The 60,948-nt window shown below is 44.3% G+C and overlaps 2 protein-coding genes and 1 non-coding gene across 18 annotated transcripts in view; 2 read left to right on the top strand and 1 right to left on the bottom strand.

The window, feature by feature from the left end:
- Positions 1-6,532: 6,532 nt before the first annotated feature.
- On the top strand, positions 6,533-6,604 carry TRNAM-CAU (transfer RNA methionine (anticodon CAU)). The gene has a single exon. It is a non-coding gene; the product is annotated as a tRNA-Met (tRNA).
- Positions 6,605-7,261: 657 nt separating this feature from the next.
- Positions 7,262-38,745, bottom strand: LOC147368219 (cytochrome P450 4F2-like). Of its 11 annotated transcripts, none has more exons than XM_086408706.1 (13): positions 38,620-38,745; positions 38,066-38,293; positions 36,098-36,242; positions 33,306-33,359; positions 33,086-33,213; positions 30,564-30,685; positions 29,883-30,177; positions 12,429-12,495; positions 12,116-12,245; positions 9,359-9,492; positions 9,200-9,264; positions 8,930-9,012; positions 7,262-8,549 (listed from the first exon to the last, which is right to left on the bottom strand). In XM_086408706.1, the coding sequence occupies exons 2-13, from the start codon at positions 38,261-38,263 to the stop codon at positions 8,372-8,374; spliced, it is 1,599 nt and encodes a 532-aa protein (XP_086264832.1). In that variant the 5' UTR covers positions 38,264-38,293; positions 38,620-38,745; the 3' UTR covers positions 7,262-8,371. The 11 variants fall into 11 exon arrangements, 8 of the variants coding, with proteins under 8 accessions (XP_086264832.1, XP_086264833.1, XP_086264835.1 ...); XM_086408707.1 differs by having other exon boundaries at positions 29,883-30,153; XR_015166545.1 differs by lacking the exons at positions 9,359-9,492; positions 36,098-36,242 and adding an exon at positions 34,387-34,531 and having other exon boundaries at positions 29,883-30,153; positions 38,620-38,673.
- Positions 38,746-56,703: 17,958 nt separating this feature from the next.
- Positions 56,704-60,948, top strand: part of LOC147368218 (cytochrome P450 4F2-like) — a 23,506-nt gene continuing 19,261 nt past the window's right edge. For 2 of the 6 annotated variants that reach the window (XM_086408701.1, XM_086408703.1), the window contains exons 1-3: positions 56,708-56,776; positions 57,201-57,428; positions 59,327-59,471. In XM_086408701.1, the coding sequence (XP_086264827.1) occupies positions 57,231-57,428; positions 59,327-59,471 (343 nt within the window). In that variant the 5' untranslated portion in view covers positions 56,708-56,776; positions 57,201-57,230. Of the gene's footprint in view, positions 56,899-57,200; positions 57,429-59,326; positions 59,472-60,948 lie in introns of all 6 variants that reach the window. The other 4 variants (XM_086408698.1, XM_086408702.1, XM_086408700.1 and 1 more) reach the window with 4 other exon arrangements.

Genomic DNA, 60,948 nt, shown 5'->3' with positions numbered 1-60,948 from the left:
ATGTTAATTTTATATCTGCAACTTTACTATATTCATTGGTTAGCTCTAGTAATTTTCTGGTGGAGTCTTTAGGGTTTTCTATGAAGAGGATCATGTCATCTGCAAACAGTGAGAGTTTTGCTTCTTCTTTTCCTATTTGGATTCCTTTTATTTCCTTTTCTGCTCTGATTGCTGTGGCCAAAACTTCCAAAACTATGTTGAGTAGTAGTGGTGAGAGTGGGCACCCTTGTCTTGTTTCTGACTTTAAGGGAAATGCTTTCAATTTTTCACCATTGAGGATAATGTTTGCTGAGGGTTTGTCATATATAGCTTTTATTATGTTGAGGTATGTTCCTTCTACTCCTGCTTTCTGGAGGGGTTTTTTTTTTATCATAAATGGATATTGAATTTTGTCAAAGGCTTTCTCTGTATCTATTGAGATAATTATATGGTTTTTATCTTTCAATTTGTTAATGTGGTGTATTACATTGATTGATTTGTGGATATTGAAGAATCCTTGCATCCCTGGGATAAAGCCCACTTGGTCATGATGTATGACCTTTTTAATGTGTTGTTGGATTCTGTTTGCTAGGATTTGGTTAAGGATTTTTGCATCTATGTTCATCAGTGATATTGGCCTGTAGTTTCCTTTTTTTGTGGCATCTTTGTCTGATTTTGATATTAGGGTGATGGTGGCCTCATAGAATGAGTTTGGAAGTTTACCTTCCTCTGCAATTTTCTGGAAGAGTTTGAGTAGGATAGATGTTAGCTCTTCTCTAAATTTTTGGTAGAATTCAGCTGTGAAGCTGTCTGGCCCTGGGCTTTTGTTTGCTGGAAGATTTCTGATTACAGTTTCGATTTCTGTGCTTGTGATGGGTCTGTTAAGATTTTCTATTTCTTCCTGGTTCAATTTTGGAAAATTATTTTAAATGGTGCACTTTGAAATATAGTTTGGCTGTTTCATCTAATGTTAAACGTACACATATAATATGACCCAGCCATCCCACTCCAAGACCAATGAACACTTACACACAAATATCCACAGTAGCTTTATTTATAATAGGACAAAATTGAAAACAACCCACATGTTTTCCAACTGTGGAAGAAAATGTGGCTCATCATACCATGCAATATTACTTAGCAATAAAATACCAAAGTACTGAATAATGTAACATGAATGAATCATAAATGCATTGTTAGGTGAAAGATGCCAGATGATAAGGATGAAGAATAGGTCACTGTTTGGCAGGAGTTGGGATGAAAATGTTTTGATTATCAAGGGTGACTCTGGTAGTGGTGGTTACACCACTCTAGACACTTCAAAACTTAGTACTGTACACCAAATAGAGCACTCTTTACTTTTTATAAATTTGATAAACTTACATACTTGTTTAAGATGAGGCTGAAGGTATTAAGCACATATATTATGGGCATAAATATACTATGAAATGACATACAAAAAGTAAGAGCGTGCAAGTGGCTCTAATGTGTCCAACTATTTGTGACCCATGGACTATGCAATCCATGAAATTCTCCAGGCCAGAATACTGGAGTGGGTAGCCTTTCCTTTCTCCATTGGATCTTCCCAACCCAGGGATTGAACTCAGGTCTCCTACATTGCAGGCAGATTCTTTACCAGCTGAGCCACAAGGGAAGCCCTATACAAAAAGTAAAGCATTTATCTAAAGATGAAAATAAAGGGAGAGTGAAGTACATATGGAGAAGCAATGCTTTTCACTGAATATCTTATTTTCTACATGAGTGAATGTATTCTCTGTCAAAAATATTACGTTTAAAAAGTTAAGCATCTCTCTTCAAAGAGTCTCATCTACTAAACCTTGAGGGGGTCTCCACTAATCTAATGCACTTGGGACTGAGCTACATCTTGAAAATTATTTCCTTGGGAGATGAGGCATGACCTTTGAAGCCAAGCTAACCAAACTTACCTCCACTCTACCACTCATCAACTAATTGACCTTGAGCAAGTGAGTTAATCACTCCAATCTTAAAGACTGAGGTGAGGATGAGATCAGGATTTATCTGGGGAATCTGAAGTGTTCTCACCTTCTCCCTTCCAGTGATCTACTTCCGTTAATAGGACCAAAAGCACCAACGTCTGTGGAGTCATCAAGCCTTATACACCCACATCTTACATGGATGCATGTAAGATGCTACTGCTATAGAAATAAAATTTCTGCACCAAAGGTTATGTGATTAAGAGTAACTCAATAAGTAATTGATAATGATATCTCCAATTGTCAAGGTACATAAAGAGATTATTTTTTGTAAGGTGAAGACAAACTAAATTGTTTTCTATCATAATATCATTTATGAAAATAAAGAGTGCATTGAAGACTTAACACTTAAAGATTTTAAAGATCTTCAAGATGATGATTGCACATTGTGGAGGGATGTTCCTGATTTTTCATTTAATGCAAAAATCTAGATTAATGATATATTTATTATTTAATGAAAAATCCAGATTAACAAGAAAAATATAAGATAAAATAGCATTTTTTCTTGAGGTAAAACTCCCATAAAACAAAATTTATTCAATTATAGGGCTTCCCTGATAGCTCAGTTGGTAAAGAATCTGCCTGCAATGCAGGAGACCCTGGTTCAATTCCTGGGTTGGGAAGATCCACTGGAGAAGCGATAGGCTACCCACTCCAGTATTCTTGGACTTCCTTTTGATAATGCAGTTGGTAAAGAATCTGCCTTTACCATCTGAGAATTCCATGGACTGTACAGTCCATGTGGAGTCCATTGTGGAGGGATGTTCATGATATATTGTTTAATGAAAAATCCAGATTAACAAGAAAAATGTAAGATAAAATAGCATTTTTTTTATTGAGGTAAAAGTCACATAAAATAAAATTTATTCAATTATAGAATTCATAACATTAAAAAGTGTTCAATTTCATGCATCTAGTACATTCACAGTGTTGTGAACCACCGCCTCTCCTCTATCCAGCTCCAAGATATTTCCATCACCTGTACCCATTAGCAGTCACCATCTGTTTTGTCCCCCAGCTCCTAGATCTATCTATATGAATTTGCTTATTCTGCACATTTCATATCAATAGAATCATACAATATGTGACCTTTTGTGTCCAGTTCCTTTCTTTCATCATAATGTTTTCAAAGTTCGTTCATATTGAAGCATGTGTCAGTGCTTCACTCCTTTAAAAAAATTTTTTTTGGCCATGCAACATGGTATGTGCAATCTTAGTTCCCTAATCAGAGATTGAACCTACACCTCTTGTATTGGAAGTGCAGAGTCTTAACCCCTGGCCTGCAGGGAACTCCCTATTTCATTTCTTTTTATGACCCAATAAAATGCTTTGTTCTGCTTCATCGACTATGCTAAAACCTTTGACTGTGTGGATCACAACAAACTGTGGAAAATTCTTAAAGAGGTGGGAGTATCAGGTCACCTCACCTGACTACTGAGAATTCTGTATGTGGGCTAAGAAGCAGCAATTAGAACCGGACATGGAATAACGGACTGGTTCAAAATTGGGAAAGGAATATGGTAAGGTTGTATATTGTCACCCTGCTTATTTAACTCATATGCAAAATACATCATGTGAAATGCTAGGCTGGATGAATCACAAGCTGGAATCAAGATTGTCAGGAGAAATGTCAACAACCTGAGATATGTAGATGATATCACTCATATAGCAGAAAGCAAAACCCTTCTTGATGAGAGTGAAAGAGTAGAGTGAAAAAGTAGAGTGAAAAAGCTGGCTTAAAACTCAACATTAGAAAAATTAAGATCATGACATCTGGTTCCATCACTTCATGGCAAATAGAAGGGGGAAAAGTGGAAGCAGTGACAAATTTTATTTTCTTGGGCTTAAAAATCACTGTGGATGTTTAACTACAGCCATGAAATTAAAAGACACTTGCGTACAGCAGAAACCAACACAACATTGTAAAGCAATTAGGCTCCAATTAAAAATAAAAATTTTTTAAAAAGAAAAAAAAATGAGTTCGACAAGTCAAGGAAATCAGTAGACAATGCCCTGTTCCTAGATGAAACTAGCCGTCTTGAGATATTATAGAAAATTTAGATGCACCTGAGTTTGCTTTCAAGTGCATCCTGTCCTTTACATTTCTTCATTGTAAAATTTTCAGTAATGCATGTACAACACCTAGTGCAATGCCAAGGAAAGAGTGAATATTTGTTTTCCCTTCCCCGTGGGAACTTATAATCATAATTATAAGAACAACTTTAATATTTACTTTGAGACTGAGACTAACAATGAAAAATGAAACTCAATATCCCATCTGTACAATAGTGGGGGGAAGGAAATGATTAAAAACAAAGCCATTTTCAATCGAACTGGAGAATATTGTAAGCCACTTATAATTCTCTTCCATTTTTTCTGAAATACCACTTATTCTCTCTAGTTTTGAATCTCCTAATGATTTGCAACTGTTTAATATATTTTCATCTTTTTTATTTTTGCATTTCTTATACAAAATATGTGATACTACTGAAATTTTGAAGAAAAACCATACACAAAGATATTAAATCATGATTAAAAGATTGACTGAACTCTCTAATATTGTGATTAAAGCATGGAAGGGTTACAAATATTCATATACCTAAATATTTTTGACTATGAAAAATAATTAACCATGACATTGGCAATGAGTTATCAAGGGCCTTATATTTTTGCTTCTCTTTAAAATAGGCAAAGGAGAATTATTAGGGGAAGAATGATTTTACTGGCTCATAATTTATAGAAAAATGAATATAGATCAAATGTGTTCAGTAATTGTGTACAAAACGCTAGTCACCTGAAAATGAGATAGCTCTCTAGATCATCAGAAACCAAAGCACAATTTTTCACCTAAAAAGGGGATGGAACCTGTCCCAGTAGACTGGATTAAGTATGTCTGTTACTTGCTGTGTGGCTGTGGATCTTAAAAGAACCAAACAACTTTCTGTGATTTATTTGTTCATTTTTGAGATGAGTCAACTGAAACTATTCCTGAAAAAGGAACATAGCAACAAAGCCTTGTACTTTCCTTTCTCCTCAACCTCCTCACCATCTAATAAATTAGCATAAAATAAACTTGCAGTCATTCGTGGACAGACATATCCTGAGGCAAATGGATATATTTTTTTCCCTTTCTTCCAATTCCTTACAGACTGCTTTACTTGATTATTTTACTAGTAGTTTGACAATGACAACATGTGACATCAATTTTCTGTTGATGATCTTAGCTTCCTGGACAATTCGGATGATTTTAAAAAAATGTCAAATGGAAATTATCCATTGGGGTTATCCTTTTTCTCTTTTTTTAAAAATTGAAGTATATTTGATATTTCATATTATATGTTATAAGCATAGAGTTATCCACAACTTTTAAAGATTGTATTCCATGTGTAGTTATTATAAAATATTGCCTATATTCCCTATGTTGTAAAAAATAAATAAATAAATAAAAGACACTTGCTCCTTGGGAAGAAAAGCTATGACAAACCTAGACAGCACATTAAAAAGCAGGGACATTGCTTTGCTGACAAGGGTCTGTACTGTCAAAGCTATGCTTTATTCAGTAGTCATGTATGGCTGTGAGAGTTGGACCATAAAGAAGGCTGAGTGCTGAAGAATTGATGCTTTTGAATTGTGGTGCTGGAGAAGACCCTTGAGAATCTCTTGGACAGCAAGGAGATCAAACCAGTCAATCCTAAAGGAAATCAACCCTTAACATTCATTGAAAGGACTGATGCTGAAACTGAATTTCAAATACTCTGGCCATCGGATGAGAAGAGCTGACTCACTGAAAAAGACCCTAATGCTGGGAAAGACTGAGGGCAGGAGGAGAAGGGGGCGGCAGAGGATGAGATGTTTGGATGGCATCACTGATGCAATGGACGTGAATTTGAGCTAACTCCAGGAGACAGTGGAGGACAGAGGAGTCTGGGGTGCTGCAGTCCATGTGGTTGCAAAGAGTCGGATATGACTTAGTAATTCAACAACAACATTTCTTGTTATGGATATAACTTATTTTATTTATTCGCTCATCTGTTAATGGGTATTGAATTGGTTCCCAAATATTCAACTTTAGGCAACTGTGGATGTGCCACTACTGAAGGGTTGTATACAACTTTTTGTTCAAACTTCTGTTTTCAATTCTTTCGGATACGTGCCCGGGCATAGGATGGTATGGTCACAGAGCAATTTTAAGCTCAATTTGTTGAGAAAATACCAAGCTGTTTCCATAGTGGCTGCACTCTTACAATCACAATAGCAATGTACTAGGGTTCCAATTACCCCTGCATCCTCACCTACACTTGTGACCTTCCATTTTTATGATTTTGTTATCCTAGTGGGTGTTAACGGATAGTACCTTGTGGCATTGACTTGCATTTCCCTAATGACTCATGATGCTCGGTATCTTTCAGTATCTTACTGCTTTTAGCCAGTAAAATAAAAATTTTAAAGGGAGATTATATGTAAATGTAATACATTCAGAAGTAAAGTCAAATTTTTACTGTTAAAGACTATATAGAAATTTAAAGTTAAAAAGTCAGAGCAGAGTGGCGCAGCGGAAGCGTGCTGGGCCCATAACCCAGAGGTCGATGGATCGAAACCATCCTCTGCTAAAGATTTTGTAGACTCTTGAGCACACGTGGCCTCTGAGAATGTGTATTTCATAGGCTTCTCTGGTGGCTCAGTCGGTAAAGAATCTGCCTGCAATGTGTGAGAGTCAGGTTCGATCCCTGGGTCAGTAAGATCCCCTGGAGAAGGGAATAGCTACCCACTCCAGTAGTCTTGCTAGGAGAATTTCATGGGCAGAGAAGCCTGGCAGGCTGCAGTTCATGGAGTCGCAAAGAGCTGGGTGTGACTGATACTTTCACTTTAAAATTTGGCAGTATATGTGAGAGAATATGAAGTGATTACTTTGGCATGTTTGGATTATAGATATGATTTTTATTTCTTACTTTTTCTTCACTGTGGGTTTTTCTATGACAAGGTATAATTTGTGGGAAAAGAAAAACATTAATAAATATTTACTTATTTATCTGCCTGTTCTGGGTCTTGGTCGCAGTATGCAGAATCTTTATTTACAGAATGCAAACTCTTAGTTGGCGGCATGTGGAATATCGTTGGTGGACCAGATATTGAACCTGGGCTACCTGCATTTCGAGCTCTGAGTCTAAGCTACTGGACCACCAGGGCAGTTCCTCCCACTTTTCTGTTTTGTTTTTAAAGAAAAACATTTTAATAAGAACTCTGAAGGCAAAGAAAAACATATGCAATTTTCAGCTTAGAATACATGAAATATTTACGAATTTCATGTTATAGGATTTATTTCTTATTATTCAACCAGTAAGTCTTCTGACCCCAGCTTGTAGAACCCCCAAAGGGTCTGATACTAAGACTATCCCAGGACTCCCTGCCACCTCAGTGGGGCTAGTCCTGGAGCAGCCACTGTCCCAGGTGCTGAAGGAAGTGGCCCCCATTCCTGCCCCCTCCACCTTCTCTCACTGTTGAGGACTCTCTTCACCTCCACTTCCTAGAACGTCCTGATGAAAATGAAGTCCTGGGTCATGCTTCTCTGAGGGAAAAATTTTCTTTTTGGTCCTTAGCTTCAGGTCTGTTTCACAGCAGAGCAGCTTGTAACTGTGTAACAGATCTAACTATGGAGATTTTGAATTTGCTGAATCTTCTAATGGCAATTTTCTTCAACAGCAGGTTTCCGCATGTCCCCAAACTTCAGTATAACTTTTATGACTTTAAAGCATTTTAAATGTGAGAAAGTGATGCAAAAACAAGTGTGGAAATGAATGCACATTCAGTAGGGCTGCTTACCAGATACTGAGTCAGTCATTTTGCACAAGCTTTTTATAAACCTCCACAACATTGCAATAAGGTGGCTACTATTATGTAATAAAGGCACTGAAGCTTAGAGAGAGATTTTCCCCAACCCAGCCAAATAGCTAAAAATGGCAAACGTTTGTAAGGAGGGAGTGGTGGATACAGGGTCATCTGACCCTGACTGCATCTCGTTCTCTGCTTCACCTTCCTTAAAAAGTCATCTTGTCCTAATGATCCAGGATGGAGCTCCAGCTATCATAACAAAATTTGCCCCTATTCCCCCATCCTCTCCCTCCCCCTTCCCCCCTCCCCACCCGCAGGTTCACAGCCACACCCATCTGCCTGGATCCGTCCAGGCCCCAAGGGCCCCCTGTTGGGTCTCAATGAGGCTTGGGACAGACCTGAGCTCCCGGATCAGGATCCTGTGACCCTTGCAGTGGAAGCACAAAGTCTTAACCACTGTATCACCAGCGAAGTCCCAGATTTATTCCTTGGGATCTGCAGTGAGGTGTCTATGGTCATGGTGGATCTCAGGCCAGAAGGTGGGTGCGTCATTGCTGCCCTGTGCTCAGCAGCTCCATCCGCAGCCAAAGTCCGCCCTCCGCCCGCAGGATCAGCTCTGGCTTCCGGCAAGGCTCCTCCTCATCTGGCAGGATGCGGAACCGCAGTAGTGTGAGTGCCAGGACCACCTTCATCTCGGTCATGGCGAATGTCTGCCCGATGCAGTTCCTGTGGGCAGGAGCGGGGGTTCTGACTGCACCCGGAACCCTCACCTGGGCCCCATAGCACCCGGCCCACAACTTACACATACAGTGGTAGAGAAGGAAGCTAACCATGCCAGGAACCCCCGTGTGGGCTTGCATGTTCCCAGACCCTTGCCCACACTCCAGTCCTGAACTCAGACCAGAACACAGGGGAACCGACCCCTGAGCACACTGTGGACCCCTCCTTGTGCCCCCTACCATTCCCTAGGCCCTTGCCATTTTGTCTGGGGGAGGGGAGTCTTAAATTTTCCCCCTTCCTGGCCCCTACAGTTAAGCCTGGAATCTTAGTCCCAGACTCCTGCCTCCCACTACTCCATCCTCACCTCAAATGCCCAATGCCCTCACCTGGGACCTGCTGAGAAGGGGATAAAAGCCAGCGGTGACCTCCCCTTGATGTTTTCTGGCTTGAAGCGCAAGGGGTCATAGACCTGGGGGCAAGACAAGACAGGGTTACTGGGTGGTATCTCCCAGAACGTCCATCTTTAGAGAGGCAGATGTGTGTATAATGGGAGGGAAGTGATGTCTGATTGGCCAATCAGAATTCTGTAGTTGCCTTTGGGTCCCCCAAAGGGAATGGACAGGGATGATGGAGGTATGGCGTGGTGGAGGCATCACCTCAGGGTCTGGCCACACATATGGGTTGTGGTGGGTCCCGAAAATGCTGATGAGGCAGATAACACCTGTGGGAGAGGAGGACCAGTCAGAATTAGGTTCAACCTGCCTGATGGGCCCCCTTTCTGACCAGGAGCCTCATCCTATAGTCATTGTGAGCACCTTTGGGGATGACCCGGCCATCTGGAAGCGTGATGTCCTGGGTACAACTGCGGGAGATGACCGTGACTGGGGGGTGCAACCGCAGACTCTCCTTGATGCACATGGTCAGGAAGGGCAACTGAGCCAGGTCGTCCCTAAGGAAACCCCATGCCAATTATCTGGGGAGCAAAAATAGACATGCCACCCTCCAGCACTCCTACTGCCCTATAGAATCCCTTCTGTCTATAACATAATCACAGATGGATCAAATAGTGCCAAACCCATTATGTTGTATACATTAAATATGTACAACTTTTTCTTTGTCCATCACAGCTCAATAAGATGGTTCCTAAAAAGAAAGAAAAATCACAGAAGTACCAGACAGAATTTAGCCACGTATTTTTAGAAGCTTTTCTAAGCAAAACATCAAAGAACCAACCAAAAAGAAAGTTTACTAATTTGTTTAAAAATGAAATATTCTTTACGGTAAGAGAAAAACCAAAAAATGAGAAAGAAATAAAAAGTCAAATTCAGTGTTTACTCTTATTTATAACAGCACTAGGGATACTAGCTAATGAACTTAGAAGAGGGAAAAAGAGAAATGCCATTTGAAACATGGGGGTAAATGTATCATTTTTGGCAGAGAGTGGTTTTATACTTAGAAAACAAGAGAATTCACTGGAAAAAGTGAAAGTGAGAGTCGCATCCGACTCTTTGTGACCCCATTGACTATACAGTCCATGGAATTCTCCAGGCCAGAATACTGGAGTGGGTAGCCTTTCCCTTCTCCAGTGAATCTTCCCAACCCAGGGATTGAACCCAGGTCTCCCGCATTGTAGGGGGATTCTTTACCAGCTGAGCCACAAGGGAAGCCCAAGAATACTGGAGTGGGTAGACTTCCCCTTCTCCAGCAAATCTTCCCAACCCAGGAATCAAACTGGGGTCACCTGCATTGCAGGCAGATTCTTAACCAACTGAGCTATCAGGGAAGCAACTCACTGGAAAACTTGTACAAATATTGAAGATAAGACCCAGTAAGGGGACTGAATTCTTTTTCTTTATCCCCTTAATTTTGTGTAGTGATTTAAATTCTTAATAGCTAATATAGTTAGCTAGTTCCAAATTGGAAAACCACAAAACACCACCCCATGTCTCAGTATCACTCATTTCCATTCCTCACAGTTTGACTAGTGGTTATTTTTTATGTATCCTTCCAGGAGTACTTTTTTGCATTAATACTTATGCAGTATCATGCTATATACCATACACATTGCTCTGTATCTTTTTCGTGTAACAGTGTGTCAAGGTTTTCTTGTACATCTCTTGGGACTTGTGTCCAAAATAAGGCCTTTCCTACTCTGGAGCTATAAAATAATTTCCCCTGGTTTCCTCTAGAGCCTTTAAGGTTCCTTTATTTTATTATTTTCTGAAAAAAATATTTATTTGGTTGGTTTCAGCAGGTCTTAGTTGCATCAGATCTTTGTTGTGTCAGGCGGGATCTTTCACTGGGTCCATGGACTCTGTTTAGCCACGTGTGGGTTTAGTTGCTACTGTGCACATGGGATCTTAGTTCCCCAGCCAGGGATCAAACCTAAGTCTCCTGCATTGCAAGGTGAATTCTTAACCACTGGACCACTAGAGATGTCCCAAGGCTCTTTTATTTTTATTTTAAATCTTTGATTAGTGTATATGTTATTTTCTTATAAGACATAAGACCATGTTGAATTAACCTTTTTCCATGTAGCTCTCCAGTTGTTACAAGAGTTTTTATTATAAATGATCTTTCTTTGTCCTGTTGGTATAAGACCATATCTAGCACTTACAATATTCACTGGGCAAGAAATTTATACCCATAAATTATTAGTTTTTCTTTAGAAATAATATAATAGATGAAAGAAAAGATGGTGATGATATAAAATATCTGGAAGACATGTGAATGTCTATATTCCAAATGAACTTATAAATGTTTCTCAATCCAGATAGACTATATGTTTCACCATAGGAACAAGAGGTACCTAAGGGTTTGTTTAGCAAAAGCTGCCTAAGATCTCTATGCTAAAATTTTAGACTCTATTAAAAGCCTAAAGATTATGTGAATATCTAAAAATGGATATCCATTCCACACTCTGGAATAGCATGTTAATATTATTAAGTAATTTGTTTTCCACAAGCCTATCATATCAAATCCCAGCCTGGTCCATGCACACTGGGAGTGTCCTGACCTGGGACTATCTCCCACCAGGCTGGGAGATCCTGGAAGGCAAATACTGGGACTGGTCCTTCCTGAGTCTCCAGGACACACAATGAGGTGAGGAGAATTGGAGATGGCATAGAACTGGGGAGAGGGAGGCAGTTTTGCAGTGTTTCCTAAATGGGGAATGGATGGAAGAAGATGCAGATATTCCTGGAAAGGAGTTGAATGACTTTAGTCCTCAGGTGTTCCTTTTAAATCCTGGACTAAATAATATGAGGAATTAGTATATGAGGAAATAGAATGAAGATTTTTGAAAACATGTGACTTCAGAGAGAAAAGTAAAGAAGTGGAGGGAAAGTTCATTTACTGAATAGGTGCTCACTGGTATCATCTGCCCTCACACATTGTTGCTAGTTAGTGCAGGACTTTCTGTCCCCCAAACCTGCAGACTTTTCCCAGACCCTGTTTCTGGGATCTTCTCACATTCCCACTAAGAAATAAGGACAGAATTCACAAGAATATTTTCACTCTTCCAAAGCCAGGAAGCAGGGGATCAGAAAAAGGCCATGAAGACTTGCACTCACCATTCAATCTCTTTAGACTCACGGTCCTTCAGGAGCTCTTGCACCTCCTGCCGGCAGCGCTCCTGGTATTCTGGGTGTTTTGCAAGGTTGTACAGGACCCAGGAGAGGCCACTGGCTGTGGTGTCATGGCCTAAGGAGCATCCAGAGAGGCTTGGATCTCTGGTCCATTTCAGAATTAGAGTGTGGACAGCACCCTCACCTTAAGGCCCATGGGGGGATGGGGAGGGATGGCATGACCCAGTGCCCACTTGCCAAGTTCCTGGGTTGGGGGAGAGACCCATCTCTCTGTGTAGTTCCACACTGGGACCCTCACCTTCAAACATGAAGGTGTCAGCTTCAGCTCGGATGTCTTCATCTGATAATCCCTTCCCATCTTCATCCTGGAGAGAAAGCAAGATTCCCAGATTCACACAAGTTCTGAGGGCCCCCAAGCCTAAACTGAGACAATCTCTGAAGCTCCATTATCCATATAGAAACCCAAGCTCAATCTGAAGTCCTAGACCTCCTTTGCTCAGTACCACCAGATGCCCCACCCACAGACCTCCTCCTTGAACTCTTTGCCTCCTGTGGCATCCATGGTAAAGGGAATCAATGATTCATAAGTATTTTCATGTTTCTACATGATGTAACCTTGGTTACAGGATGACTGATGACAAGTTTACCTTAGAAGTAGAGATTAAAACCCATTCCTAATGCCTCCTGGAGATAGGAATGGGTTGTACACCTGTAGAACATGCAGACTTTGCCTTCTCAGTGAAGAGGTTCTGATTAAGCTCCCAAACAACCTCTTCTCATCTCTGCTCTGCTCTTGTCTATTCTTCTCTCCTCTCCACTATTTTCCCTTCCCTTCCACTCCCCTCCCTTCCCTTCCCTCCTCTTTCTTTTCCCATCTCCCTTCCCTCCTCGAACACAGGGAAGAAGGAGAAGTCCTGTGTATATTCCAAAGTTTAAAAACTGGAGGTAAAACCACTACAATATTGTAAAGTAATTAGCCTCCAATTAAAATAAATAAATTAGGGGGGATGGTCCTAAGATGGTGGATGAATAGGACAGGGAGACCACTTTCTCCTCCACAAACTCATCAAAAGATCATTTGAATGCTGAGAAAATTCTACAAAACAACTTCTGAGTGCTGGTGGAGGACACCAGGCACCCAGAAAGGCAGCCCATTCTCTTTGAAAGGAGATAGGACCAAAAAAAAAAAAAAAAAAAAGACAAAAAGAGAGACAAAAGAGTTAGGGATGGAGATCCATCCCGGGGTAGGAGTCATGAGGGAGGAAAAGTTTCCAAACACCAGGAAACACTCTCACTGGCAGGTTTGTGGGGAGTTTTGGAATCTCAGAGGGCAACATAACCAGAAGGAAAAAAAAAAAAAAAAAAACAACCCACAGAATATGCGCCTAACCGCAACTCCCTGTGGAGAAGTAGCCCAGACGCTTGTGCCTGCTAGCAGCGAGGGGGGCTGAACAGGGAGGCACGGGTTGCATGCTTAGGGTACGGACTGGGCCTGAATGCCCTGAGGACATTCTGAGGGAGCTAATGTGAGAAAGCAAACCAAACTGTGGGTTAACCAGAGAGAGAGAGAGAGAGAGAGAGAGAAATTTCCTGCGAAAAGCTCTAACCTAAGGCACAGCCTGGTCCACTCACAGAGCAAAGGATTGAGCGAATGTCAGAGGAGAGCTAGCTGGTTGCAAACTGGCCCCTCCCCCCACCAGAGGCAGAGAGGCAGGCGGGTGACAGCCACAGCCAGAGGGCAAGGGGCAATCTCGGCTCCAGAGATGCATCCTCCACCAAATTGTGGGCAGGCTCCCAGTTGCTAACAAAGTCTTCCTGGGATCCTGGACAGTTGACACCCGCCAGGGGAGTCACAGCCTGAGATCGGCTCTGCAGAGGAGACACATGGCACACCTGAGATGGCGCTCTCGCTGTGCACCCAGGAAACTGAGTGGCTAAGACTGGGGAGGTGATAAGACGCACCACACACCTGAGACAGTGCACTCACCAAGCACCTGGTCGCCTGAGCTGCTCGGACCCTGGAAGCGCACAAAACACAGGCCCAACCAAGTCTGTGCCTTGGTGGAGTACCTGAGAACCTGAACATGAGCAGCTTAGACCTGGGAAGTGCACGCAACCCAGGGCCTTCTTTGGACAGTTCTGCTGTAGAACAACCTGGAGCCTGAGCAGTGTAGACCAGGAAAGCACATGTGCCGTGAGTGGGGGCAAAACCAGTGTGGCTCAGACACTGCGAGCACTCCCCACATACACCAGTGATATTTGTTTGCAGTGTTCCTCTCTTCCCACAGCACAACTGAACAAGTGAGCCTACATAAGTGAACATCTTAGCCCCCTTGTATTAGGGCAGAAATTAGATACTGAAGAGACTTGCAAACAGAGGAAGCCAAAAGAAACAAAGAAGAGGGAACTGCCTTGGAAGTGACAGGTGAAACAGATTAAAACCCTGTATTTAGCATTGACTACATTGGAAGGGGCCTATGGATCTTGAGAAGAAGTATAAGCTGGAACAAGGAACTATCTGAAACTGAACTGACCCCACACTGTTCTCAACAACTCCAGAGAAATTCCTAGATATTTTTTACTATTATCATTTTTAAATTTTATTTTTAAGTTATTTATTACTCCTTTAATTTTTATTTTTATAACCTACTATTACTTTGAGGAAAAAAAAGACCCTATTTTTAAAGCAAATTTCGTGTATATATATATATATATATATATATAATTTTTGTGATTTTTTTAATATTATATTTTTGAGAGTCTAAATTCTACTCTAGATTTTTAATCTTTGCTTTTTGGTATTTGTTATCAATTTTGTATCTTTAAGAATCTCATCTTCAGTAACCATTTTTACTTAGAAGTGTGATTACTGGCTTGATTGCTCTCTCCCCTTTTGACTCTCTTTTCTCTCCCCCATGTCACCTCTATCTAATCCCTCCCCCTTCTCTTCTCTACCTGAATCTGTGAATCTCTTTGGGTGTTCTGGGATGTGGAAAAGACTTAGGGAACAATTACTGGCTATATTTGTCTCTCTCCTTTTGACTCCCCCTCTTCTCCTCCTGGTCACCTCCATCTCCTTCTTCCCTCTTCTCTTCTCTATGTAATTGTGAACCTCTCTGAGTGTTCCAGACTGTGGAGAACACATAGGGAATTGATTACTGGCTAGACTGCACTCTCCCCTTTTGATTCCCCCTCTTCTCCTCCAGGTCACCTCTATCTCCCTACCCCCCTTCTATTCTCCATATAGCTCTGTGAGCCTCTCTGGGTGTCCCTCACTGTGGATATTCTTTTACCATTAACCTAGATGTTTTATCATCAGTGCTGTATGGATGGAGAAGTCTTGAGGCTACTGTAAGAATAAGACTTAAAGCCAGAGGCAGGAGGCTTAAGTCCAAAACTTGAGAACACGAGAAAACTCCTGATTCCAGGAAACATTAACCGACAAGAGCTCATCCCAAAGCCTCCATTAGTTCAGTTCAGTCGCTCAGTTGTGTCCGACTCTTTGCGACCCCATGAATCGCAGCACGCCAGGCCTCCCTGTCCATCACCAACTCCCGGAGTTCACTCAGACTCACATCCATCGAGTCAGTGATGCCATCCAGCCATCTCATCCTCTGTCATCCCCTTTTCCTCCTGCCCCCAATCCCTCCCAGCATCAGAGTCTTTTCCAATGAATCAACTCTTCGCATGAGGTGGCCAAAGTACTGGAGTTTCAGCTTTAGCATCATTCCTCCCAAGGAACACCCAGGGCTGATCTCCTTCAGAATGGGCTGGTTGGATCTCCTTGCAGTCCAAGGGACTCTCAAGAGTCTTCTCCAATACCACAGTTCAAAAGCATCAATTCTTCGGCGCTCAGCTTTCTTCACAGTCCAACTCTCACATCCATACATGACCACTGGAAAAACCATAGCCTTGACTAGATAGACCTTTGTTGGCAAAGTAATGTCTCTGCTTTTCAATATGCTATCTAGGTTGGCCATAACTTTTCTTCTGAGGAGTAAGCGTCTTTTAATTTCATGGCTGCAGTCACCATCTGCAGTGATTTTGGAGCCCCCCAAAATAAAGTCTGACACCATTTCCACTGTTTCCCCATCTATTTCCCATGAAGTGATGGGACCAGATGCCATGATCTTCGTTTTCTGAATGTTGAGCTTTAAGACAACTTTTCCACTCTCCTCTTTCACCTTCATCAAGAGGCTTTTTAGTTCCTCTTCACTTTCTGCCATAAGTGTGGTGTCATCTGCATACCTGAGGTTATTGATATTTCTCCATACCTACACTGAAACCAAGCTCCACCCAAGAGCCAACAAGTTTCAGAGCAAGACATACCAAGCTAATTCTCCAACAATGTGGGAACATAACCCTGAGCATTAAAATACAGGTGGCCAAAAGTCACACCAAACCTATATACATCTCAAAACTCACTAGTGGACACTTCATTGCACTTCAGAGAGAAGAGATCTAGCTCCATCTAACAGAACCCGATGCAAGCTCCCCTAACCAGGAAACCTTGACAGACCAATTGTTCAACCCCACGCACAGGGAGGAACCTCCACAATAAAGAGGAACCACAAACTTCCAGCATACAGAAAGGCCACCCCAAACACAGCAATCTAAACAAGATGAAAAGGCATAGAAATACCCAAGAGGTTAAGGAACAGGATAAAAGCCCACCAAAGCAAACAAAAGAGGAGGAGATAGGGAGTCTACCTTAAAAAGAATTCCAAATAATGATAGTGAAAATGATCCAAAATCTTGAAAACAAAATGGAGTTACAGATAAATAGACTAGAGACAAGGATTGAGAAGATGCAAGAAAGGTTTAACAAGGACCTAGAAGAAACAAAAAAGAGTTAATCAATAATGAATAATGCAATAAGTGAGATCAAAAGCACTCTGGATGGAATCAACAGTAGAATAACTGAGGCAGAAGATAGGATAAGTGAGGTGGAAGATAGAATGGTGGAAATAAATGAAGCAGAGAGGAAAAAAAAAAAAAGAATTTAAAGAAATGAGGACAATCTCAGAGACTTCTGGGACAATGTTAAATGCCCCAACATTCAAATCATAGGAGTCCCAGAAGAAGAAGAAGACAAAAAGAAGGCCATGAGAAAATACCTGAGGAGATAATAGTTGAAAACTTCCCTAAAATGGGGAAGGAAATAGCCACCTAAATCCAAGAAAACCAGAGGGTCCCAAACAGGATAAACCCAAGGTGAAACACCCCAAAGCACATATTAATCAAATTACCAAAGATCAAACACAAAGAACAAATATTAAAAGCAGCAAGGGAAAAGCAACAAATAACACACAAGGGTGTTCCCATAAGGATAACAGCTGATCTTTCTATAGAAACTCTTCAGGCCAGAAGGGAATGGCAGGACATACTTAAAGTGATGAAAGAGAAAAACCCACAGCCCAGATTACTGTACCCAGCAAGGATCTCATTCAAATATGAAGGAGAAATCAAAAGTTTTACAGACAAGCAAAAGCTGAGAGAATTCAGCACCACCAAACCAGCTCTTCAACAAATGCTAAGGATCTTCTTTAGACAGGAAACACAGAAAAGGTTTACAAACTTGAACCCAAAACAATAAAGTAAATAGCAACAGGATCATACTTATCAATAATTACCTTAAATGTAAATGGGTTGAATGCCCCAACCAAAAGACAAAGACTGGCTGAATGGATACAAAAACAAGACCCCTATATATGCTGTCTACAAGAGACCCACCCCAAAACAAGGGACACATACAGACTGAAAGTGAAGGGCTGGAAAAAGGTATTTCATGCAAATGGAGACCAAAAGAAAGCAGGAGTAGCAATACACATATCAAATAAAATATACTTTGAAATCAAGGCTGTGAAAAGAGACAAAGAAGGCACTCCATAATGATCAAAGGATCAATCCAAGAAGATATAACAATTATAAATATATATGCACCCAACATAGGAGCACCACAATATGTAAGGCAAATGCTAACAAGTATGAAAGGGGAAATTAACAGTAACACAATAATAGTGGGAGACTTTAATACCCCACTCACACCTATGGAGAGATCAACTAAACAGAAAATTAGCAAGGAAACACAAAACTTTAATGATACAATGGACCAGTTAGACCTAAATGATATCTACAGGACATTTTACTCCCAAACAATGAGTTTCACCTTTTTCTCAAGTTCCCACGGAACCTTCTCCAGGATAGATCACATCCTGGGCCATAAATGTAGCTTTGGTAAATTCAAAAAAATTGAAATCATTTCAAGCATCTTTTCTGTTCACAATGTGGTAAGATTAAGATGTCTACTACAGGAAAAAAAAAGTATTAATACACAAACATATGGAGGCTAAACAACACACTTCTGAATAACCAATAAATCACAGAAGAAATCAAAATATGCATAGAAACGAATGCAAATGAAAACACAACAACCCCAAACCTATGGGATTCAGTAAAAGCAGTGCTAAGGGGAAAGTTCATAGCAATACAAGCTTACCTCAAGAAACAACAGAAAAATCAAATAAATAACTACACCTAATGCAAATAGAAAAAGAAGAAATGAAGAACCCCAAAGTTAGTAGAAGGAAAGAAATCATAAAAATTAGGGAAGAAATAAATGAAAAAGAAACAAGGGAGACTATGACAAAAATCAACAAAACAAAAAGCTGGTTCTTTGAGAAGATAAAATAAACAAACCATTAGCCAGACTCATCAAGTAAAAAGTGAGAAGAATCAAATAAAAAAAAATTAGAAATGAAAATGGAGAAATCACAACAGATGACACAGAAATACAAAGGATCATAAGAGACTACTATCAGCAACTACATGCCAGTAATATGGACAACTTGGAAGAAATGGACAAATTCTTAGTAAAGTATAACTTTCCAAAACTGAACCAGGAAGAAATAGAAAATCTTAACAGACCTATCTGGGGAAGGAAATGGCAACCCACTTCAGTATTCTTGCCTATAGAATCCTATGGACAGAGGAGCCTGGTGGTCTGCTGTCCATACGGTCGCATAGAGTCAGACATGACTGAAGCGACGTAGCATGCATGCATGCATTGGAGAAGGAAATGGCAACCCACTCCAGTATTCTTGCCTGGAGAATCCCAGGGATAGAGGAGCCTGGTGGGCTGTCGCCTATGGGGTCACACAGAGTTGGACACAACTGAAGTGACTTAGCAGCAACAGAAGAAACAGACCTATCACAAGCACAGAAATCGAAACTGTAATCAGAAACCTTCCAACAAACAAAAGCCCAGGACCAGATGGCTTCATGGGTGAATTCTACCAAAAATTTAGAGAAGAGCTAACACCTATCCTACTCAAACTCTTCCAGAAAACTGCAGAGGAAGGTAAGCTGCCAAACTCATTCTATGAGGCCACCATCACCCTAATACCAAACTCAGACAAAGATGGCACAAAAAGAGAAAACAACAGGCCAATATCACTGATAAACATAGATGCAAAAATCCTCAACAAAATCCTAGCAAACAGAATCCAACAACACATTAAAAAGATCATACACTTGGGTCCTAAGAAGGTGGAGGAATAGGACAGGGAGCCCACTTTCTTCCCCACAAATTCATTAAACGAACATTTGAAAGCTGAGTAGATTCCACAAAACAACTTCTGAGGGCTGGCAGAGGACATCAGGCACCCAGAAAAGCAGCTCATTGTCTTTGAAAGGAAATTATGTGCCCAATGGTAACTCCCAGAGGAGAAGCAGCACAGACACCTGCATCCACCACTAGCAAGTGGGGGCTGGGCAGGGAGGCATGGGCTGCATTGCTTAGAGTAAGGACGGGCCTGAATGCCCCGAGGGCAATCTGAGGGAACTAACTTGAGATAGCAAATCAGACTGTGGGATAGCTATCACGTGAAAAGCCCTAACCTAAGGGCACGACAGAGAGACTTCACTTTCACTTTTCACTTTCATGCATTGGAGAAGGAAATGGCAACCCACTCCAGTGTTCTTGCCTGGAGAATCCCAGGGATGGGGAAACCTAGTGGGCTGCAGTCTATGGGGTCGCACAGAGTCGGGCACAACTGACGAGACTTAGCAGCAGCAGCAGCAAGACACTGCCAGGCCCTCTCACAGAACAAAGGACTGAGCAGAGCTAGCTGGCTGCAGACTGGCCCATCCCCCACTGGAGACAGGCAGGTGAGGGCAGCCAGAGCCAGAAGGGGGCACTCATGGCCCCAGAGAGGCATCACCTACCAAACTGCAAGCAGGCTTCATTGCTAACCAAGACTTCTTGATATTCTGGATGGTCGACATCCACCGGGAGGGCCACAGCCAGAGATCAGCTTCCCAGAAGAGACACACGGCACACCGGAAAAGGTGCCCTAGTTGTACACCCAGAAAACCGAGTGGCAGGGATGGGGGAGGTGATAAGTTGCAACGACTGTGCTTGCCAAGCACCTGGTCACCTGAGCTGCTCAGACCTGGGAAGGGCACAAAACGCAGGTCCAACCAAGTCTGCACCTTTGTGGAGCACCTGAGTACCTGAACCTGAGTGGCTTAGACCTGGGAAGTGCATACAACCCAGAACCAGCCTCAGACACTTCCCGGCAGAGCAACCCAGAGCCTAAGCAGTGTAGACAGGGAAAGCACACATGCCGTGAGCGAGGGCAAACCCACTGTGGCCAAGACACTGCAAGCACATGACAGTGTTGTTTGCAGTGTTCCTCCCTCCCCACAGCAAGACTGAACAAGTGAGCCTAAAAAAGTGTCCACCACCGCCCCCTTGTGTCAGGGTGGAAATTAAACACTGAAGAGACAAGCAAACAGAAGAAGCTAAACCAAACAGAGGGAACCGCCTTGGAAGTGACAGGTGCAATAGATTAAAACCCTGTAGTTAGCACCAGCTACATAGGAAGGGGCCTATAGATCTTGAGAAGTATAAGCCGGATCAAGGAACTATCTGAAAATGAACTGACCCCACACTCTCCACAACACCAGAGAAAGTCCTAGATATATCTTTACTATTATCATTCTTTAAATTTAAATTTTTTTAAAAAAATTTTAAGTCCTCTATTACTCCTTTAATTTTCATTTTTATAACCTACTACTACTTTAAAAAAAAGACCCTATCTTTTAAAGCAAACTTCATATATATATATTATAATTTTTGTAACTTTGTTTTTTTTCCTTTAATATTGTATTTATGATAATCTAACCTCTACTCTAGATTTTTAATCTTTGCTTATTGGTATTTGTTATCAATTGTGTACCTTTAAGAACCCAATCTTCAGTAGCCATTTTTACTTGGGTGTGGGATTACTGGTTTGATTGTTCTCTCCAGCTTTGGACTCTCCTTTTCTCCACCAGGTCTCCTCTATCTCCTCCCTCCCCCTTCTCTTCTCTACCCAACTCTGTGAATCTCTGTGTTCTGGACTGTGGAAAACACTTAGGGAACTGATTACTGGCTGGATCTGTCTCTCTCCTTTTTTTGTTTTTATTTTATTTCATTTTTTTTAAATTTTATTTTATGTTTAAACTTTACATAATTGTATTAGTTTTGCCAAATATCAAAATGAATCCACCACAGGTATACACGTGTTCCCCATCCTGAACCCTCCTCCCTCCTCCCTCCCCTGTCTCTCTCCTTTTATTCCCCCCTTTATCCTGCTGGCCACCTCTGTCTCCTTCCTCCCTCTTCTCTTCTCTGTGTACCTCTGTGAACATCTCTGAGTGGTCCAGACTGTGGAGAGTACGTAGGGAAGTGATTAATGACTAGCTTGCTCTCGCCCCTTTTCACTCCCCCTCTTCTTCTCCTGGTCACCTCTATCTCCCTCCTCCCTCTACTCTTCTCCATGTAACTTTGTGAACTTCTCTGGGTGTCCCTCACTGTGGAGAAACTTTTTATCTTCAACTTAGATGTTTTATCATTGGCGCTATATAGATGGAGAAATCTTGAGGCTACTGTAAGAATAAGACTGAAAACCAGAGGCAGAAGGCTTAAGTCCAAATCGTGAGAATACCAGAGAACTCCTGACTCCAGGGCACATTAATCGATAGAAGCTCATCAAAGGCCTCCATACCTACACTGAAACCAAGCACCACCCAAGGTCCAACAAGTTCCAGAGCAAGACATACCATGCAAATTCTCCAGCGACACAGAAACATAGCCCTGAGCTTCAATATACAGGCTGCCCAAAGTCACACCAAACCCATTGACATCTTGTAACTCATTCCTGGACACTTCATTGCACTCCAGAGAGAAGAAATCCAGTTTCACCCACCAAAACACAAGATTCCTTAACCAGAAAACCATGACAAGCCACTCGTCCAACCCCACCCACAGCAAGGAAACTCCACAATAAAGAGGAACCAACAACTGCCAGAACACAGAAAGGCCATGCCAAACACAGCAATATGAACAAGATGCAGAGGCAGAGAAATACACAGCAGGTAAAGGAACATGATAAATGCCCACAAAACCAAACAAAAGAGGAAGAGATAGGGAATCTACCTGATAAAGAATTCCAAATAATGATAGTGAAAATGATCCAGTATCCTGAAAACAAAATGGAATTACAGATAAATAGCCTGGAGACAAGAATTGAGAAGATGCAAGAAAGGTTTAACAAAGACCTAGAAGAAATAAAAAAGAGTCAATATATAATGAATAATGCAGTAAATGAGATCAAAAACACTTTGGAGGGAACCAACAGTAGAATAACAGAGGCAGAAGATAGGATAAGTGAGATAGAAGACAGAATGGTGGAAATAAATGAAACAGAGAGGAAAAAAGAAAAACGAATTGAAAGAAATGAGGACAATCTCAGAGACCTCTGGGACAATGTTAAATGCCCCAACATTCAAATCATAGGAGTCCCAGAAGAAGAAGACAAAAAGAAAGACCACGAAACACTTGAGATAATAGTTGAAAATTTCCCTAAAATGGGGAAGGAAATAGTCACCCAAGTCCAAGAAACCCAGAGAGTCCCAAACAGGATAAACCCAAGGCGAAACACCCCAGGCCACATATTAATCAAATTACCAAAGATCAAACACAAAGAACAAATATTAAAAGCAGCAAGGGAAAAGCAACAAATAACACAAAAGGAGATTCCCATAAGGATAACAGCTGATCTTTCAATAGAAACTCTTCAAGGCCAGGAGTGAATGGTAGGAAATACTTAAAGTGATGAAAGAAAATAACCTACAGCCTGGACTACTGTACCCAGAAAGGATCTCATTCAAGTATGAAGGAGAAACCAAAAGCTTTACAGACATGCAAAAGCTGAGAGAATTCAGCACCACCAAACCAGCTCTCCAACAAATGCTAAAGGATCTTCTCTAGACAGGAAACACAGAAAGGGTATGTATACTAGAACCCAAAACAATAAAGTAAATGGTAACAGGATCATACTTATCAATAATTACCTTAAATGTACATGGGTTGAATACCCCAACCAAAAGACAAAGACTGGCTGAATGGATACAAAAACAAGACCCCTATATGTTGTCTACAAGAGACCCACCTTGAAACAAGGGACACATACAGACTGAAAGTGAAGGGCTGGAAAAAGATATTCCATGCAAATAGAGACCAAAAGAAAGCAGGAGTAGTAATACTCATATCAGATAAAATAGATTTTAAAACAAAGGCTGTGACAAGAGCCAAAAAAGGACACTACATAATGATCAAAGGATTAATCTAAGAAGAAGATATAACAATTATAAATATATATGCACCCAACATATATATCTATTTATAATTGTTACATCTTCTTCTTGGATTGATCCTTTGATCATTATGTAGTGTCCTTCTTTGGCTCTTGTCACAGCCTTTATTTTAAAGTCTGTTTTATAAGATATGAGTATTGCTACTCCTGCTGGGAGAAATACCAATAACCTCAGATATGCAGATGACACCACACTTATGGCAGAAAGTGAAGAGGAACTAAAAAGCCTCTTGATGAAAGTGAAAGAGGAGAGTGAAAAAGTTGGCTTAAAGCTCAACATTCAGAAAACGAAGATCATGACATCTGGTCCCATCACTTCATGGGAAACAGATGGGGAAACAGTGGAAACGGTGTCAGACTTTATTTTGGGGAGCTCCAAAATCACTGCAGATGGTGACTGCAGCCATGAAATTAAAAGACGCTTACTCCTTGGAAGAAGAGTTATGACCAACCTAGATAGCATATTGAAAAGCAGAGACATTATTTTGTCAACAAAGGTCCGTCTAGTCAAGGCTATGGTTTTTCCAGTGGTCATGTATGGATGTGAGAGTTGGACTGTGAAGAAAGCTGAGTGCTGAAGAATTGATGCTTTTGAACTGTGGTGTTGGAGAAGACTCTTGAGAGTCCCTTGGACTGCAAGGAGATCCAAACAGTCCATGCTAAAGGAGATCAGCCCTGGGATTTCTTTGGAAGGAATGATGCTAAAGCTGAAACTCCAGTACTTTGGCCACCTCATGCGAAGAGTTGACTCATTGGAAAAGACTCTGATGCTGGGAGGGATTTAGGGCAGAAGGAAAAGGGGACAACAGAGGATGAGATGGCTGGATGGCATCACCAAGTTGATGGGCGTGAGTTTGAGTGAACTCTGGGAGTTGGTGATGGACAGGGAAGCCTGGCGTGCTGCGATTCATGGGGTCGCAAAGAGTCGGACACGACTGAGTGACTGAACTGAACTGACTGACGCACCCAACATAGAAGCACTGCAATATATAAGACAAATGCTAACAAGTATGAAAGGGGAAATTAATAGTAACACAATAGTAGTGGGAGACTTTAATACCCCATGCACATCTAAGGATAGATCAACTAAACAGAAAATTAACAAGGAAACACAAACTTTAAAAGATACAATAGACCAGTTAGACCTAATTGATATCTATAAGAGATTTCACCCCCAAAGAATGAATTTCACCTTTTTCTCAAGTGCACACAGAACCTTCTCCAGGATAGATCACATCCTGGGCCATAAATCTAGCCTTGGTGAATTCAAAAAAATTGAAATCATTTCAAGCATCTTTTCTGAGCACAATGCAGTAATAGTAGATGTCAATTACAGGAGAAAAACTATTAAAAATTCCAACATATGGAGGCTGAACAACACTCTGGTGAATAACCAACAAATCACAGAACAAATCAAAAAAGAAATCAGAATATGCATAGAAATGAATGAAAATGAAAACACCAGAATGCAAAACCTGTGAGACACTGTAAAAGCAGTGCTAAGGGGAAGGTTCATAGCAATACAGGCATACGTCAAGAAATAAGAAAAAAGTCAAATAAAAACCTAACTCTACACCTAAAGCAACTAGAAAAGGACGAAATGAAGAACCCTAGGGTTAGTAGAAGGAAAGAAATCTTAACAATTAGGGCAGAAATAAATGCAAAAGAAACAAAAGAGACCATAGCAAAAATCAACAAAGCAAAAGCTGGTTCTTTGAGAAGATAAATAAAATTGACAAACCATTAGCCAGACTCATCAAGACACAAAGGGAGAAAAATCAAATCAATAAATTAGAAATGAAAATGGAGAGATCACAACAGACAACACAGAAATACAAAGGATCATAAGAGACTACTATAAGCAACTATATGCCAATAAAATGGATAACTTGGAAGAAGTGGACAAATTCTTAGAAAAAGCATAAGTTTCCAAAACTGAACCAGGAAGAAATAGAAAATCTTAACAGACCCATCACAAGCATGGAAATTGAAACTAATCAGAAATCTTCCAGCAAACAAAAGCCCAGGACCAGACGGCTTCACAGTTGAATTCTACCAAAAATTTAGAGAAGAGCTAACACCTATCCTACTCAAACTCTTCCAGAATATTGCAGAGGAAGGTAAACTTCCAAACTCATTCTATGAGGCCACCATCACCCTAATACCAAAACCTGACAAAGATGCCACCAAAAAAAAAAAAAAAAAAAAAACCACCCAAACAAACTATAGGCCAATATCACTGATGAACATAGGTGCAAAAATCCTTACCCAAATTCTAGGAAACAGAATCCAACAACACATTAAAAAGATCATACATCATGACCAAGTGGGTTTTATCCCAGGGATGCAAGAATTCTTCAATATCCACAAATCAATCAATGTAATACACCACATTAACAAATTGAAAAATAAAAGCTATATGATTATTTCAATAGATGTAGAGAAAGCCTTTGACAAAATTCAATATCCATGTATGATAAAGACCCTCCAGAAAGCAGGAATAGAAGGAACATACCTCAACATAATAAAAGCTATATATGACAAACCCACAGCAAACATTATCCTCAATTTCAGTGAATAACTGAAATAATTTCCCCTAAAGTCAGGACCACGACAAGGGTGCCCACTCTCACCACTACTATTCAACATAGTTTTGGAAGTTTTTGCCACAGCAATCAGAGCAGAAAAAGAAATGAAAGGAATCCAGATTGGAAAAGAAGAAGTAAGACTCTCACTGTTCGTAGATGACATGATCCTTTACATAGAAAACCCTAAAGACTCCACCAGAAAATTACTAGAGCTAATCAATGAATATTGTAAAGTTGCAGGTATAAAATTAACACAGAGAAATCTCTTGCATTCCTATACACTAACAATGAGAAAACAGAAAGAGAAATTAAGGAAACAATTTCATTCACCATTGCAACGAAAAGAATAAAATACTTAGGAATAAATCTACCTAAAGAAACAAAAGACCTATATATAGAAAACTATAAAACACTGGTGAAAGAAATCAAAGAGAACACTAACAGATGGAGAAATATAATGTGCTCATGGATTGGAAGAATCAATATAGTGATAATGGGTATACTGCCCAAAGCAATCTATAGATTCAATGCAATCCCTGTGAAGCTACCAATGGTATTTTTCACAGAGCTAGAACAAATAATTTCACAATTTGTATGGAAATACAAAAAACCTCGAATAGCCAAAGCAATTTTGAGAAAGAAGAAGGGAACTGGAGGAATCAACCTGCCTGACTTCAGGCTCTACTGCAAAGCCACAGTCATCAAGACAGTATGGTACTGGCACAAAGACAGAAATATAGATCAATGGAACAAAATAGAAACTCCAGAGAGAAATCTACATACCCATGGACACCTTACCTTTGACAAAGTAGGCAAGAATATATAATGGAGAAAAGACAATCTCTTTAACAAGTGGTGCTGGGAAAACTGGTCAACCACTTGTAAAAGAATGAAACTAGAACACTTTCTAATACCATACACAAAAATAAACTCAAAATGGATTAAAGATCTAAATGTAAGACCAGAAACTATAAAACTCCTAGAGGAAAACATAAGCAAAACACTCTCCGACATAAATCACAGCGGGATCCTCTATGACCCACCTCCCAGAATATTGGAAATAAAAGCAAAAATAAACAAATGGGACCTAATTAAAATTAAAAGCTTCTGCACAACGAAGGAAACTATAAGCAAGATGAAAAGCCTTCAGAATGGGAGAAAATAATAGCAGATGAAGCAGCTGACAAAGAATTAATCTCAAAAATATACAAGCAACTCCTGCAGCTCAATTCTAGGCAAATAAACGACCCAATCAGAAAATGGGCCAAAGATCTAAACAGGCATTTCTCCAAAGGAGACATACAGATGGCCAACAAACACATGGAAAGACGCTCAACATCACTCATTATCAGAGAAACGCAAATCAAAACCACAATGTGGTACTATTTCACGCTGGTCAGAATGCCTGCTATCCAAAAGTCTACAAACAATAGATCCTGGAGAGGGTGAGGAGAAAAGGGGACCCTGCTACTCTGTTGGTGGGAATGCAAAGTAGTACAACCTCTATAGAGAACAGTGAGGAGGTTCCTTAAAAACCTGGAAACAGAACTGCCATTTAGTTCAGTTCAGTTTAGTCACTCAGTCGTGTCTGACTCTGCGACGCCATGAATCACAGCACACCATCACCAACTCCTGGAGTTTACTCAAACTCATGTCCATCAAGTCAGTGATGCCATCCAGCCATCTCGTCCTCTGTTGTCCCCTTTTCCTTCTGCCCCCAATCTCTCCCAGCATCAGGGTCTTTTCCAATGAGTCAACTCTTCGCATGAGGTGGCCAAAGTATTGGAGTTTCAGCTTTAGCATCAGTCCTTCTAATGAACACCCAGGACTGTTCTCCTTTATAATGGACTGGTTGGATCTCCTTGTAGACCAAGGGACTCTCAAGAGTCTTCTCCAACACCACAGTTCAAAAGCATCAATTCTTCGGCGCTCAGCTTTCTTCACAGTCCAACTCTCACATCCATACATGCCCCCTGGAAATACCATAGCCTTGACTAGACGGACCTTTGTTGGCAAAGTAATATCTCTGCTTTTTAATATGCTATCTAGGTTGGTCATAACTTTTCTTCCAAGGAGTAAGGGTCTTTTAATTGCCATATGACCCAGCAATCCCACTGCTGGGCATACACACTGAGGAATCCAGAAGTGAAAGAAACACGTGTACCCCAATGTTCATCGCAGCACTGTTTACAGTAGCTAGGACATGGAAACAACCTAGATGTCCATCAGCAGATGAATGGATAAGAAAGCTGTGGTACATATACACAATGGAATATTACTTAGCTATTAAAAAGAATGCATTTGAATCAGTTCTAATGAGGTGGATGAAACTGGAGCCTTTTATACAGAGTGAAGTAAGTCAGAATGAAAAACACCAATACAGTATATTAATGCATATTTATGGAATTTAGAAAGATGGTAACGGTGACCCTATATACAAGACAGCAAAAGAGACACAGATGTGAAGAACAGACTTTTTGGACTCTATGGGAGAAGGTGAGGGTGGGATGATTTTAGAGAATAGCACTGAAACATGTATATCACCATATGTGAAATAGATTGCCAGTCCAGGTTTGATGCATGAGACAGGGTGCTCAGGGCTGATGCACTGGGATGACCCAGAGGGATGGGATGGGTGGGAGGTGGGAGGGGGGTTCAGGATGGGGAACACCTGTACACCCATGGCTGATTCATGTGAATGTATGGCAAAAACCAGTACAATATTGTAAAGTAATTAGCCTCCAATTAAAATAAATTAATTAATTAAAAATAAAAAAATAAAAGAAAACTGAAGGTATTTTTTTCTGTAATGTCAAGTATGGCTACATGGGAAGATAAAGAAATCATGGAGATCTCAGAGGAATTTGGGAATGGGGGAGCAGAGATACCATTCTGCTCTGGTTACTGTTACTGCTATAAGTAATAAATGGATTCTTATGATCCAGTATTCTCTATGTATACATGGATATATACAGTCTATTTCTGTAGTAGACTAACTTACTAATTGGGAAGGAGAGTAAAATCTCAGGCCTTCACAGTTTCAGACTTAGTAGTCCCCTGCAGGCTGCACCCCACGTGTGTGTGTGTTAGTCACTCAGTCCTGTCTGACTCTTTGCAGCCCCACAGACTGAAGCCCACCAGGCTCTTCTGTCCATGGAATTCTCTAGGCAAGAATACTGGAGTGGGTTGCCATTTCCTACTCCAGGGGATCTTCCTGACCTAGGGATAGAACTTGGGCCTCCTGCACTGGAGGTGGATTCTTGACTGTGAGCCACCAGGGAAGCCCTGTGCATTCCACATGGTCATCTCTAAAACTTACCCCTAACCCAGCCCTTCCTTCAACAAGAATCTCACATGGCTCCCCAGCACCCTCTGCATCCAGTTCAATCCAGTTTAACTTTGATTAAATCAAGTTCCCAAGGCCTATACTGCTTCTTGAATTCAGATCCCAGAGGAGCCCACCTTGGTCAGCAGGAGTACGTCAATAAAGTCCAAAGTCTTGGTCTTCTCCTTGGCCTTGAGGAAGTCATCAATATCTTCCTTGGGGAGGGTGCGGCGCCGCTCCTGGATGACAGCACCTGTGAAGTCATGCACTAGGCGGCAGGCCCTGCGGAAGCGCCACCCATCAGGGGTGAGGTAGTACAGGAAGTCCATGTGCAGGAAGATCTGTTGATATCGTTTTGCCACAAGGGCACTGAGCTCCAAGATGGCAGCGATATAGTCACTGGGCTTCCTACAGGATGAGAGCAAGAAATATCTGATGTCTGAAATAAGCTTTGAACAGAACCCTCTTATTCTCAAACACCTTCCATGGCTCTCTGGAAAGCCCAGGAGAAAGTTCATATCCTCTTTGGTTTCAGAATGTTCTTAAGATATAAAGATACCAATGCCTCCATCCTTATCTCCAAGATGTCGCCTCACTATTGCACATACCGTGCTCCTCCTAGCCTCCTGGTCTTTATCAAACAGTTCTACCCACCTAAAAGGATGGCTTCTTCTCGTTCCCCTTCTTGTTCTTCAATGTCCAGATCTGACCCACCTCTTCCAAGAAGACCTTTCTGATTGTCCTGGTCAACCCTCCCTCACCCATCTACTCCCGTGGGTCTGTGGCTCATGTTCCCCAGGCCCTTGGGTAAGACTCACTCTTGGCAATTGCTGTCGTAACTGAAGACGCATTTCTGCAGACTGTCCAGGGTCATGAGGCTGATGTGTTCAAACATGTCCAGATGGGTGTGGCCTTCTGTGATCAGACGCTGCCACTTGGCCTGAACAGAGAAGGGGACACAGCTGAGGCTGAGAACTGCCTCCTTGGTGCCCCTTCCTAACCCCAGATACCAAGATGCACTTCCTGGGCTCTGTCTCCTGGTCCGAGGCACCCACCCCCAGGGAGGACCAGGCTCATGTAGGAGTGAAAACTGTTACTATTAGGACATGAAGTCTCCATGACTGGGAGTCGGAAGGTCTGGGTTTTGTAATCCTGATTCTACCTACTATACTTTATGTGCATGAGTGTGTGCTCAGTTACTCATTCGTGTCCGACTCTGTGTCTGATACTTTGGACTGTGGCCCCCCAGGCTCCTCTGTCCTTGGGATTTTTCAGGCAGGAATAGTATGGTGGGTTGCCATTTTCTCCTCTAGGGAATGTTCCCAACCTAGGGATCAAACCCACATCTCCTGAGTCTCCAGCATTGCAGGTGGATTCTTTATCTGTTGAGCTCATACTTTGTGCACCATTGGTCAACTTTTCATAAAGTAAGTGCTAACAAATGCTAGTTTTCATCATTTTCATTGTTATAAGTTGATTAGGAAAATGATCCCTATGTTAATAGAGATAGTCCTCCATGGGCCCTGAGTACTCCTGCACTTTTTTTTTTTTTGGTTTTGCCAAAAAGTTCTAAGACCCCTATGTTCTTTACCTGGACCATTTCTCAGAGTTGTGTTTGTAGCAAACAACCTTGATAAGTGAGGTAATGTGTTCCCCTGGAAAATATCAAGCTTGCTTCTAACTGCTATAAATGTCACAGAGTTCCTAAAACTAATATTCCCTCCTCTGTGATATAATATACTATATGAGTAGGCATCCATAGAAGCCCACCTGTGTTATTTGCATGAGATTTGGTGACTTGGAAGAAGAATGCAAACCAACAAAAAGCACATGCTGTTTGCTGTGCCAAGAGTAAGAAACTGTCCTTTGTCTGTGACCTAGGAGTCTCACGTATCCTGGCAGAATCCAAGAAACAGTGACAAGCTCTCTTATGGGCTTGCAAGTATGAAAAAAATCACAGGCACTTCACAAAAGCCTGTGCTCCAGTTCTTTACTTTCCCATGTGTATATCAAAACCCTTTGCAATGTAATTTTTCAGTAACTCTACTTGGAGGTGGAGCCTCTTTTACCATCCTTTGATTCTGAGCTGGCCCTGGACTTTCTTTGGTCAACAGACTGCAGTGAAAATGATGAGGTGATCATTCCAAACCTAGACCCCAAAGGGCACTTCTTCTCAGTCTTTTCATACCCTACGTCTACCATATGAACCAGCCTGAGATGCCTTTTGAAGGGAGAGAATCCCATGAAAGTAAGTCTATTTACCCTCCCTGAGGTCATGCTAGATCAGCTTACAGCCAACCAAGCTTCAAACCTGTGAGAGGACTGACCCCAGACCAGCAATGCTTCCTATCTGTATGGTCAGGCCACCCAAGACAGCTGTCCTCTTGTTCTCTGTACATCCCATGCTTGACCAGTCCCTGCTTCACCTACACCCTATTCACATTTCCTCTTACTCATGGAGCCTAATCAGTAAATGCTGACATACTTGCTGTCAGCCACAGATATACATGATGGGATATCACTCCAGGACTTTGCTTCAGACACATAAGATCCTCTTATCCATTAAACCACTGATGTATGTCTGTGTTATAGACTCCAGCTCTTTCTTCAGTCTTGAGTCTTGCAGTACCGCAGGGTACATTCCAGCATGACCAGACCCTCAGCTGATCACTGGTACATGAGTGGCCCCATCCACATCCAGAGAAACCACCCAACTGACTCACAGTCTTGCTGTAAATACTAAATCCTTATTGTTTTCAAGTGATTCATTACTCAGAAACAACTACTGCCTGATACTCATATTAATTATTACCATCAAATATGTCTCAAGATTCTAAGGCTTCTGGGAAGGTAAAATAGAAGCTAACACCTTCTGAGCATCTACTATGTGCCAGGGATGTGGCTCCATTATGATATCTTGAAAGTGAAAGTGTTAGTCATTCAGTTATGAACGACTCTTTGTGACCCCATGAACTGTAGCCTGCCAGGCTCCCCTGTCTATGGACTTCTCCAGGCAAGAACATTGGAGAATGGCAACACTGGGTTGCCATTTCCTTCTCCAAGGGATCTTCCTGACCCAGGGATTGAACCCGGGTCTCCTGCATTGCAGGGAGATTCTTTACCATCTGAGCCACCAGGGAAGCTCAGCTTGCAGGATATCTTGACCACCCTGCAAAGCAGGGATCATATTACATTCTTTATATAGCCAAGGACACTGAGGCTGAGAAAGGACCAACGATGGACTTAAGCCAATCAGAAGAGGGAGAAATCCAGACAAGATGTCTCTGAGTCCCTGTTTTCCCCAAGACTCCAGCTGGGACCCTGGGTTCAAGAGACTCACATGCATGATGTCTGCGCTCTTGGTGAAAATCTTCATATAGGGCTTCAGGATGTTGAAGTGGAAGGCAGGTGTCAGCATGCGACGGTGGCTGCTCCACTTGTCACCAGCACTCAGCAGGAGCCCATCCCCTAGCAGAGACAGCCACAGGGAGTGAGCAAAGGAAGACCTTCCCCTGGGTCCCCAAAGTCACCCTCAACCCCCTTCACTCATAGTTACTCACCCAGCCAAGGCTTCAGAAAGTTGTAGAAGACCACATTCTTGGGTGCGATGGCAGCTGATATGAATGAGGACCACCAGGGACCAAGGAGATGGGGAGGGGAGGGTCTTTTAGTGGGGAGTGGAGGCTCCCAGCCAAGAATCAGCATTCCCCCTCCAAGCCCAACATAGCAGAATGGGACCAAGAGCACAGGAAGCTGGGAGGGGAGAGGAGACCAGACCAGACCAGGCCACAGCACAGAACAGAGCAAAGGCAGGGCCCATAGACACATCTCAATGTGCTTAGACACACCCCAACCTGACATATGACTGGACATTGCATCTTCTACCTCACAAGTATGGTCTATCACTTTACAAAACACCTTTACAGGGATCTAGGACACCACATCTGCCCCAGCACTGACCCCTTCTGAGACATCTGACATGGTCCCATATCTTAACAAGTCCTAACAAGGCCATACCATGAATGATACAAGATGACATGACAGGATGCTTTGCCATGGGCCTGAAGACAATCTGGCATCACCTCAGTGTGCCCCACGTGGACTCCAGACAGGACTTGAATACACTGATGACACAGACCTGAACCAGGCAAAACTCAAACATATCCTAAGCATCAGACAAGATTCACATAAGGTCTCAGGCATTTCTCAGAGTGACCCTGGAGTTCCAGACTTCAGACAGACACCCAGAAGTGACCAACTGGAGAACCAGGCAATTTCTAACAGCATCTCAGACAAGAACCAGAGAGGCTTCAAGATGCCTCAAATGTCCTTGGCCACAGATGAGCTCTAGACATGATTGAGAACATCTCTGAACTCATATTTAAACATATACCAGGTATTACTAGATATAACATACACCAACTGTAACCAGAATCCACGTAGAAACATAAATCTGATCAGACGTGGCCATTCAGCAGATATTGCACAGACGTGACTGGAGAGCATGCAGCTGGGATTCTGCAGTGGGAGACAGTGGCATCTTTGCCATGCCCCCCTCTGCCTGCATCCTGGTCACTTGTACAACTAGAGGCAACACAGAGACCCTGGCAATGGGCAAGCTATGGCCAGGGAGGCGTCTACCTGGAGCAAAGAGCACAGGCTTGATACAGGTGGGGTGGAAGATGCGGATGATTGCGTGCCAGGGTCCCATCCATCAGCAGCACGCATCCCCATAGGTGCTGGCCAGGCCCTGAGTGTACAGGAGACCTTCCTCTGAGCTCTGAATCTGGAGAGGAACAAATAGGACCCAATTCACACTCTTCTAGGCTGCCAGAGGGAAGGACCTGCAGGGCAGTGATCCAGAGCTGGGACGGTGAATCACCTCCAGCAGCTGCTCCTCTGTCCTAAGCCTCCTGCCACCCTCTCTCCCTTTATCCTCCGTACGTGATAATTGGGGTCCCTTGAATATAGGGATAGGAAGGGTCTTTTTCTGTTTGGACCCCAAACACCGTGTTCCCCTGACTTCTCTTCCATTCCCATATTCTTGATAAGGAGACTGAGGCTCTGAACAATGGAGTCTGTTGCCCACATTCTCTCAGACAATAAGCCTGAGACAATAAGCCACATCTATCTGAACCCAGGGTCTGTTCTTAACCATCAAATCACTCTGAGCCTCAAAACAACAGCTTAGAGGACCCTTAAACCACCTCCAAGATTGGATACTCAGAGTTTCATGGACACAGGAATGGGTCCTATAACACAGGCTAGGGAAATCCTGTGTCTTTTCCTGAAAATGTTGTCAATGAGCTCACTTTTCCATGGGGGTTGAGCTTGTTGGATTCAGTTTTACCAAGATGATAGGGAAGCCACCACAGAGGAACAGAGATCTAAACAAGGAAAACAGATTTCTTACGACATTATATAGATATGGATAGATTTGGGTCTGAAGATACCCCTCCTTGGACTTTATAGTCACTTGATTCCTTTTCTTTCCATAGGTCATACGGGGTGGCATTTCTACCACTAACAGCTGAAGGAGACTTCAGCAGCCAGAGTGAGCCAAGGCCCTTCTCATGTTCACTCTGCATTCTTGGGTCTGAACTCAGGTTTCTGTTACACGCTGCCTGTTCCCCTGCTTGCCTGGTCATCTGTCTGCGGATGGGAGGGGTAGGGGACAAGGGAAGAGAGCCAGGGTGGGGTGGAGTCTCCTCAGGAAGATTCCTGGCAACTGGAGAAGGAGGGCACTGATCTAGAAGTGGACCAGCTCCAAGATAGGGGAAAATAAAGTGACCCACCAGAGAGGTAGATGTCATGGGAATAGCAACTTATATGTACGCTAGCCATAAGCCATCATTGCTCAGCACCTGGGGATAGGTGGGGACTGAGGGAAGGTCTGGCAGGGGACCTGGGATGTTATGGATGCCCATGCATCACTCCATACTCTGTTTTAAAAACTTTCTGCTCGTCGTTCCAGACCCAGTTCCAACTACTCCTCCAGGAATCCTTCCAGCATCCCCTAGAAGAGAATCTTGCTTCTTCTCTGGGTTTGCAGAGCTCATTTCCCTCTGGCCAATTCCTGACCACACCAGGTCACAGATCTCTCTGCCTGAATCTGAATCTTCATGTCCTGTCTTTTGCCCAGGACACCAGGGTGGGGTGTAAATGGCAGTGAGAGAAAGGAGGAGGGTGTGAGATGGCAGTGATCAATACATGAAGGAAAGAGGAAGATGGCAGAGAGAGGAGGGGAAGGGGGTTGGGGTCCTGTAGGGGCCACATGGAAGCTTGGCAGGGGTGCGGCTGGAAGCCCTGAGGTGTATCATGGCACCCACCACCACCAGCTCTGCCTGGGTACCTGAAGCACTGGCAAAAGTCCGGATCAAGTCAGGGTGGCAGAAAATGACCAGGGGGATGATGGGGCCCATCCACATCAAGTAACCCTGAGGGTAGTTGGTCACCAGCTGAGTTACTTTGCTCAAGCCCTGCTCCGTGGGGGGAACCTGTAAGCAAGGTAAGGGCCATCACTTCACAGAAGGAGAGTCCACTGAGGTGGACAGAGTGTGGGATCCTATACAGATGGAGGGAATCTCTGCTTCCTCCTTCCCTCTGGGGGAAGGAGGCACCTGGAGGCTCTCCAAGTCCCAAGGGTCTATCCCAGGGCACAGGGAGAAGACAGGCTCTCTGCCCACAGGGAGGCAAATCTTGGCTTGAGAAGACACATTTTTCTTGTCCTGGGAGTGGTCCCAGTGCAAGGGCAATCTAAGAAGGAGATCCTCAGTGAGCAGCTTTGTGGGTAGCAGGATGAATGGGCTTTGGTCCAACACCCTCCCATGTTTTTCCTGCTCCACATGGCTTCTGATTTCTTGCATGGCAAGGGTTCTGCAGACCTCTGACCTTATAGCCCTGGCCATCCCCCAGGGACAGACATGAACTCTGCCTATTAACCAAAGGAGGAACATGGACTATAACCTTCACTGATCAGGCTCGGTGCAGAGTGCATCCTGTCTGTTTCTCTGCAAGTTATGGGCATGCCTTTCAATTGTGACATTTTCAAAAGAAGAAACTGATGCCATATCCCCTCAAAGGGGAAGAAGTGCAGGTAGCCTCCTAGTGAAGCACCCTCTCCCTCACGATGCTCCATTCAAACCTGACAAATACCCTCAGGTACTCTAGGCAGGTGACATAAAACACTTTCACCTTTGTGACTTGCTCCCCTATCCGAAGGCCCTAAGGTGAGGATTCAAAGCACTAGATGAGACTGGCCCAGAGAGGGAGCGTGGCTCAGCTGAAGTCACACAGAAGAGTGACTGAACTGGTCCCCACAGCCAAGCCCTGGAGGCAGGGAAGGCAGAACTGGAGAACTTTGTAACATTCCTGCTGCTTCCAGGGCTCGCTGAGACCATTTGAAGATCTGGAACCTCAGCAAATCTTTGTGGTGAGCTTTGGACACCCTCCACTGTGAACTTTGCCTTAATGAATAGTAATTGCAATAAGTCCTCCCCCAACTTGTAGTTCTCATCCCAGGCATGAAAGGAAAAGTTGTCTGGGAGATAGGGGGAGCTGAATATAATCCCTTTGACCTTGACTGAGGGAGGTGATGGCAAGTTGATCACCTCGGTCATCAAGCATTTATTTTGAGCGCTTACATCGCTCCAGTCCTGGACTGGGCACTGTAGTGTCTGCTCCCCCAAACTATCATCAAATTGGGAAGTGGTTACTAAGTAATTGGATGATTACCTGTTTCATTAATCATGAGTGGGGTCAAGTCATAAGTATCAGTCTGGGGCACAATCTAGGCAGGTGTGGAGGTGGGGTAGGTCTAAGAAGGCTTTTGAAAGAGGAAGTGAGTAGCTGACTTTATCTAGATTGGGCAACAGGCCCTTTGGGACATCTTCGGGGGAGGGATGATAGTTAAATTAGAGGAAGGGGTCCTGGAAAGGGGAGGGGGTGGGCAGCTGTGCTCCTGTAGGTGGGAATGGGGAGGTGGTAGTTATTTCCCTTAGGAAAGCTGTGGCTGAGAACAAGACACAAGGATATGGGCCCTGTGCAGAGCAGACGCTGGACAGTGAATCTTATCAGGTGCATAACATGTGGAAGTCAGACAGGGAATGGACCCGAAAGCAGGCTAGGACTGGAAGGACAGGATGTGGAGAACGTCTCGATGGCAGAGTAGAGGAATGAATGAGTGAGGGAAGAGGGGGTTCCTTGGCTTCCCTGTCTTCTCTGCTGTCCTAGACCCCAGCTCAAACCTGAGCCCCATTCCTGACCTCCAGGAAGTCCATCTACCTGGATTTCCCAGACTCAATCTGCTGCCCACACTCACCAGGCCCAGGTGACCCAAGAACCAGTTACGTTTTGGGGGCTGTGGGAAGCATCGGAGGCGGAGAGAGTTGTTGTAGGAGGTGTAGGTCCAGGCCAGGACGTGGGCCAGGATCCAGGAAGCCCCGACCAGCAGCAGCAGCAACCATGGGGAGGCTGCTACTGGCCCGAGTCCCAGCCAAGACAGGCTCAGCTCCAGCATCCTGTGGTCAGATGGGGTGGAGGGTGAGTTCTGAGGATGAAGGAAGAGATAGTGATGGTGAGCTGTGAGGCAGAGATGGATAGAGAGAGAGGAGCAAGGGAGGGAGAGGCAGGGATAGGGAGTGCTGGGGATGGGCAAGAAGGGCTCAGAGACAGACAGACAGGGACTGGGAGAGGGGAGGGAGAAACAAACTCAGAGGAAGAGGGAGAAACAGAGACAGACAGACAGACACACACACACACAAACACACACACACACTGGTACCCACTCATCTCCCAGGTCATCTCATTCCCTGGAGCCACCCTGCCTTGGGCATATACCTTCCCCACCTTGGGCCAGAACCCCCAGCCTCTTACCTTCCGTGTGGGCTGGCTTGTCCCACACAACTTCTTCTGCCCTCCTCCTGGGATGGCTGGGTCTGACCCCAGATCTAGAGGAAGCTGCCAGGGGCCGGGCTAAGCCAGCCAATCCCCACAGCTTCTTTACTTCCTCCCTACCCGGAAGCTGTCTGGATACAGGGTGGGGGGAGGGGGAGCTGCCTGTGAATCAGCTCAGGATCTGCCCCCCTGTATGGACACTGGCTCCTCTGGACTCAGTACCTTCCACGTGAGCAAGTTGTGGTGCAGACAAAGGTGACTCTGGGCCTCCAGGTTCACAGCCACCCCTGCACTTCCAAGGCCGGTGTGTGGTAGGCAAACACATGTACAGGAGGGCAGGGCAAAGCTCTCTGCAGCTCCTCTCCACACATGGGTCAGGAAGCCTTCACGCACCATTTCCAGGCCTGGAATCAGGAAGCTCAGAACTGTTAAAATTCTGGCTTTTGGGAGCACACACAGCCTGGCAGGAGTTCAGGTTGTGTCTCCAAGCAGCCCAGGGTCTGGGGTGAGATGTGACTGCTGCAGAACAGGAATAGAGAAACCGGCTTGACTGGGGATTACCTGCATCAGACTCAGAAGATAAAGGGCCCATTTGGAAGAGGGCTCCTGGAGGCTGTGAGCGGCCTAGAGAGAGCAGGGTCCACACTGGGGAGGGCAGAGCTGGGAGTGTTCTGCCCTGCCCTCGCTCTGATTGTGGGCTATGTGTACCCTCTGTGGGCTCAGTATTCCCATCTGGGAAATGGGATGCTGGATAAGACCCTGAGAGGGGGACCAAGAAGGGTTCTACAGGAAGATGGTAAGGATCAAGAGCGCCCAAAAAGATGGAATGAAGGAAAAGGGCTAGCTACTACTACTTGTGCTAGTGTATGCTCTGGAGCCCTATGCCAAGTCATAGGACAAAACGCTCTGCAAATGACCAAGTCCCATAGCAACTGTTGCCATGAACCTCTGGACCTAAACTGGCTGGTTTCCTGACACCATGTTAGGTAAAATGTCCACCCTATAACAACCCACTCCAACATTCTTGCCTGAGAAATCCATGGACAAGAGAAACCTGGTGGGCTACATTCCATGGGGTTACAAAGAGTCAGATGCAACTGAATTACACACGTAGCATCCTAACCAATCACCTAATACCACCATTGCAGCAGGAATTTTCTCTGTCTTGAGGCTACAAAAATTGGCTACTAGCCTGTGAAAGGGTTCAGCTCTCCTTTGAGCCTGCCCGCTGTTCTAAAAGCATCTCCTACTCTAATAAAATATTCTCTCATTCTGCCTCATGTCTGGAAATTCTTTTCCAACCCATATACAGACCACGACACGTGCCAGTAGCCCACATATAGTAAGCCTACTCTGTGCAGACAACTGTATGTAAAGATTGCCTACTCTGTGCTGGGTGCCTCAAAAAGCGTGCCTACTATGTGTCAGATGCTCTATGTAAAGTGCATCTACTGTGCCACATACTCTGTATAAATCTTGTCTAGTGTATGCCAAGTGTTGTACACAAAGCATGCCTGCTGTGAGTTTGGTCATCTTTGTAAAGCACATCTACCATGTGCAGGTTGCTCTATGTAAATATGCCCACTGTGTGCCACATGCCTTACATAAAGCATACCTGCTGTGTGTCAACTGCTCTAAATAAAATGAACCTATTCTGTGCAAAGTACTTACATAAAGCATATTGACTATGTGGCCTTCCCAGGTGGGCCTAGTGGTAAAGAACTCACCTGCCAATGCAGGAGACTTACGATACATGAGTTCAGTCCCTGGATCAGGAAGATTCCCTGGAGGAGGGCATGGCAACCCACTCCAGTATTCTTGCCTGGAGAATCCCAAGGACCGAGGAGCCTGGTGGGCTATGGTCCAAAGGGTCGTAAAGAGTCAGACACAACTGAAGTGACTTAGCACAGACACATGCATATTGACTATATGCTAGATATTCTACATAAAGTGTACTTACTATATGCTGGGTTATTGTTTAGTCACTAAGTCATGTTCAACTCTTTTGCAACCCCATGGACTGTAGCCCGCCAGGGATTTCAGTCCGTGGGATTTCCCAGGCAAGAGTACTGGAATGGGTTACCATTTCCTTCTCCAGGGAATCTTCCTGACCCAAGGATCGAACCAGCATCTCCTGCATTGGTAGGTGGATTCTTTACCACTGAGCCACCTGGGAAGCTCACTACACACTGGCTACTCTAAACAAATCCTATCTGTCATATCCAGTGTATTCTACATAAAGCATACCTGTCGAATGCCTGACATAATACACGAAGAACATCTACTATGTGCTGGGTCCTCTAAAAGAATCATGCGTACTATGTGTCAGGTACTGTATATAAAATATTTGTGCTATGAGTCAGGTGCTCTACACAAAGTACACCTGCTGTGTGCCAGAAGTTCTGTCAGTAAGATAGTACATCATCCTTCCCTCAGTGCTCTGGGATAGCACCCTGGAATCAGGCAGAGACCCAAGTGATGACAAGTGGGGAGATACTTATGAACAGAAGAGCAAACTGAGGCTCAAAGAAGGCAAGCCTCTAGCCTAAGTTGCAGAACTGGAAGGAACCCATGTCTGTCATATCACCAGGCCTAAGCCTTTCCCCTCTGCCATGCTGCTCCACCCTCATTCACAAGGGACAATGCCCTTTTAATCCAGGGATACTTATAAAGATGTAATCTCAGGCAAAATGGCGACCCCAGTGGGGAGATACCTTGAGGTCTTTGTATTATCACATGGATCATACAGCCATATTTAGGATGCACCACCCAAAGGATCTTCAGTGAATGCACCATCTCTTCCTGATCCTGTGGGGTGGTCTCTGGTGAGAGAAAACTTGAATGATGGGGCTCCTGGCAGAGCTACTGATCAGGAAAGTAGTGTGGGGAGGAAGGAGTCCTGACACTGGTAGGATGCTGGGGAGACCCTAAACCTCCTCCCCCAACACTGGCCAGGGGAATCAAGTGGAAGATCCTAAAACTGTCAGTGGGGTTGGGTGCACCCTGCCTCCAGAATTTTCTTCCCCTCCATAGATTTCACCTCCTGACAGTTCCATTTACATCAGAGTTAGGCAGGCAAAGCCAGAATATGATAAGCCAAGCAGCATCCTGGGACATGCAAGAGAAAGAGTCCCTAGTGCTCAGAGGAGTCAGCTCACTGCAGACCTACTGTGTGCTGGGAATAGGGAGGCAGCTTAGAGTAGTAATTGTAGCCACCACACCAGCATTTTTCAACATAAGCCACTGAAGCTGTGTTAAGCCCCTTCCCTGGGTAGGGAAGACTCCTGGAAAAGGGACTGGCTGCCCACTCCAGTATTCTCGCCTTGAGAATTCCATGGACAGAGGATCCTGGTGGTCTACAGTCCATAGTGTTGTAAAGAGTCGGACACAACTGAGAGACTAACACACACACAAGTACATTAACTTTTTTCATTTCATACAGTTGAGGAAACTGAGACTTGAAAATCATGTGAGTGACTCACACAAAGCCATATACACCTGGTGGAACCACACTCTGCCCCAGGCTTCACAGTGGGTACTCTGAACCACTAAGCTCTGCCTCTTCCATATCTGTAAATGGGCATTTCATTAGCACCACTTTCCAAGATGGTGGAAATCACTGAAAGAGACCACACGTGTAAAACACATAGGATGGAGGAAGGGCTCAATAGACGAAGTCATTATTGCTGTTGTCATTGTTTTTGTTGTAATCATCCAACAGCCCTGCAAGATCAAATTCACTACCTGTTTTTACAGAAGAGGAGCTGGAGATTTCAGAGAGGTGAAGCAACTTGCTCCACCTCACCAGCAATTTAGGTAAATGTGATAGGACGGGTGACAGCAAAGCTTGGCACATAGTACCTACTCATTAAATATCTGGGGAAGAAATATTTTTGAACTATGGTTGGTTTTATTGTATATCTTGAAAGGGGTCTTATAAATCCTTCAACTATTATACATTGCTCTTTTCCAGAAATATATTGGCTATTCTGAGTCCCTTGCATTTTCATGTAGATTTTGTGATCAGCTTATCTATTTCTACAAAAAAGTCCTTCTAGGATTGGGATTACTTAGAATTTGTAGATCAGTTTGAGGAGACTTAACATCTTAATGGGGCTTCCTTGATGGTTCAGTAGGTAAAGAATCTGCCTGCAGGAGATGTGGGTTCCATCCCTGGGTCAGGAGGATCCCCTGGAGAAGGAAATGGCAATCCACACGAGTATTCTTGCCTGGAGAATCCCATGGACAGAGGAGCCTGGTGGTCTATAGTCCATGGGGTCACAAAGAGTAGGATACCACTTAGCCACTGAGAGGGTAACAGGCAGGAAGGCCAGGGGTCTCCAAACGGAGGAAATAGGCTGCAAATGTCAGACATTTTTATCTCTCTTAAGCGGCAGGAGGAAACAAACTAGCAATATTTTTTTCCTTCTCTATACAAATTTAAAAGGAGATTTCTCGTAAAATACTGTGTTGCCATAATGACACCTGGTTTCACCTGAAGTTAACTATTCTCAAACTTTGAGTTAACCAATGCATTTTTCTTATGGAAATGTTTGTCTTAAGCTATGTTAATGTGCTATGTATTTACCCCAAACTCTGTCTTCAAATCGGTTCCACCTAATGGCTCAGAACCTACTTGACAAACCAGTATGTTATACACAGATACTGTTCCCCTAATCTATGTAAATGAAACTACTTGTATGGTAATCTGCCTTTCTACAAGATTCAAGTCAATCGTTTTACGGCCTGGGATGAATCATCTGGTGCCAAGATTATCTCAAAATGCCTCTTATGGATGAGGGGCCTGGTGCCATTCTGAGTTTTAAGACATTCCTTTCTTTCATTAATAGACTGTTAGTGACTATATAACATCCAGCTGAAGATTAGCAGGGGGACACTCTTTCTGCCCCCTTCTGATGCCTATGTCAGAAGCTTTCTCTATCCCCTTTATACTTTAATAAAACTTTATTACACAAAAGCTCTGAGCGATCAAGCCTTGTCTCTGGCCCCAGATTGAATTCTTCTCCTCTGGAGGCCAAGAATCCCGGTGTGTTTTTGTTCAGTAACAACCTTTCACTACTAAACCACCACCACCCAACATCTTAATGACATTGAGTCTTCTGCTTTATGAAGGTTTTTAATCTTTCCACTCACTTGGGTATTTATGGATTTCTTTCATCTGTGGCTTGAAGTTTTCATCCTGGAATTCATGAACATATTTTGTTAGATTTATACCTGAATATCCCACTTCTTCCAGTGAATGATTCTTGAAAAATGGTGTGTGAAAACATTTCCCAATTGTTTGCTGCTAGTGTATAGAAAGAGAAAGTGAAAGTGAAAGTGATGTAGCTCAGTCGTGTCTGACTCTTTGAGACCCCCGTGGACTGTAGCCTACCAGGCTCCTCCATCCATGGGATTCTCCAGGCAAGGATACTGGAGTGGGTTGCCATTTCCTTCTCCAGGAATCTTCCTGACCCAGGGATTGAACCCCGGTCTCCCACATTGCAGGCAGATACTTTACTGTCTGAGCCACCAGGGAAGCCCCTAGTGTATAGAAGGATGATTCTATAATTCCATATAGTAAATATTTTAGTGCTTGCAAGTCATGTTCAGGAACTCCTCCTTCTCTTCCTCCCCCTCTTTTATAATCCTTGAAAAATATAGAAGAATTACTTTCTTGCATATCTTTCAAAGATAAGCCATAAGCCAGGTTTAGTCCATAGACCACAGTTTGATAACTCCTGGAATACAGAAATAGAATTAATTTTTGTATATTGAACATGTACCCTGAAGTCTATTGGATCATTCCTAATGGAATACAAATGATGTTTTTACCTCAATCTTAAAAAAAAAACAAAACCACTTTCAATTGACCCTGTAAGAAATAAAAAGCTTTAAGTGGTCTATTTTTAAAAATAGCTAGCTTTGAGTGACAGCTTGCTGATGTAATAGCTGATAGCCATAAGGCTTACAAAACTGGAAAGTCCAGGCAAAAAAAGGGAGGGTGGGATGCCTAGAATTTTCAAAGGGTTCATTCTGTTGGTGACTTCAAAACACAAGAATGGGAATAAATGCACAGGAAAGGAGGAAACAAGATGTCAGGGAGGGGCCAGCCTTTAAAGAGGAAGGGAACAAACCTAGGAGACATCTGGGAAGATTGTTCACCCCATAATACTCAGCCAGTGAGGAACTGGCAAATCCTGGAGGGATTTGCTTGCCAGGATTACTTGCTCTGTGCAATGACTCTGGGTGTGCCTGCCCACCAGACACCCGATCTTGCAAGACCATCATCAAAGCCTTGCTTCCCGCTGCATCTCATGTCTCCAAGTCCATTCTTTTGAGTTTGGGCTGGTGAGCGTCTTTCTCACAACCCCATTTTCCCATCAGTTAATACACTATGTTTTTCCCCCACTGTGGAGCTAACCCCTTCAAAGAGTTGTGTATACTTGGGTGTCAAATGTCTTCCCTTTCACTAGACAAAGGCTTCGACTTGCCACTAAAGGCTGTGATGGTGAGTGAATGAGACAGAGGGAGGAGGAGAGGTGTGGCCCCTGTGGGGCCCCAGATGGTGCTGCACCTGTGGGTTTAATTTTCAGTACACACCCAGCCCTGGTTCTGTCACTGGCTGCTATGAGGGTGTCCATTCCTCTCCTGAGTGTTTTGGAGGCTCCTTCTGCTGGAAGATTTGGAAACAACAAGCTCTAAGACATTTGGTCTCCAAGTCAAGTTTTCTTTTATGAAACCTTTAAAATTCTGTATTAACGATGTTGTGATAGTTTCAGGTGAACAGCAAAGGGACTCAGCCATACATATTTGTTGTTGTTGTTCAGTCATCAAGTCATGTCCTACTCTTTGTGATCCCATGGACTGCACCACTCCAGGCTGCCCTGTCCTCCACTACACGTATCCATTCTCCCCCAAACCTCCCTCCCATCCAGGTTGCCACGTAATATTGAGCAGGGTTCCCTGAGCTATACTACAGGACCTTGTTGGTTATCTATTTAAAATATAGCAATATATTCATGTCCACCCCAAATTCCCTAACTATCCCTTCCCCTAATCCTTTCCCATGCAACCATAAGTTCTATTATTTTATTCTCTAAATCTGTGAGTCTATTTCTGCTTTGTAAGTAAGTTAATTTGTATCATTTCTTTTTAGATTCCACTTATAAGGGATGTCATATGCTATTTCTCCTTCTCTGTCTAAAGTCATGTTTTCTGGTCCTAACAACTCTTCTCTTAAGTATCGGCCTGTTGTATAGTGAGGAGTATGAGCTTGGAACCAGTAACATTATTGTAGCCCATTTTACTATCCTGGGTCAGTGTCAGGTCCACATGCCCTTGTAGACAGGAGTTTACTCACCTGCTGTATACCTGGCCAGTGCCTTTGCCCATTAACTAAGCAGACACCTGAATTAGGATAAAAATTCTGTCTCTCCCCCTGCAGGCTCCTTCCTCTCCTTTTGAGTGATGGAGAAGGGAACGGCAACACACTCCAGTATTCTTGCCTGGAGAATTCCATGGACAGAAGAGCTTCATGGGCTACAGTCCATGGGCTCACAAAGAGTCAGATATGACTGAGCAACTAACACTACTCTTGCAGCTTACCCACATTCATTTTTGGGGGAGTGGTGGTGAAAAACACCCTTCCTCCTCCACAGGGATGTACTCTATTAATCCCCTCTCCAATCCTCCCACTTTTGTGTGGCAGGGGTGGTCAGGCTACTTTTCAGAACTGGTATCAGCAAAAAACTCCCATCCATGGCAAACTGAAGCTGACTCTCATGTCTTCAGGACTTTATTGAAATGTTCCTTGTGTCCTTTTTCATTTTAAAAAACCAGATTATTTGTTCTCCTGGTACCTCTGCCAAGAAGTTGGCAATATCAGCTTACAGATCTGCCCTGACTCAGTGTGCCTTCAGGGTCTGGTTAAATTTCCTAATCTTTATTATGGTAAGTGAAATACTGCTTCCTGCTTGAGTGTCTGGCCAGATTTCACCATCATTGTGAGTCTCCAGTATGATTAGTTCTTACTTCCCCCTTGGTTAGACATGGAGGGAAATTGCCTCACTTTCTCCATTTATCTCAGCACATCTGAGGAAGGAAGCAAGAATGACACTTTTTAAGTCCATTTGATTGCTTCATTTTGTGCTGGGTCCTTTCACAGCTGGCCAGGCTTGGGGGAATGTGTGTGGGGTTGATCTTTATTCACTACCCACTTCTCCATGTCATTCAGGTTTTGCTCAAAGGTCCTAACAGAAAGGAACAAACCTGACTCTATTTTGTATCTATTCCTTTACCTTTAATCTCTGTGCTCTGCTGTCTGTGCTTAGTCTGAAATACATGGTTTTGCCCATTCTCAAGGCTCTGTCTTCCAGGCTTGACATTTAAAGGTATAAAACTTTTTATTCGCATAGGGGAAAAAGTTGTGGCATAAAGAATAACATTTGTGTTACTGGACATTTACAGGAACATTGTAACTGGACATTTGTGGATAACCGCAAGAACAAAGTGTCCTAGCATCAAGAAGCTTGCAACAACCAGTTACACTCCCAAGCCTCCTTTAAGAGTAAAAGAAGCTTGAATTCTAACTTCAGTAAGATGGTTCTCAGCTTAATTGATGACTCAGTGGGTAAAGAATATGCCTGCAATGCAGGAAACACAGGAGACTCGAGTTCAGCCCCTGGGTAGGGAAGATACCCTACCCAGGAGGAAATGGCAACCCACTCCAGTATTTTTGCCTGCAAAATCCCACGGACAGAGGAGCCTCCTGAGCTACAGTCTAGTCACAAAGAGTCAGATGTGACTGAACACAAGCACAAGATGGTCCTCTGTGACATCAGTCCACCATCTCCTTGGTCTTCTAGCTTTCTGAATAAAGTCATCATATGCTATGCTATGCTAAGTCGCTTCAGTCGTGTCCGACTCTGTGCGACCCCATAAATGGCAGCCCACCAGGCTCCCCCGTCCCTGGGATTCTCCAGGCAAGAACACTGGAGTGGGATGCCATTTCCTTCTCCAATGCATGAAAGTGAAAAGTGAAAGTGAAGTCGCTCAGTCGTGTCTGACTTTTAGCGACCCCATGGACTGCACCCCACCAGGCTCCTCTGTCCATATCTTGCCCCAAACCTCTGCTCTTAAAGCTTGGACTCTGTAACAAGGCGACCTCCTCAGGGAGGCTGCCTTTGATTGCTCCATTCAGAAGAACCCCCTCAGACACTTTCTAGCAGGCCACACTATGACTTTCCATCATCATTACCACCTTCTTCAGCTCAGTTCAGGCGCTCAGTCATGTCTGACTCTAGGCAACCCCATGAATCACAGCACGCCAGGCCTCCCTGTCCATCACCAACTCCCGGAGTTCACTCAGACTCAGGTCCATCGAGTCAGTGATGCCATCCAGCCATCTCATCCTCTGTTGTCCCCTTCTCCTCTTGCCCCCAATCCCTCCCAGCATCAGAGTCTTTTCCAATGAGTCAACTCTTCGCATGAGGTGGCCAAAGTACTGGAGTTTCAGCTTTAGCATCATTCCTTCCAAAGAAATCCCAGGGCTGATCTCCTTCAGAATGGACTGGTTGGATCTCCTTGCAGTCCAAGAGACTCTCAAGAGTCTTCTCCAACACCACAGTTCAAAAGCATCAATTCTTCGGCGCTCAGCTTTCTTCACAGTCCAACTCTCACATCCATACATGACCACTGGAAAAACCATAGCCTTGACTAGACAAAGCTTTGTTGGCAAAGTAATGTCTCTGCTTTTCAATATGCTGTCTAGGTTGGTCATAACTTTCCTTCCAAGGAGTAAGCGTCTTTTAATTTCATGGCTGCAGCCACCATCTGCAGTGATTTTGGAGCCCCCCCAAAATAAATTCTGACACTGTTTCTCCATCTGTTTCCCATGAAGTGATGGGACCGGATGCCATGACCTTCGTTTTCTGAATGTTGAGCTTTAAGCCAACTTTTTCACTCTCCTCTTTCACTTTCATCAAGAGGCTCTTTAGTTCCTCTTCACTTTCTGCCATAAGGGTAGTGTCATCTGCATATCTGAGGTTATTGATATTTCTCCCGGTGATCTTGATTCCAGCTTGTGTTTCTTCCAGCCCAGCATTTCTCATGATGTACTCTGCATAGAAGTTAAATAAGCAGGGTGACAATATACAGCCTTGACGTACTCCTTTTCCTATTTGGAACCAGTCTGTTGTTCCATGTCCAGTTCTAACTGTTGCTTCCTGACCTGCATATAGGTTTCTCAAGAGGCAGCTCAGGTGGTCTGGTATTGCCATCTCTTTCAGAACTGTCCTCAGTTTATTGTGATCCACACAGTCAAAGGCTTTGAATAGTCAGTAAAGCAGAAATAGATGTTTTTCTGGAACTCCCTTGCCTTTTCCATGATCCAGTGGATGTTGGCAATTGGATCTCTGGTTCCTCTGCCTTTTCTAAAACCAGCTTGAACATCTGGAATTTCATGGTTCACGTATTGCTGAAGCCTGGCTTGGAGAATTTTGAGCATTACTTTACTAGCATGTGAGATGAGTGCAATTGTGTGGTAGTTTGAGCATTCTTTGGCATTGCCTTTCTTTGGGATTGGAATGAAAACTGACCTTTTCCAGTCCTGTGGCCACTACTGAGTTTTCCAAATTTGTTGGCATATTGAGTGCAGCACTTTCACAGCATCATCTTTCAGGATTTGAAATAACTCAACTGGAATGCCATCACCTCCACTAGCTTTGTTTGTAGTGATGCTTTCTAAGTCCACTTGACTTCGTATTCCAGGATGTCTGGCTCTAGGTCAGTGATCACACCATCATGATTATCTGAGTCGTGAAGATCTTTTTTTGTACAGTTCTTCTGTGTATTCTTGCCACCTCTTCTTAATATCTTCTGCTTCTCTTAGGTCCATACCATTTCTGTCCTTTATCGAGCCCATCTTTGCGTGAAATGTTCCCTTGGTATCTCTAATTTTCTTGAAGAGATATCTAGTCTTCCCCATTCTGCCGTTTTCCTCTATTTCTTTGCATTGATCGCTGAGGAAGGCTTTCTTATCTCTTCTTGCTATTCTTTGGAACTCTGCATTCAGATGCATATATCTTTCCTTTTCTCCTTTGCTTTTCACTTCTCTTCTTTCACAGCTATTTGTAAGGCCTCCCCAGACAGCCATTTTGCTTTTTTGCATTTCTTTTCCATGGGGATGGTCTTGATCCCTGTCTCCTGTACAATGTCACGAACCCCCATCCACAGTTCATCAGGCACTCTATCTATCAGATCTAGTCCCTTATATCTATTTCTCACTTCCACTGTGTAATCATAAGGGATTTTATTTAGGTCATACCTGAATGGTCTAGTGGTTTCCCCTACTTTCTTCAATTTAAGTCTGAATTTGGCAATAAGAAGTTCATGATCTGAGCCACAGTCAGCTCCTGGTCTTGTTTTTGTTGACTGTATAGAGCTTCTCCATCTTTGGCTGCAAAGAATATAATCAATCTGATTTCAGTGTTGACCATCTGGTGATGTGCACATGTAGAGTCTTTTCTTGTGTTGGAAGAGGGTGTTTGCTATGACCAGTGCCTTTTCTTGGCAAAACTCTATTAGCCTTTGCCCTGCTTCATTCCGTATTCCAAGGCCAAATTTGCCTGTTACTCCAGGTGTTTCTTGACTTCCTAGTTTTGCATTCCAGTCCCCTATAATGAAAAGGACATCTTTTTTGGGTGTTAGTTCTAAAAGGTCTTGTAGGTCTTCATAGAACTGTTCAACTTCAGCTTCTTCAGCATTACTTGTTGGGGCATAGACTTGGATTACTGTGATATTGAATGGTTTGCCTTGGAAATGAACAGAGATCATTCTGTCGTTTTTCAGATTGCATCCAAGTACTTCATTTCAGACTCTTTTGTTGACCATGATGGCTACTCCATTTTTTCTGAGGGATTCCTGCCTGCAGTAGTAGATATAATTGTCATCTGAGTTAAATTCACCCATTCAGACCATTTTAGTTCGCTGATTCCTAGAATGTCGATGTTCACTCTTGCCATCTCTTTTTTGACCACTTCCAATTTGCCTTGATTCATGGACCTGACATTCCAGGTTCCTGTGAAATATTGCTCTTTACAGCATCGGACCTTGCTTCTATCACCAGTCACATCCACAACTGGGTATTGTTTTTGCTTTGGCTCCTTTCCTTCATTCTTTCTGGAGTTATTTCTCCACTGACCTCCAGTAGCATATTGGGCACCTACTGACCTGGGGAGTTCCTCTTTCAGTATCCTATCATTTTGCTTTTTCATACTGTTCATGGGGTTCTCAAGGCAAGAATACTGAAGTGGTTTTCCATTCCCTTCTCCAGTGTACCACATTCTGTCAGACCTCTCCACCATTACCCGCCCATCTTGGGTGGCCCCCTGGGCATGGCTTAGTTTCATTGAGTTAGACAAGGCCATGGTCCTAGTGTGATTAGATTGACTAGATTTCTGTGAGTATGGTTTCAGTGTGTCTGCCCTCTGATGCCCTCTTGCAACACCAACTGTCTTACTTGGGTTTCTCTTACCTTGGACATAGGGTACCTCTTCACGGCTGCTCCAGCATAGCACAGCCACTGCTCCTTACCTTGGACAAGGAGTATCTCCTCACCGCCACCCCTCCTGACATTGAACATGGAATAGCTCCTCTAGGCCCTCCTGCGCCCACGCAGTCACCGCTCCTTGGACGCGGGGTTACTCCTCCCGGCCGCAGCCCCTGGCCTTGGGCCCGGGGTAGCTCCTCTCAGCTGCCGCCCCTGACCTCAGACGTGGGGTAGCTCCTCTTGGCCGTGCTAAGTGCGCCGGTGGCAGCCGCCCATGCTAAGACCACCTTCTTACTTGGTCTTATTTCCTATTTGCTTCCCCCATGAGACATGAGCACACAATCCAGAGACCTTGTCCGTCTTGTTCATTCTGTGTTTGGGCCCCAGCGCTGTGCATGGTACAGAGTGGGTGGTCAGGTACAGTTTGTTGCTGAGGAGTGAACGACCTGGGAGGTATAAGCCCACCTCTCTATTTACACAAGAGGATGTGAAGATCAGAGAGGACAGTCGACAGGCCCAAGGTCACACAGCCAGCAAGTGGTAGAGCTTGGATTTGAACTCAGTTCTGCTGAAACTAGTGCTTATTTCTTCACTGCAGCCAAGGAAAGGAGAGATGAAATGCCAGCCAGCAGGCATTCCGCATGCTTACTCTAGAGAGACCCCTGACTGATTCTTGGGAAGTGTGTCTTTATGGTGACACAAAATAAGAACTGCTCACCTGTTTGGGCTCCAAAATCACTGCAGACAGTGACTGCAGCCATTGAAATTAAAAATACACTTGATCCTTGGAAGAAAATCTGTGACAAAACCTAGACAGTGTATTAAAAAGCAGAGATGTCACTTTGTGGACAAAGGGCCATATAGTCAAAGCTATGGTTTTTCCAGTAGTCATGTACGGATGTGAGAGTTGGACCATAAGGAAGTCTTGAGCTATGAAAAACTGATGCTTTTGAATGGTGCTGGAGAAGACTCTTGAGAGTCCCTTGGACAGCCAGGAGATCAAACCAGTTAATCCTAAAGGAAATCAACTTTGAATATTCATTGGAAAAACTGATGCCAAAGCTCCAACACTTTGGCTCCTTGATGCAAAGAGCCAACTCATTGGAAAAGATCCTGATGCTGGGAAAGATTGAGGGCAGGAGAAGAAGGGGACGACAGAGGATGAGATGGTTGGATAACATCATGGACTCAATGGACATGAATTTGAGCAAACTCCAGGAGACAGTGAAAGACTGGGAAGCCTGGTGTGTTGCAGTCCATGGGATTGCAGAGTCGGACAAGACTTGGCAGTTGAACAACAACAGTTGTACCCCTCACTGTGCCAAATACTTCTTTTTAAGATTGTGTTTTAGTGGTAGAAGTTCTAGCAGTTCAATGTGGCTGAAAAATGTACTAGAAACTTCAATTCTACTTCCTCCAATTCCACCATGATGTGCAGATTCTTCTGGATTTTTTCAATGCATATACAAACACGTTCCCCCCCCCCAACCACACACACACATTCACAAGTTTTATTTATAGATAGAATCTTTATTCACATACCATTTGAAACATACTTTCCCCTGCTATTTCTGCCTGTGTCTAATGGGATGCTTGCAACTCTCTGTGAGGTATTATCAGGTCCATTTTAGATTTGAAGAGTGACGTTCAAATGGTTGATGTGTTGTGCCCAAGCTGGTGACTCACAGTGACTGCTCCCACGTGTCTGATACAGGTTTGCCTTCTGCCTGACTCTGAATTGGGGTGGAAGGACCCATGAAATGGGACAAGAGGCAAGTGGGTCCTCTCTTCTAGCACTGGCTGAGGAATATTCCATAAGCCAAGCTTGTGTAATTTGGCAGCTGAGATACTCCTTGTTTGTTGAAAGTCCTTTGACAATGTCCCAGAACTTTCCTGTCGATGAACAGAATGTCTCTACCTCTGGCTTCCTGCCTCCTGTTCTGGTTCCTTTCCCCTTATACTGAAACCACATACTTCATCTCAGGACTGAAGCTCAGTTTCTTTTATCTTGGTGCAGAAGAATTCTGTGAGAGGCAAAGTAACAGATAAAGAGTGAAATTATTAGCTTCAGATGCTTGTGAGAGATACAAGCGGGCAGGCAGAAGGGCTTTGCCCTTAGAAGCGAGTAAGCTTTAGTTTCATAAACGAAAGAAAAGTGGTGAAGATCCCCTTCTTACTCATTTTTTGAGTAAATGTCAAGTTTTCATCATTAATTTCTCCTACAAGTCTTGAGGGGGAGTTTTTGACCCTATATGGCCCAACTGGGAGTGTCATGGTGCTATGTAAAAGAGCAGAAGGCTGGCAACATACATACATTCATGGTGAATCATCTTAGGTTTCAGTATGATGTCACCTTCCCCTAGTTTCTTTCACCTTTCCCCCACATTCCTATGGAAGCTGTGTATAGGAAAGCGGTTTTTCAGAGTCCATTATCTTATAGACCTCACCAGGCCAAATGCAGATCTCAAATCCATTGTTCTGTGGTATGCCTTATTCCTGATTATATAGACTAGTGGTCTAAGTAAGTCTGTTTAGTTTTAAAATATTTGGATTGTTGTTTAGCTGTCAGATGTTCTGGGCATCTCCTGTTTGGAGTCTAGCTTTTGGTGATCTCCATTAGTCCCTCTCTATCTTCCCCAAGTGGGTTTTCTAAACCAGCAGTGCAACTATCCTCTTCTGTCCCTTTCACTACCACCTGATCTAGGAAATCAGAGGAGCCAGGTGATAGACGAGGAAGTCCGACACTCATTTATTGCTTCCGTAAGGGGCCAGAATTTGCTGCCCATGTTGGCCTTCCCAAGTGTCAATTACATGATGTCAAATGTTAGACCCAATGTCAAAAGAATAAAACCCACCTGCTTTTTTTGTGCAGTCTTGGATTTCCACCTTGTTCTGTTCGTGGAGGCTCTCTTTCCTCATTCAGGTCTCTGCTCACCCTGGCTCCTGGACTATGGTAGGACCCCTCCTCAGGCACATAACTCATCACTGTCTGACACATCCTTGGTCATTTGTTCCATCAAAACCCATCTCCCCACAAGATGTGAGCCTCTTGACAGCAGGAATGACATCTGCAGTGCTCACTGCTTCATTTCAAGTGACCAAAATAGTGTCCAGTTCATAATCTTGTTGCTGTTGTTGTTCAGTTGCTCAGTAATGACCGACTCTTTTGTGATCCCATGGACTGTAGCCCCACTAGGCTCCTCTGTCCATGGGATTTCCCAGGCAAAATATTGGAGTGGGTAGCCATTTCCTCCTCCAGGGAATCTTCCTGACTCATGGATCGAAACTGTGTCTCCTGCATTGCAGGTGGAGTCTTTATCTCTGAGCCACCGGGGAAGCCCAGCTCATAATACGTGGTGCATAATCATATGTTTATAGCCCCAGGAGATATAGATTTTTCTCTTTACTTTATAACTGAAAACAACTCTGAGAACCAAAAGGGTTGAGGCTTTGGCTTCCTGCATCCCTTGCAGAATCCAGACTCCAGAGTCTTAAAGCAACACTTCTAATACTTGAAGAAGTGTACACAGTTCCCCAGAAGATCTAGTTAGATGCAGTTCTGAGTCTGTGTTTCCACATGGGGGTGTGAGATTCTGCATTTACTGCAAACTCTCAGGTGATACTGATGATGGGAGGGGGGTGGTTCAAGGGTCAGAGTTTCAGCAGCTGAACTTTAGAATTCACTCTTTGAAACTTTTCTATTTTCCCCAGACATTTAATGAACATGTACTACATGCCAGGCTTTTCAGTCACTTGTAATGTGGTATTTACCTAATTTTCCGGGAGGCTGGAGAAAGTTGTTTCACATGTTTGGATTCCCTCTTCTGTAAAAACAGACTCATGGATTTTATCTTGCAGGTCTATTGGATGATTGCATGAAGAACAACCACAATGACAACAACAGCAAAACAATGACTTGCATTTATTGGGCCCTTGCTCTGTTCTTTGTTTTTACACTCATGGTCTCCCTGAATGATTTCCACCATCTGTGGAGGTGGTGCTAATGAAATGTCGATTTATAGATATGGAAGGAGCAGGACTTAGTGGTTCAGGGTACCCAGGGTGAAGCCTGGGCACAGCCTGGTCTGACAGCTGTGTGGCTTTGGGCAAGTCACTCACATAGTTTTTGTCTGTTTCCTCATTTATAAAATGAAAAAATAAAAGGTTAATATACTTAGAGAACTTAAAACAGCTTCAGTGGCTTATGTGGAAAAATGCTGGTGTGATGGCTGTGGTCCTACTATAGGATGCCTACCTATTCCTGGCACACAGTAGGTCTGCAGTGAGCTGAACCCCTCTGGGCACTGGTTTCTTGTATGTCTCTTGTGTGTCCCAGGACTCTGCCTGGTTTATCATATTCTGGCTTTGCCTGCCTGACCCTGATGTGAATGGGACTGTCAGGTGGTGAAATCTACTCCTGCAGAGGGGAAGGAGATTATGCAGGGGTGGGGATGGGTCCACCCCACACCACTGGGAGTTTTAGGATCCTGCTCTTGAATCCCCTCACCAGGGTTGGGGGGAAGGAGGTTTGGGGCTCCTGATCCTTCCTGTTTTTCCATGAAATCCTCTTTGGTGCCCCTCTCAAGGCTCTCATCCAACAATCCCATTTGTCGGATGGGAAGACTGAGCCCAGGGAAGGTCGGCACAGCCCATAGTCACGGTGAGGCTGCCTACTCAGGATATTTCAGCTCCTCCCTCCCCTATGAGCCCCTTGCAGCCTTACCCTCATGCCTCTAGATGTCCTCTTCTAACTGGGCCCTTTACCCTCTGAATCTGATGAAGGTAATCCACAGCCAGGCTGGATTCTATTCTGTTCCCAAAAGTCATGTCTCACCCCAGGCCCTGGGTTGCTTGGAAATAGGACTTGAGCTCCTGCCAGGCTGTGTGCCCTGGAGACCAGAGGCTTCATAGTTCTGAGCTTCCTGATTTTGCACCTAGTGGGTCAGTCGCTCAGTCATGTCTGACTATTTGTGACCCCATGAACTGTAGCCCACCAGGCTCCTCTGTCCAAGGAGTTCTCCAAGCAAGAATACTAGAGTGGGTTGCCATTCCCTTTTCCAGGAGATCGTCCCAACCCAGGGACTGAACCCAGGTCTCCCTCATTGTGGGCAGATTCTTTACCACCTGAGCCACCAGGGAAGCCCATCTGTACATCATGTCCTTCTGGCCCACAAAGAGTCCAGGAGATGCTTCCCCTGCTCACCTGGCACCCGAACGTTTATGCTTTTGCCTGCTGCACCCTGACCTTGGAAGGGCAGGGGCGGCTGTTAACTTGAGATTCAGAGTCACCGTTTCCCGCCCCCCATCTTGTTATCATGGGAGGTACTGAGTCCTGCAGATCAATTTTCACACTATGGTACTCTGAGCTGATTTGCAAGACCTCTCTCAGTATAGCCCCTCTTACTCCAAAGTCTATTTGGGCAGCTGCCAGGAATGGGGTGGGGGAGGTAAAGAGGCTGTGGGGATTGGCTGGCTGGGCCACCAAGCCCAGCCTCTCCTAGATCAGAGGTCAGGCCAGGGAGAGAGACCTTCTAGGAGGAGGGGCCAGGAAACCCTGTGACAGCAAGCTGCTCCTGACAGAGAGTGGTAGGTTGGGAGACAAGAGGTGGGCAGTGGGTTGGGTGGTGGTGCCATAGCTAGGGTTGGGGCAGACTGCCCTAGGCAGTGGTTCCAGGTAATAAACTGGCCTAGGAAATGAATAGATACCAGTGGGTAACGAATACACACACTCTATCTGTGTGTATGTCTTTCTGTCTCTCTCTCTTTGTTTCTGTCTTTCCTCTGAATTTCTCTGGTTCTCCCTTTCCTCTCCCAGCCTCAGTCTCTCTCTCTCCCTCTTCCTCTAAATTTCTGTTTCTCCCTCCCCTCTCCCAGCCCCTGTCTACCTGTCTCTGAGCCCATCTTGCCCGTCCCCATCACTCCCCATCCCTGCCCCTCATTCCCTTGCTCCTCTCCCTCTTTCCATCTCTGCCTCACAGCTCACCATCACTGTCTCTTCCTTCATCCTCAGGACTCACTCTGCACCCCATCTGACCACAGGATGCTGGAGCTGAGCCTATCCTGGCTGGGACTCAGGCCGGTGGCAGCCTCTCCGTGGCTGCTGCTGGTGCTGGTTGGGGCCTCCTGGATCCTGGCCCACGTCCTGGCCTGGACTTACACCTTCTACAACAACTCTCGCCACCTTCAGTGTTTCCCACAACCACCAAAACGCAACTGGTTCTTAGGTCACATGGGCCAGGTGAGTGTGAGCAGCAGGACAGGTCTGGGGGATCAGGTTGGATGGACTTCATGAATAGGCCTCAGGGTTTGGGCTGGGGTCTAGGACAGCAGAGAAGCCAGGGAGGCCAGGGAGCCCCCTCTTCCCTCCCTCCCTCATTCCTCTGCTCTGCCATTGAGACCTTCCCCACATCCTGTCTTTCCAGCCTTAGCCTGCTTTGGGGTCCATTTCCTGCCTGCCTTGCACACATTAGTGCACCTCAGAGGCTGGGCTGCACAGAACCTGGTCCCTTGGCCTCTCCAGTCTGCATGGTGGCCTTGAGACCTCCTCAAGGGTGCTGTCCAGGGTCTGCTCTGCATGTGGCCACTTTCCTGTGTCTTTTCATTCTGGGTTACGGCTTCCTTCCAGGAAACAGCTATCACCTCCCCATCCCCACCTATGGCATAGAGCTACCCACCCCCTCCCTGTTCAGGGACCCCTCCCTCTTCTCTTACTCCCCCCCAACCAAGAGGTCCCACTGGTCCCCTCACCCCATCTGGATAAAGTTGGACAATCATTTCCTCTTTCAAAAGCCTTTTTAGACCTTCCTCTCCTCCACGCCTGCCCACCTTGTGCACCAGACCTTGAACTTTCATTGGCCTTTCTCATGATAATTGAACAGTAAATTGTCCAATTACTTATTAACCACCTCCCAATTTGATGACAGTTCTGGTGAGCAGACACTACAGTGCCAAGTGCGGGGCTGGCATATACTGTAAGCATGCAAAATAAATGCTTGAGGACCTAGGTAATGAACATTCCATCACCTCCCTCGGTCAAAGTCAAATGAATGGGTGTCCAGCACCTTCTGCCTAGCAGCCCAGCTAAGAGATGAATGCAACTTTTCTTTCCTGCCTGGGATGAGAACTACAACTTGGGGGAGGACTTACTGCAATTTTATTGTTTATTATGGCAACATTCAGAAGGGAAATACATTCTAAAGCCTGCAGGGAAGATTTCCTGAGATTCTGGGTCTTGAAAGGGTCTCAGCCAAGTCTGGGGAAAGTAGGAATGTTACAAAATCACTGCAGTTCTGCCGTCCCCTCTAACGGCTTGGTGGTGGGGTCTGGTCTTGGTCACTCTTCCTTTCTCTAGCCCCTCTTTCTGTGTGACCTCAGATAAGTGACTCTTCCTCTCTGGACCAATCTCAAGTGCTTTGAGTGCTCAGGTGGCCTTTGGGCAGAGGAAAGCAAATCACAGAGGTGAGAGTGACTTATGTTCACTTCCCAAGAACATCTGGGGGTATTTGTCAGACTTGAATGGGGCACCCAGACGGGGAGGATTCTGAGGGTTTCACCAGGAGACAACCCTCCATTCTACCCTCTTTGGGGAACATGGCCTCTGTTTCTTCTGTGTAAATGGTACACCCATAGGTTAGACAGGATGCAGAGCCTGGCCAGCAGAGATCAGAGCCGCTTTCCTGATGGTTAAGCAGAGTTCACATCTGTCCCTTGCAGTAGATCAGGACTGGAAGGTCTTAGGTCTGCAGACCCTTCAGCATGCCAGGAACTGGAGACTATGTAGATGGAACAGACTATGAAATAAAGTGAGAACAAACCCAGGAAGGAGTCCTGAGGCCACCCTGCTATCCACAAACCTCCCTGGTGGGCATCTCCTCTATGGCCACCCCTTGGGGCTGAAATCACTCCCAGGTCAAGAAAAACTTGCCTTCTCAAGCCAAGATCAGCCTCCCTGTGGGCAGAAAGCCTGTTTTTTTCCTGTGCTCTGGGGTATATCCTTGGGACTTGGAGATGCTCCAGGACCCTCTCTCCCCCAGAGGGAAGGAGGAAGCAAAAGTTCCCTCCATTTGTGCAGAATCCCACACACTGTCCACTGCGGTGGCTTCTTTAGAAGAGTGATGGCCCTTACTTTGCTTGCAGTACCCCCCCACGGAGAAGGGCTTGCGGGACTTCACCCAGCTGGTAGCCAACTACCCCCAAGGATTTAGGATCTGCCTTGGCCCTGCCATTCCCATCATCATTTTCTGCCACCCTGACATGATCCGGATCGTCGCCAATGCCTCAGGTACCCATGCAGAGCTTGTGATGGTGGGTGCCATGACACAGCTCTGGGCTTCCAGCTCCTCCCTGCCAAGCTTCTATGTGGCCCCTACCAACCCCACTCCACTTCCCCTCGTCTGTCTCAGCCATCTTTCTCTTTCCTTCAAATATTCACCAATACCGTTCTTGCTGCCTCTTCCCTCCTCCCAAAGCTGTCTCTACCCAACCCTGGTGTTCTGGATGAAGGACACCCTTAGTCTTGAGGTCACATATCTGATGTGGTAGGTCAGGACCTGGCCAGAGGAAGATGTTGGGCTGTGACAATGCAGAGAAGAAGCAAGGCTCTCTGCTGGGGCATGCTGGAAGTCTTCCTGGAGGAGGAGTTTCTGGAACTGGGTCTGGAGCGATGAGCAGAAATTTTTTCAAGCAAAGAGTAGAGGGATGTTATAAGCATCCATGGCCTCCCAGACCCCTTTCCAGGTCTGGCCTCATCCCACGCATCCCCTGTCCGAGAGCAATGAAGGCTCCTAGCTGGTGCAGGATCCAGGTTGCTATTTCCATGACATCTACCTCTCTCTCTTTTTTTCTTTTTTTTAAATGATTCTCGGCCCGTTTGACTTCGTAAGGGCCTTCACCTCAGCCTTTCGGTCAACCACCCAACCACCGCCATCTTGAAACCTGACATCTACCTCTCTGAAGGGTCGGTTTCTTTGACCCAATCCTGGGGCTTGACCACTTCCAGTTCAGTGTCCTCCTTCTCCAGGCCCCAGGAATCTTCCTGAGGAGACTCTACCACACCCTGGCTCCCTTCCTTTGTCCTCTGCCCCTCCCACCCTTCGACAGTCCAAGCAGGCAAGGGGGACAGGAAGCATGTGGCAGAAACCTTGGCTCTGACACCATAATGCTGGGTGAGCCTTGGAAGCACCCTGACTGCCTCTGGCTGCTGAAGTTGTCTTTCATTGTTAGTAGTGGGGGAAAAACCACCCTACTATGAACTTCGCCAAGAAATCAATTGACTTTGAAGTCACCCTCCTTGAGGGTATATTCAGGCCTAGCTGGGCTCCACATACTAAATAATGTCATCAGACATCTGTCTTCATCATTTAGTCCTGAGTTCATCTATGATGGCTTCCCTGTCATCCTGGTTAAGATTAAGCCCAGAAGCTCAATCCCCACAGAAAAATCAGCTCATTCACAACATTTCTAGGAAAATGATAGGATTTCCTTTAATTTCCCTTGCCAGATTCATAGGACCAGTTCCGCAAGCCTCTGAGTGTCTGGTCTTGGAGGCACAGGGTCCTCTGAGCTATTGTTTTGGGATTCAGAGCAGTTTAATGGCTAAGAACTCAAGCTCTGTATTTGGACAGACTTGGACTTCCACCTCAGGCTTACTGTCTATGAGAATGTCGGCAAATTATTATGTAGAGCCAGAGTTTCTTCACCTGGAATATGGGGATGGAAGAGAAGTTGCATGAAAATGGTGTTTGGGGTCCAAACAGGGA

Source organism: Bos grunniens, chromosome 7 (assembly GCF_055505025.1).
Source record: "Bos grunniens cultivar Pamir isolate PY7600 chromosome 7, Bosgru_T2T1.0, whole genome shotgun sequence".
Taxonomy (NCBI): Eukaryota; Metazoa; Chordata; class Mammalia; order Artiodactyla; family Bovidae; genus Bos; species Bos grunniens.
Note: the sequence above shows the minus strand (reverse complement) of the source record. Positions and strands in the feature narration are given on the sequence as shown.

Bases quoted from the DNA above. Each gene is read 5' to 3' on its own strand.
- LOC147368219 (XM_086408706.1), bottom strand. From the start codon at position 38,263: ATGCTGGAGCTGAGCCTGTCTTGGCTGGGACTCGGGCCAGTAGCAGCC. The intron at 33,360-36,097 runs GTACCCAGGCAG...CATTCATATCAG, and splicing joins GACTTTTGCCAGTGCTTCAG to CTGCCATCGCACCCAAGAAT. The intron at 33,214-33,305 runs GTGAGTAACTAT...TGTCTCTGCTAG, and splicing joins CTTTCTGAAGCCTTGGCTGG to GGGATGGGCTCCTGCTGAGT.